The following is a 72,089-nucleotide window of genomic DNA, read 5'->3' as shown; positions in this document are numbered from 1 at the left end:
TCGCTCTTGACGTAGGTATTCAAGTATCTAGATTCTATTAATGTGGAGGAATTTTAATGCTGTCTATTGGGATATGAGGATTTGAAGTTGGGGTACACCATCACCTTTGTAAGTTCCTCCACTGAACAGGTTAAATTAGGTTATGCTATCTCAAAAGATTTTTTCATTGCTCTATGATTCTGTTTGTTCAGGTGCTACTAATACGTAGCTTTCTGGCACAAAGTCATCCTAGTGGCGCTTATTATTTTTTTTTTTTATGGTTGCTAGGCTAGGTGGGTAGGGCTTTGTTCAACAAATGCAAGCCAAAAGACATCCTTATGAAAGGCCTTTGCGGGTTATCGGGCCGACTATAACGCACTTGCGGGCATTTTAACTTTTCTTTCTTCGCAAGTGGACTGGAGTAGAGTGAGAGATTGTTGGAACTTGGGTGTGTATTTGTAAAACATTGAGTTTTTCACTAGTCCCATATTGGCTAGTCACAAAACTTTTATTTACTTTAAATGAGTTTGCACACTAATGGGTTTGTGAATGAGGACCCAAGGAGAGGTGGTCTCGCGCGCTTAGGAAAATGGGTGACAATTTGAAAAACTGATTCGGAAACCAGTTAACCGGGTGTGCGTCACGAGTTATTCGCGCAGGGGGGGTGCAAATCCGGGATTTGAGCCTCGCGCACGTACTAGTAAAGCCCACGTTTTTGCTAAAATCAATCTTTTTCAAAATGGAAAACTGAAAAAGAAACTGATTAATCAAAGCAATGTGATTAAGAAAAACGTAAAAACGTGTTTGATTTTCAGATTGATTAAAATCATGTGCTAAATCAAAGCAATTTGATTTTTGCTTCCAAAAATCAAGCCCCCCTGCACCTATAAATACACAGTTTCGGAATTGGTTTCAAACACAGAAAAAACAACTCTCTCTTCCACCCCAAAAATTGTTTTCTGAGTTCGAGCAATAGGTCGATTGTGTGTTTTGTTTTCGGTTTTCTTCCGTGCAGAGAAAGCCGAGCAGAGGTGCTGAATTCTGGGCTGTTTTATCCTGGGGACGGCGGGGCATTAACGAACTGCTTGCACAACCTGGGCACAGCCGCGAAACGTCTTAAAGAAAGCGACCTAGTCCGCGACTCAACCCAGCCGTCGTTTTACAAATTGGTATTATGTTTTTCAATACCAGAATTCGAGGTAATCCGTTCTTGTTTTACAGCAGTTATTCCAACAATTTTAAGATGTTATCAATCTGCCATGGATTCTGAAAACAAGATCTCCCTTACCACTACTGATATCAACAAACCTTTTCGATTTGAGGGGCTGCATTTTAAACGTTGGAAGCAAAAGATGTTTTTCTTTCTGACTACTCAAAAACTTGCTGCATATTGTGATTCGACTAAACCTGTTGCTGCGAATCCACCTACTACTGAAAACACCAAAGAAATTTCAAAATGGACCAATGAAGATTTTTTGTGCAAGAACTATATTCTGAATGCTTTGACTGATGAGCTCTACGATTATTATTCCACCTTTGACACTGCTAAAGAACTTTGGGATGCCCTCCAGAAAAAGTATGACACCGAAGAGGCTGGGACTAAGAAATATGCTGTTAGTCGTTACTTGAAGTTTTCAATGATTGATGAAAAATCCGTGGTTTCCCAGGCTCACGATTTACAGAAAATTGCACATGAAATTCTTACTGAGGGCATGTCTATTTGTGAACAATTTCAGGTTGCTGTTCTTATTGATAAACTGCCTCTTAGTTGGAAAGACTTTAAAAAGGATCGCCGTCATAAGTCAAAAGATTTTTCAATGGAAAGTTTGATTGTTCGGCTCCGAATTGAGGAGGAGGCACGGAAACAGGATCAGAAGGATGAGGTTCTCTTTGTTGCAAACAAAAAGAACCACAGTTCAGCTGTGCTCAAGCCGAAAGGAGGAATTACGAAGCCAAATCAGAACCAGAACCGGAACGGAAAACCAAATCAGAACAAGAAGTTACCCCCTTCTGGAGGCCAGGCTCGAAACACGGACTCTGTCCAATTTGTGTGTTACAATTGTAACAAGCCTGGCCATATGGCAAGAAATTGCAAGAACCCCAGGCGTCGCGCTCCACAGGCGAACCTGGTGGATGGAGAACCACTAGTGGCTATGATATCAGAGGTTAATCTGATAAGTGGTTCAGAAGGGTGGTGGATAGACACTGGCGCTTCTCGCCATGTCTGTTATGATCGCTCCTTGTTCAAAAGGTATTCTGAGGCTGATGATAAGAAAGTGTTGTTGGGAGACTCCCACACCACTAAGGTTCTTGGTACTGGTGAGGTTGATCTCAAGTTCACTTCTGGAAGGACCGTCACTCTGAAGGAAGTCTTGCACACTCCAGAAATGAGGAAGAATCTTGTATCCGGCTACCTCCCCAATAAGGCCGGATTTATTCAGACTATAGGATCAGATCAGTATACTCTTACTAAAAATGGCATGTTTGTTGGAAAGGGTTATGCATCTGATGGCATGTTTAAACTTACTATTGATATGAATAAAATTGCATCTTCTTCTTACATTGTTTGTTCTGTTAATATGTGGCATGCTAGGCTTTGTCATGTTAACAAGAAACTGGTTAAGAATATGAGCAACTTAGGTTTTATTCCTAATATCTCCTTAAATGATTTTGAAAAATGTGAATCATGTAGCAAGGCTAAGATCACAAAGAAGCCTCATAAATTAACTTTTAAGGAGACTGAACTGTTAGATTTAATTCATACCGATATGTGTGAATTAGATGGAGTTCTCACTAGAAATGCACATCGATACTTTATCACGTTTATTGATGATCATTCAAACTATACCTCTGTTTTTTTGATGAAGCATAAGAGTGAAGCATTTGATATGTTTAAAATTTTTCTTAATGAGGTAGAAAACCAGTTCCAAAGAAAGATTAAAAGACTCCGTAGTGATAGAGGCACTGAGTATGATTCAAATGAATTCATTGCTTTTTATAAATCTACTGGTATTATTCATGAGAAAACTGCTCCATACTCACCTGAAATGAATGGAAAGGCAGAACGCAAGAATCGAACTTTATGTGAACTCGTAGTTGCGATAATGCTTAGTTCTGGTGCAGCTTCACATTGGTGGGGTGAAATTTTATTGACTGTATGTTATGTGCTGAATAGAATTCCTAATTCTAAGTCTCTGATTTCACCTTATGAATTGTGGAAAAACAAAAAGCCCAATGTGTCATATTTTAAAGTTTGGGGCTGTTTAGCATATGTTCGTATTCCCGACCCGAAAAGGTCAAAGCTTGCGAGTAGAGCTTATGAATGCGTTTTTATTGGTTATGCTGTGAATAGTAAAGCATATAAATTCTTCGATATTAACAATAAGGTGATCGTAGAATCTATAGATGCTGATTTTTACGAAGAAAAGTTCCCTTTTAAATCCAGAAATAGTGGGGGTGCTGAATCTAGTAGTAGTGTGCCTAGATTAGAAGAACCTAGAAACGAGAACTCTAGGGACACTGAGATTGAACCAAGGAGAAGCAAGAGAGCTCGAATCGCTAAGGACTTTGGTCCTGACTTTGCATTCTCTTTAGAAGAGGACCCCACTACTGTTAATGAGGCCTTGACTTCCCCAGACGCTGATTTTTGGCAAGAAGCCATAAATGATGAAATGGACTCGTTAGAGTCCAATAGAACTTGGGAATTAGTAGACCTTCCACAGGGCTGCAAAGCAATAGGATGCAAATGGGTGCTTAAAAAGAAATTGAAACCTGATGGTTCTGTGGATAAATACAAAGCTAGACAAGTAGCTAAGGGATATAGGCAAAGGGAGAACATAGATTTTTTCGATACCTACTCTCCTGTGACTAGGATTACTTCTATCCGAGTCTTGATTGCCATAGCTGCTGTTCATAACTTAGTTGTACATCAAATGGATGTTAAAATTGCTTTTTTAAATGGAGACTTAGAATAAGAGATTTATGTGGATCAACCCGAGGGTTTTGTTGTCCATGGTCAAGAACACAAGGTGTGTAGACTAGTTAAATCTCTTTATGGCCTTAAACAAGCTCCAAAGCAGTGGCATGAAAAGTTTGACAGTCTAGTTGTTTCAAATGGTTTCAAAGTCAATGAGAGTGATAAATGCATATATTACAAGTCTGATAATCATACATGCACCATTATCTGTCTGTATGTGGATGACCTTCTGATATTTGGCTCTAGCTTATCTGTCGTGAATGAAACCAAATTATTGCTTGGCCAAAATTTTGATATGAAGGATTTGGGTAAGGCTAGTGTAATCCTTGGAGTTAAAGTTACCAAATCTGCAAATGAAATTTCTCTTGATCAGTCACATTATATTGAAAAGATCTTGAAGAAATACAATTACTTTGACTGTAAACCTGCTTGCACTCCTTTTGATCCTAGTATTAAATTGTTTAAGAACACTGGAGATAGTGTTAGACAATCTGAGTATGCTAGCATTATTGGTAGTCTTCGTTATGCTTGTGATTGTACGAGACCAGATATTGCTTATGCAGTGGGGGTATTATGCAGGTTTACTAGCAGGCCAGGAATGGAGCATTGGTTTGCTATTGAGAGGCTCATGCGGTATCTGAAAAGAACCATGAACCTTGGATTAAACTATCAGAAGTTTCCCGCTGTTCTAGAGGGATACAGTGATGCCGATTGGAACACCCTTTTGGATGACTCCAAAGCAACTAGTGGGTATGTGTTCAACATAGCAGGAGGTGCAATCCCTTGGAAGTCCAAGAAACAAACAATTTTGGCGCAATCCACTATGAGTCTGAGATGATAGCACTGGCTGTGGCTAGTGAGGAGGCAGCTTGGTTGAGAAACCTCCTGTCAGAGATTCCCTTATGGGAAAAACCGATACCGACCATACTAATCCATTGTGATAGTACCGCGGCTATTGCAAAAGTTCAGAACCGTTTTTTCAATGGTAAGAAACGACAAATACGTCGTAAACATAGCATAGTTAGAAATTTTCTTTCTAATGGAGCTGTTAGAGTGGATTATGTACGGTCAGCAGAGAACCTGGCTGATCCTTTGACGAAAGGATTAGCTCGAGAGAAGGTGTGGAACACCTCGAAAGGGATGGGGCTAAAGCCCATTGAGAAATGAGTCATTTGTGATGGATACCCAACCTATAGACTGGAGATCCCAAGAAATAGGTTCAAAGGGAAAAACGAGTCACATGGTGATATGGTAAGAATCATGCTGTAAGGAGTTACACTCCAAGTCCATCCCTAAGAAGCATGACATCTTGTAGCGAAAGAGGTTGTGTTATTTTAACACTTAATGAGTTCTATATCTCTATGTGGAGTGGAGTACCTAGACTACAGGAGTACTCTCGATAGACTCACCTATATGAATGTTGAAGTGTGGCCGCTTCTCGGGAGAATTTGGGCAAATTCTCTAGGTCGTTCATGAAACTGGGATATAAGCACATGGCCGTAAAGTGCTAGCTTTAAACATTGCACATTAGTAGAGTTGTGTGTGTAGTGCTCTCAGACTTAGAGTTCAAGATCACAAGTCACTCTAGTTACTATCTGAAGCACTATCACTATGTAAGGGTTCAAGTTGAAAGACACCTTTACTTATGCACAGCTTTATACCTTTGCTCGAATATTTTGTTTTAAAAATACAAGTGGGGGATTGTTGGAACTTGGGTGTGTATTTGTAAAACATTGAGTTTTTCACTAGTCCCACATTGGCTAGTCACAAAACTTTTATTTACTTTAAATGAGTTTGCACACTAATGGGTTTGTGAATGAGGACCCAAGGAGAGGTGGTCTCGCGCGCTCAGGAAAATGGGCGACAATTTGGAAAACTCATTCGGAAACCAGTTAACCGGGTGTGCGTCACGAGTTATTCGCGCAGGGGGGGTGCAAATCCGGGATTTGAGCCTCGCGCACGTACTAGTAAAGCCCACGTTTTTGCTAAAATAAATAAGCACGTTTTCAGTCAATCAATCTTTCTCAAAATGGAAAACTGAAAAAGAAACTGATTAATCAAAGCAATGTGATTAAGAAAAACGTGTGCATAATCAACGGGATTTTAATTTGTGGCTGATTAAGAAGTGATTTTCGGATTGATTAAAACATGTGCTGATTTGTGGCTTATTAAGAATTGATTTTCAGATTGATTAAAATCATGTGCTAAATCAAAGCAATTTGATTTTTGCTTCCAAAAATCAAGCCCCCCTGCACCTATAAATACACAGTTTCGGAATTGGTTTCAAACACAGAAAAAACAACTCCCTCTTCCACCCCAAAAATTGTTTTCTGAGTTCGAGCAATAGGTCGATTGTGTGTTTTGTTTTCGGTTTTCTTCCGTGCAGAGAAAGCCGAGCAGAGGTGCTGAATTCTGGGTTGTTTTATCCTGGGGACGGCGAGGCATTAACGAACTGCTTGCACAACCTGGGCACAGCCGCGAAACGTCTTAAAGAAAGCGACCTCGTCCGCGACTTAACCCAGCCGTCGTTCTAGAAATTGGTATTCTGTTTTTCAATAGCAAAATTCAAGGTAATCCGTTCTTGTTTTACAGCAGTTATTCCAACAGTTGGTGTCTCCCTTATACTCCGATGCACATGAGCAAGGTTCGATTCCAGTAAACACTCATCCCCTCTTCAAGTTTTCTACGATAGAGTTGATTAGGTTTAACGAATAGTAAAAAAATAAACTTCTCTTTCTCTATTATGTGTAATTCAGACTACTTTTATTATTAAATCTTGGGGAAAACAGTATTACTCAATTAACCACTAATAAATAAATAGTTACACGTAAAAGTGATGTGAGAAATTGGATTACCATAGATATTATGAACTGTTCCAATTAGATTGGTAACTACATATCTATTAGGCCATCCACAGTGGTATAATCAAAAGTCAGTTGTTGCTAAAGTTAACAATATTTGTGCAAAAAATGACTCACAATGGTATAATCAAATTTAGCAACATCCTTAGAAATAATCAAATTTTGGACTTTGGATAATCAAAACTAGCAACCTTTTTTAATAATCAAAATTTGTGAACCCCACACTATATAAGTTAATTGGTTCCAAAATTTATATACACGCGTATTTCAACTAGTATTTTCTTCTTCGCTTCTTCACTTGCTCTATATCTTTTTCACTTCAATCACAAATTGTTTCTCTTTCTTTTCCTCAAAAAATGAATCTCATATTTCTCGATCATCTACAATTTAACTCATCGTTGCCAGATTAAGGTATTTCACTCTTTTTCCCCGTTTTTATTTTAGGCTGCATTCTTATGAATTTAATTTAAACTTAACTTAAATCTGAAAATTGTCTTTATTTGAATTTTTTCCCATTTGTTAGTTTTGCACCAAATTTTTATGGGTTATTGATTCGTCTCAACTAGAGGAATCAGAAAAGTATTTTTTTTTTTTACTTTTACCCAAGTATTTTGAGAACTAATCGCTTTTTAGCAAAAAAAAAAAAGAAGACGTTTTTGACTAAAAAATGGTTATTCCTTTTTTGTTCCTCCCCCTATGGTTGAGCAAATGAAGAACCTTGCAAAAAAAAAAATAGAAGAAGAAGAACGTTGCATTCTTTTCCAAATTCAAGAACACGTTTGATTTTTTTTGAAAGATTAAGAGAGTGGTGGATTTGTGATATAGGCTATAGAAATAGGAAGAAAAAAAAATTTCGGTATAATTTTGATAGATAACACTAGGAAAAACACCATATGTTCGATATATTTTTGCTAAAAAAAAAACGTAATGGAGGGAAGTGAATGGCAGAAAACAGATGGGGAGAGAGAGATTGTGTGAAATTGTAATGGACTCTTTATTTTGGTTATGGATTAGAAGTGACCATTGTAAACCTCAACATTGTTAAGCTTAGCAACCTCTTAAATGAATAATCAAAAGCTGACGTGTCAACTTTAATTGGTTATCCATTTTTGATTATACCACTGTGGATGGCCTTAGTACCCGAACTTAAACAACACTAAAGGAAGGAAAAATATTTATCTTATTTTATCAAAAATAATTCTCAAGATAAAAACTTTATCTCTTATTTCGCAGATTAAAAGTCATGCTATATTGCAAGTTGACGGGCCGAGTTGGTACGTACCTACACCCCAGTTAATACCAGACCTTAATAGTTTGAAAGTTAAGAATAGTAAAGGAAAGAAAATATTTATCTTATTCAATCAATAATTTTCCTCAAGATATAGACGTTTATATCTCCTATTAAAGGCATGCTAAATTGCAAGTTAATCGGTCGAGTAAACCGACAGACGGATGATCAGGCTGGGTTTCAACGACCTATGCTCACGCCCAACCTTTTACTATTTGAACTGTATTGGTTCGATCGCCAGACAACCAATCTGATAATTCTAAAATCCAGTAAGCCTTCAGACCCACAAGTAAAAGGATGACTATAACACATATGCAATGAGCCCCAAATATTTATGCTCACAAATTCCATAAAAAGGAGAGATTATTTAGTGTTCCTAGAGTAACACGACGAGGCTCTCACCACACCGATGTTTGGTGGAGAGGCCAAAAAAAGCTTGTACACTAGAGTAGCAAAATCAATCTTTCCTAGCCATTTTACCTAATTAAGACACCAAAACATGCCTGGAGCAGCTTCGGAAAACAGGGAGCCATCTTCCTTGCACGAATAAAGTTTGCTACTTATACCGAACAACTGTTCACACGCAATCCATTAAAGTATTGTTCTTCCTCCCACTCCTCCCTACAACTCGTGATTTATTTATCGACGAACTCTTAACAAGTAATCTCAAAAAAATTAAGTGCTCCAATTTTTAATCTGTTTAAACCGGTGCAAAGATCTTATTTTTATGATCATATTATTCTAAAGGGTCATAATTAATTTTTGTCTTTAAGGCTATCGTAATTAAATATCTGCTCTTTATTTGGGATCATGTAGAGCAGAAATTGATTATGAGACCTAGAGACAAAAATTAATTATGGCCCTTGAGGGTAAAATGATCAAAAAAATAAGATCTTCGAACCGGTTCAAACAGATTGAAAATTGGAGTACTCAATTTTTTAACTATATTTTTTTAATATATAAATAGTCTGAAAAACTTAAGTGCTCCAATTTTTAATCTGTTTAAACCAATACCAAGATCTTATTTTTTTGATTATTTTATTTTAAAAATTCATAATTAATATTTGCCTCACGGATTCTCATAGTCAAATATCTGCTCTATAGGGTCTACTTAAAGAAAAGATACTTATTATGAGTCCTAAAGACAAATATTAATTGTCACGCCCCGTCCCGCAAACGGCACCCAAAGTGGGCTCGAGTCAGCACGATCATGTGACATTCCACACATAAGACCAAACCACACCTCATAACCTGTCAAAAATAAACATCCAGGGGAAGACTTAACACCTTAACATAACATAAAAAAATGAGTCAACGTATTGACCAACCAACCATGATATCGCACAACTAAGAAACAACATCTGCATTATAGTACTTTAAAAATTCTATACTTCAACACATCCACCGACAACTTACTTACAACTTGAATAAACCAACTTCTTCATCAACCACCTACAATAAACTCAACTATCCACAACATCCATAGCTAACCTTAAATAGAACACTAGCCATCGACCAAACTTAATTACAACCTATACAATTTAAAAACTTTAACTATCCTTAGTTACAACTCCTTACAAATTAAATTCTATACCAGTTAAGGCACTCGACAACAACGTAATCAAAACCCCAATTGACGCTAGCAAAACACCTCAACACGACAACCGGTATTGGACCCACTCTAAGCAACGTGCTACCTGACAGACCAAAAAGGAAAGCCAGAGTGTGTGAGATATAGAAATGCTCAACAAATAACACAATACCCGAAGGAATATCAACATGAATACATATCACCAATGTAACTGAAATACTAAAATGTATACAATAGTTATAACCAACATGTCCCCTCAAACTCACCACAAAATCTACAACTTTAATGCTAATATTTCAAATTCAAATAAGCCCTCACTAATCCGTAAACTCCAATTTTCAAAAGTCTTCCCACCACTAATCTACACTATAGCAAGGTTGACATATTATATAACAATACATCTTTCTCACAAAAATGCAATTCACTTCTTATAAAAGCACATAATTATTCTAAGTGTACGCTAGGCATATAGTTAACACAGTCAATAAGTTTAACCCTGCATCCTTTACTACCTACACTTGATATCATTCAATATTGAATATACCTATCACCATATCCAACAAAACATGCGTTCTTTGACATGCATAAGCACATACTCTCCATAATGCCATAAATTCTCAAATCCTTTTACCTCCAACACTTTGAACAAGATCCACATGAGACACCACATGTGCCTATACAATCTACCATGGAATACTTCCCATTTACAGCTCCATGTACTGAGTCATATCAATAACCTGTTTCAACAATTCAAACCACCATCAACAACATTGTGCTAAGTATTAAATACGCACACGTTAGTCACCAACTAACCCTACTTGATAGACACAACACCATATGGTCCACTACCAAACCCCCAATCGACTCTCAACACAGAGACTAGAAAGTACTAGCTCTGATACCAAGCTGTCACGTCCCGCCCCGCGCACGGCGCCCTATGCGGGCCTGAGCCGGTGCGGTCACGTGCCCACGATGATCCCATCCATCTTTGTACAATATTGTCCGCTTTAGGTGCCCAAAGACCGTAGACTTCCCAGTAGGGTCACCCATCCTTGGACTACCACAGGATAAACACGCTTAACTGAGAAATCCCTACGTTCTTTGGCCCGCCCTCACGGCTTTAAAAGGCCTTGTACAAGTAAGATGGATCATTCCTTATAAATTGTGACCTGCCCCCCCCTCCCTCAACCAGCGAGTAGGCTGTCACATTAATTATGACCCTTTTAGATAAAAATGATCAAAAAATTAAATAAGATTTTCGCACCGGTTCAAACGAATTAAAAGTTAGAGTATTTAACTTTTTAACCATATATGTTTTAATATATAAATAATCTAAAAAATCAAACAGACAAAAATGTACTCCTTCTGTCCCTTTTTAAATGTCCCGCTTTGTAACTCCAACTTATTAAGAAAACATCATCATTACACATTTCATATCAACTTTTATCTTCATTTTCCCTATTTACTCTCTCTTGGGACATCATCATTACACTTTTACTCACTAACTTTTCAAAATAAAATCTACTTTTAGAGGCAAAATGAAAAATGTACCAACTTTTACCTACTAACTTTACAAAATGGACACTTATTAAGAGACAGCCCAAAATCAAATACTGGACTTTAAAAAGGGAATGGAGGGAGTATATTTTAATTGGTATTAGATAAAATAGATATTGTTGGTGTAATTGTGAAAAAAAAAAAAGTTGTTAGCAAGACCAAAAATATGCACTATTCACAAGGTAATTTACCTATTTATTGTTGTACATGCTCTTATGGAGGTATGCTCCATGAGCAATAAATAATTTTCCCATAAAAGAGATTCATTTATGTCACATCTAAGACTCATCTCAATGTAATCTATTTGGATATTCCTTCGAAATTTTTTTTGAGTTGACTTGAAGGACCATATCTCATAATCTCGTAAAAGTTAAGAAAAACTGAAATCCAATTCCCATATATTGAGACATCCAGAGTGCAAACTCTCTCTCTCTCTCTCTCTCTCTCTCTGATTGACACTCATAAAAAAAGGAGGGAAGAAAGTGCACCGGAGCCCGTCGTTGGAACCCAACTACATTCGGACCCATAGAAAGTTTGTAAGCAAATTCACATTTCCGGTTCTGAATCTATTGCCTTCTCGACAATTTAATTTTTTTCTTCTTCTTGCAATTTGAGGATTAATAGATTTTCTTTGCTTCTGTTTTGTATCCCATTCGTGAATTTTTGTTGTTGTTGTTTGTTTCGATAGTATTTTAGCATTTGGATTGGTTTCTTCAATGTGATTGCTCGTGATCTTCGATCAAAGGGGTAGAATAAGCTAAGCTAGTTCTTATGGGTGGTACATGCAAATGCAGATGGGGAGGATATACATACAAAAATGGATTTATTTGTGGTTACAACTAATTACGAGTGAGAGAGTTGAAAATCAACTTATCATACAGATAGATTGAATCATTGAACTTGGAATTGGAATGGGTTTATGGATTGGAGAGAAAGGAATGGGGATTTTAAATTAAGCTAAGCATTGATGTTTAATTACCACGTTTTCTTACCAAAAATGGCTCCCGTAGATAGGGCCAACCATTCGGGCCTGTGGGGCCCACGAGAAGTCTAAGGAGACTGAGTTTATAGAGTCCTTTGGATAGATCATCCATACAAAAAATCAGATTGATCGGACTATGAAGAGTGGTAGTGCTCAATTGAATCAAATTTGTCTTGAAAAAAATGTAGGGTCCACTTTTTTAAAGTAGAATGTGATTCAATTTTATGGCTACTCAGACTTTCCATGTTTTTTAAACGAATGTGATTCGATCAGGTGACTATATAGGTCAGATCAACCTAATCTTATTTTTCTGATCATATTATTCTAAAGGGTTATAATTAATTTTTATATCTAAGGCTCTTATAATAAGTATCCTCTTTTTATTTGGGATCCTGTAGAGTAAATATTAATTATAAGAGCTCTAGAGACAAAAATTAATTATGACTCTTTAGGATAAAATGATCAGAAAAATAAGATATTCGCACCAATTCAAACAGATTGAAAATTGGGGCACTCAATTTTTTAACCCTGTGTTTAACATATATAAATAGTCTAAAAAATAAAGTACTCCAATTTTTAATATGTTTGAACCAGTGCGAAGATCTTATTTTCTGATCATTTTATTTTAAAAGGACATAATTAATATTTGCCTCTAGGGTTTTCATAATCAAGTATATGCTCTATAGGTCTCAAATAAATAGAAGATACTTAATTATGAGAGTCCTAGAGACAAATATTAATTATGATTCTTTAGGATAAAATGGTCAAAAAAATAAGATCTATGAAAATTGAAGCACTTAATTTTTTAATGCTTAAATAGTCTAAAAAAATAAATAGATGAAAAAAAAATTAATTGGTGTTAGGTAAAATAGATAGTATTGGTGTAGTTATGAAAGAAAAAATTGTTAGGTAAACCAAAAATATACACTGTTCATAAGGTAATTTACCTATTTATTATTGTACATGCTTAGCTCCAAGAGCAATAAATAATTTTCCCATAAAAGAGATTCATTTATGTCACATCTAATACTCATCTCAATGTAATCTATCTGGATATTCATATGGCCCTGGGGTTCCACCACACACACATTTTGAAGGAAAGCAAGAGGGTAATTCTACATACTAACTCATCTAGGCAATTATTAATTAGGGAGAGGCATAATGGACCATTTAAACACACACACACAATACCCAAACTCCCAATGTGGGAGCCAGCCCAGCTGACGCAGGCCCAAGAGCCTCACCACTAAAAGAATGGCACCACGACAGAGAGTCCAAGGGGCCTGTACCATAGGTCAAGCACCCAAACCACAACGGGTAAGCGAGACTTGGTTGCTCTGAAGGAGGACAAGAGGATAATTTCACATATCAACTCACCTAGGCAATTGCTGACTTAGGAGAGGCATAATGGACCCTTTAAATACACACACACATACACAATACCCAAACTCCGATGTGGGAGCCACACGTTAAATTTTTCGAAGACACACGATTGTGGTCTGAACGATGCTACAGTTCCCGACCCCAAAGAGATCCCGATCGGATCCCGACGCCCCATCGGGCCAACTCCGGCCACCGGAAGGCCGATCCGAGCCGTCCAAAAATTCTATAAAAAAAAAAACGAGTGGGCCCACGCGAGAATCAACGGCATCTGATGTGTGTATGTGCTCGATCCAAACGCTCCATATTTTTGTACATATATGTATGGATCGGCCGTCCGGTGGCCGGAGTTGGCCCAGCAGGGCGTCAGGATCCGATCGGGAACAGTAGACTTACGGTTGTGGTCCTTCAAAAAATATTTTGACTTGTCTTGAAGAACCGAAGGATCATATCGAATATTAATCTTGTAAAAAACTTGAGAAAAACTGAAACTCAATTCCTATATAAATCTTGAGACATCCACAGTGTAAACTCTCTCACTCTCTTTTACTGACACTCAAAATAAAAAAAAAAGGAGGGAAAAAAGTGCATCGGAGCCCCTCGTTGGAACCCAACTACGTACATTCGGAGCCATTGGAAGTTTGTAAGCAAAATCACATTTTCCACTTCTGAATTTATTGACTTTTCGACAAAAAAAATTTCTTCTTGCAATTCGAAGATTAATAGATTTTCTTTGCTTCTGGGTTTTTATCTCATGAAATTGGGTAGAGGTGCAATCTATGTTTTTCTCTTTGTTGCTTCTGTTTTGTATCCCATTCGTGAATTTTTGTTGTTGTTGTTGTTTGTTTCGATAGTATTTTAGCATTTGGGTTGGTTTCTTCAATGTGCTTGCATGTGATCTTTGATCAAAGGGGTAGAAGAAGCTAGCTAGTTCTTATTGGTGGTACATGCAAATGCAGATGGGGATGATATACATACATGCATACATACATGGATATAGTATTTGTAGGTACAACTTACAAGAGTGTTGAAAATCAACGTATCTTACAGATAAACTGAATCATTGAATTTGGAATTGGAAGGAGGGTTATGGATTGGAGAGAAAGGAATGGGGATTTTAAAACTAAGCATTGATGCTTAATTACCACTTTTTCTTACCAAAAATGGCTCCCGCAGATAGGGCCGACCACACGGGACTGCAAGTCCAACGAGACTGAGTTTATAGAGCCCTTTTTTTTTATTGGTAGTTTATAGAGCCCTTTAAGTAGATCATCCATGCGAAAAATCAGATTGATCGGACTAATGAGAGTGGTAGCGTCCGATCGAATTTGTCTTGGTAAAAATGGAAGGTCCATTTTTTGAAAGCAGAATGTGATTCAATTTTATGACTACTTAGACTATCCATGTTTTTCTAGACGAATGTGATTCGATCAGGTGACTATGCAGTTTCGATCAACTTGATTTTTTGCATAAGGGACAGCTTAAGTCATTGAATATTGGACCCGAAGGTGGGCATCGGGGAATTATTTGCTCGTTGTAGTTCATCCCATGGACCAGAGAGGAGTTGTATGATTATATCGGTACTAGTACAACTTGATTTATGAAATGCTTTTAAACAAAGTTTTCACTACTACAATATTGTTAAAAGATGACGCTTGAAAAAGTAAAAAGATGTCAGTTTTTGAAAAAACCGTAATTAAAAAGATTGCAATAGATAAATAATGTCAGTCATCTAAAAAACTGTGATATAATATATTTATGATGTCACTTTCTAAAATAGTGACATAACTATTCTTTCTTTTTAATGTCAGTTTCTCCTATACTGTGATCTAATATATTTATGATGTCACTTTGTTTAATAGTGACATAACTATTCTTTCTTTTTAATGTCAGTTTCTCCTAAACTATGATCTAATATATTTATGATGTCATTTTGTAAAATAGTGACAACTATTTTTTCTTTTTAATGTCGGTTTCTCCTTATAAGTGACATTGAAGAACAAAATTTTGCTTTTGGAGAAAACGGCGCCATCTATGAGCATCGTTGCTTTGAAGTCTCAAATTGGGAGTGGGTCGTTACATATGGTTTCAGAGCCTATACTAACCGAAAATGTGAGACATAATCTCGACTCCATACTAGGATGTGTGTTCCTAAGTGGGGGAGTTTGTGACTCCCTGCCCCTGGGGAGTTTCAAGTAGTGGTCAACTAGCCTGAGGGCAGTTAGGACCCTTGCGAAGGGCTGTTGGATCGATGACCAGAATGGTTAACCGAGGGTAGTCTCACATCATTTGGTGAAGTGTAAGTTGTGTACTATAAATAATATATCGTCATGCTATCTTGTATAAGGACTTTTAAAGCTATGAGGGTGCCAAAGCCAATTGAAACTTCATAGTTAAGCATGCTAGCACTGGGGTAATCCTGGGATGGGTGACTTCACTGGGAGGTTTGATGGGGTTTGGTGTTTAAAGCGGACAATATTATACAGGGTGGGATCGGGTCGTTACAAAAGATGACAGTTTTAAAGCAATTTAATAACGGTCACAACTGTCATCTTTTACTTTCAATTACGTTTTAAAGCATCATCTTTATAGATATTAATGACAGTTTCAAACCGTCATTTTAAGATTCAGACTTTTAATGACAACTCCATAGATGACAGTTTCAACACTATCATCTTTCACATTTAATGACACTTAAACTGTCATCTTTTACGATTATTGTAGTAGTGTTTGTTGGTTTGTTGGTCTGTTTTTTGTTTCCGCTACTATCTGTTCAGTGTTTAGCAATTCAAATTATTAGGAACTCAGAATGTTTTGTTCAATTCAAATTATTAGGAACTCAGAATGTTTTGTTTAATTTTCACGAATCAAACAAGGCCTTGGTGTTTTTTCCTGTTAGCAAGGCGAATAGTGGAGGTATCTGGAATCATGTTTAATATTGGAAACTTTTTTTATGTAGAAAAGAATTGCACCTTTTTTGTGCCAGGTCGAGTAAATATGTGAAACTGGTTCCGAGGTCATGAATCTATGTCGTACTATTTTTTTTTTCGGGTTCATAATAGTATGACTTTGGCCTGTTGATAATGTCCAGCATCGCAAGAATCCTGTCTTCACACTATGCAATTTTCTGATATCATGGGTTCAGGCCTTAGTTGGTTGCAGCTTTCACATTCCTTTTTTTGGATTTAATACCGTAAAACTTGTTTAGCTGACGGTTTTCAAAATTTATTCTTCAAGAAACTTTGGAAAATTACCCATTTAGAAACATCAAAATCAAGTTCTCATATTCTCCAAATTAAACTATTCTGAGCAGAATGAAAAAGATAGGATATCAATTACCGTTCTTATTTACAAAAAATAATTTTGAATACTAAGTAGTCAGCGGAACGTATTCGGGAAACTGCAACGAGGCAGGGGCCCAATGTCTTCACTAGCATCATTTTCTTCGCTCATCTCGCCAGAAACACATTATGACATGGATATATTCTTTTGACTTCATCAACCGGCCATCTTTTCGCCACAGCCAGTTTTTTGAGTGAGTTTAAGCTCTGGCCTTTCAGGTTTATCTAACTTTTGTCAAGACCAGCTAATGTCAATTCCATCTTGAAACCAGTCGCTGAATTGTCAACAACAATTACGGAATCAACAGTATCAGTTACAACAACAAATGAATCATCAGAATCTGTATGGGAGATCTCCCTTGAGGGCAGCAGACCCGGTCTATCAACCAGGCATGGGTGCTCGGCAGTTGACTTGGTACATGCATCAACAACTGCAGAGGCCGAAAGTGAGATATTTTCCCTTATGAATACGTATTGTCTCGAAACAGGTACTATGTTGACATGGTGGTTAAATGGTTTTCAACGCAGGACAACAATATAGAATTCTGGCGAAATTTTGTTACAGAGTTTTTTGCTCTCAATGCCAAGAAGAGATGGTGCGTCTCTTTGTACGGAAGTAGCCACCAAACAAGTGGTGTTATCCCTCAGGTTTGCTACATGTTACATCATTAAGTTATAAAAGAGAGTTTGAATAGTCAAATTTCAGCACTAGCAGAGCAAAAGCGAAAAATTCGAGTTTAAACTAGTGAAAAATACCAACAAATTAATAAGATCGAAAGCCCAGGGATCCTGAGGTTATTTCTATAAACATAAACCTAATAGTTTGAATTTTAATGCAAACAGTCCTGTTAAATGAAGACGAGTAGGGCGCCAAGTCCGCTCTTGGGTAACCAATTCAATAAGTCTGCTCTTGGGTAACCAATTGAATATTGTGATGCTTTTGTAACAGTAAAAGACATTTCATAGTAAATTAATCTGGAACGAAAGTGAAAAATTAAAGGAAACTAAAGAAATAATATATGTTTCCTCAATATATTAAGAAGGGACAACGGGTTCATGTAGTCGGCCACAATTGATTGGGAACGTGTAGATAAACTAATCTTGAAAGAATGTAGTGGAATTTGTTTGAAACACAAATTTAAATAGATAAAGTTGTGACATAACATATGAGAGAGAGAACTGATCTGTATTACTGAATATTGAAAGTGAATGATTCCAATGCTAACACAAACTTAAATAGAGAAAAGCTTAGAAATCTATACCTAAAATAGAATATTACAACGAGATATGATTACGATATTATCATGATACGATTCTATGCCTAAAATACAAGATACGACAAGATCACGATGCATAATACTTTCACACCATCCCTCAAACTCATGATGTGAGCCCGGAGAGCATCGTGAGTTTGCCAAGGAAGTAACCAAACCGATTGCCAAAACCTGCAAAACTGAGATTGTGCAGCTCTAAAGGAAGCAGACAGAACAGAACGAAGAAATCCATATTTCTGAAGTCACGAGCAAACTTCATTGCCAAATTCATATAGGTCGCGACAACTCAGAGGTCCTGACAATAGATTGAGATACAGAGTCAGACACTTGATACACATCAAGCCAGATGCTCAACCTCAATTTAGCAAGCAGCCCCGGAGGCACATGCAGAAGACAGACAGAATACAGGTCCTCAAACGAAATATAGAAATATAGGTCGTCGGATAGACAAATAATTCAGAAAGAAGAACAAATTAGGATAGCAGACAGAAGAAACAGATGTAGACACACAGAAGAGCCAAATACAGAGGAGAGAGCTAGAATAGATACCGAAAGGGTAACCAAACAAACCAGAACAAAGGAGGGAGCCAGAAGAGAGCCATAACAAAGCCAGAAAATCAGATGTAGAGAAACAAAGTAGGAGTCAGAGGAAGAGAGACAGAGATGCAATCAAAGTGAGTTATGAACACTCCCATGGTTCACCGATGGCCAAAAAGAGCAGAGAAACTGAGCACAGGAGGCTGATGTAGCTCCTGCAAGGGTCGCCGGAGGCTGAAAGAGCATGGCGAGTGCTGATGGAGGTCGAAGAAGGCTGTTTTTAGAGGTTTCAAGCACCTACGCAGCAGATCTGAGGATTTCGAGCTCCGACGAAGGTTGTCGGAGCTGTTCCAGAGGTCGAAAAGTTGTCGGAGCAGAAATAAAGGTTTGTGGAGGGCTAGCGGAGGTGCGTTGGAGGTCGGGAGGACTCGCCGGAAGTGCAATAGTGGTTGCCGGAGGTGCTACAGTCCATCAATGTCAGAAACAGAGCTGTTGGTGTCGGGCAACGTCAGAAACAGAGGCAAAACAGATTGATGCAGAGACTGAAATGCTTTCAACAGTTGTAGAAGAAGAAGGATTGTGACAAAACAGATAAGTGTCCGGCGGACGGTGACGAGGCATAAGCCGCCCGCCGTAAAGAAAACTTCCCATAGGCCTAGATTTTAGGCTCTGATACCATGTGACATAACATATGAGAGAGAGAATTAATCTGTATTACTGAATATTGAAAGTGAATGATTCCAATGCTAACACAAACTTAAATAGAGAAAAGCCTAGAAATCTATACCTAAAATAGAAGATTACAAAGAGATATTATCACGATACGATTCTATGCCTAAAATACAAGATATGACAAGATCACGATGCATAATACTTTCACAAAAGTATCATATATTCTGCAATTCAATGGTGATTTTTTGTTTTCATTCTTTCGAAACAGAACTTTTTGCATGTTTAAAATTGCAAAATATCTTATTACACGTGAAAGTTGAGTAAGGATGCTCTTTTTGTTAGGTAGAATATTTCCAGCCCTGGAGATATAGGAATACAAATGAGTGAGAAATATATGTTAAAAAAGTAAACCATGAAAATGGAGAGGTGTTGAGGGTATGTAGTCCATGTCAATGTTGTCTTGAGCTGCATTTGATGATATGTGATTGCTATTGGATTATATTTCCCAGTTCCTACATATGCCATTCTTTCTTTCTTTGTTACGTCAGAGAATCTGAACTATCCCTTAATTTTTCAGGATACATGGCACTGTGAGATATGCAATATCAAGCCAAGCAGTGGTTTTGGTATGCTAGCTTGTTTTTCCTAGCTGTAATGCATTTAGGATTTCATATTTCTACTGAATTCCATACAAGCTAGAAAACTTGGACTTTGGTTTGTGAGTTATTATTGAGTGTAGTAGGTGTCAAATTTTCGCTTGCGACATCAAGAGGATCCAAACTAGCCTAGGAAACAATCCTTCGCCCTCAGTAAAAATGTAAAAGGATTTGGATAAAACATAACTTCTAGCGCTTCTTTTGAAATTGCCGATTTAAAAAATATATATGTGTGTGTGTGTGTGTGTATATATATATATATATATATATATATATATATATATATATATATATTGTGGAATTGATGAAAAAATATTGTTGTGGGATATACTTGAACAACCTTATTTGTAGTCTATGCTCTTTTGAGGTTGACTTACTGTTTTGGAATAATGATTGTCTTTTGTTTATAGGGAGGAAAATAATTTCACTCGTCATGGGCTTTTGAAAAAATGAAGTCAAAGCCTATCCAAAACTTTAGTACGTTAGGCCCAAGTTGCTCTAATGGTTTTGCCATGACTTAATATAACTGCACTTACATTTTAAATAGCCACCACCTCATTGGCAAAATGAGCATCCATCTCGATAAACTATTTTCTCTCGATAAACTTTTTGGACTAGAATATACACTTTGTTCTTCTCTCTCCTTTTATACATTTGTACTGTTATAAATTTTCATGCATACACACGGGTTATTCTGACATAAGCTACAAGTTGTGTATCCTAGAGTAAAGTAGAACTTTACAGATCCAAAATTAAGGGGAAAAATAATCAAGAGTACAATAGATAAAGGGAGAGTGTACGGGGATAAAATCCGCATAGTGTTTGAACACCTCCTTCCTAGACCAACTTCACATCCCTCCTCGCCGAAACCCTGGACTGCAAAACAAACATAGTGAGCACACCTTTGCTTCTCGTTGGCAAAGACCCTCCGATACATAAGTTAGTATCACATAAGTTAGTATCACGTATACTGGAAACCCAAATATATCACGTATGTAAAGTAATAGCTAGCTAGTGATAACGTACCTCTTCCCTTAGGTTTGCCTCTTTATTTATAGAAGTGACTAGGGTTGGCTTGGGCTCCAGGTCTCCTCTTCTACCTAGGTTTCCTTTCACGTAAAGAAACCTATCATGCATAGAAATCTTCGTCATATGGAATCACAGTCCATTCTTGATTTGGAAACATAATCTTTATCCCATATTCACGGGATACTGCCCTATCATGTAGTGCTCTTATTCTGGAATGTTCTAGAGTGTCTTTGCCGCCTTATCGCCTAAGGCAGCTCTTGCTAGGGTTTCCCCCTATCCGGGCACTAAGAGCATCCTCATCAGCCTCACCAAATTCTGGCAAGGAGCTAACTCTCAAAAATGTCCTGTTTGTGCCAGACATTCGTAAGAACCTGGTGTCCGGTTTTCTACTAAGCAAGCATGGCTTCCGCATGGTGTTTGAAGCGGATAGGGTGACTGTCACCAAGGCTGGGGTATATGTGGGAAAGGGCTATATGACTAGTGGTCTATTTAAGCTCAATGTAATGACTATAATTCCACGTATTAATAAAATGAAATCCCTAGTTGCTACTTGCTTGAGTCTTCCAATTTGTGGCATGGTAGATTAGGTCATGTTAATTATGATGCTTTGCGAAGGTTAATTAACTTAGACCACATTCCAGCTTTCCAAATTGATAAAAAACACAAGTGTGAGACTTGTGTTGAAGCCAAATTGACCAGGTCTTCCTTTCAAGCGGTTGAAAGAAGCACTGAGCCATTGGATTTGGTTCACACTGATGTGTGTGATCTAAAGTATGTCCAAACGCGAACTGGTGGAAAGTATTTTATTACTTTCATCGATGATAGCACCAGATATGGCTATGTATACTTGCTTAATAGTAGGGATGAAGCGTTGGACAAATTCATTCTTTATAAGAATGAAGTTGAGAATCAACTTAGCAAAAAGATTAAGGTGGTGAGTATGAATCACCGTTTGGAGAATTCTGTGCACAACACAGAATTATCTACCAAACCACTGCACCTTATTCCCCTCAGCAAAACGGAATTGCTGAACGGAAAAATCGTACCTTGAAAGAGATGATGAATGCTATGTTGATAAGTTCCGGGTTGCCACGGAACTTGTGGGGGGATGCTATCCTCTCCGCAAATTATATACATAACAATACTGCCTATCGGTTTCTTGTGTATGAATTTGAGATACTGGATATTCACAAGAACACTATCATGGAATCTAGGAATGTGACGTTCTTTGAACACATATTTCCTTATAGATCCATAAAAGAGTCAAGTTCCGTGAAACGGACTTTGGAGATTGCATATGAAAGCAGTCAAGACCAAGAGGAAGAAGTTGAGGTTGAGCCAAGACGTAGCAAAAGGGTTAGAACATCAACATCCTTTGGTCCAGACTTCCTAACGTATCTGTTAGAAAGTGAGCCTCGAACATTCAAGGAAGCTGTGAACTCTCCTGAGGGTCCTTTGTGGAAAGAGGCTATTAAGAATGAAATTGATTCCATTCTGCAAAACCATACGTCGGAATTGGTGGATCTTCCTCCTGGTAGTAAGCCTTTGGGCTACAAGTGGATTTTCAAGAGGAAGATGAAGGCAGATGAATTAATAGATAAGTACAAAGCTAGGCTTGTCATTAAAGGTCATAGACAAAAGGAAGGCCTAGACTACTTTGATACTTATTCTCCTGTCACCAGGATCACATCCATTCGAATGATAATCGCATTTGCAGCTCTGCGAAATCTTGAGATACATCAAATGGATGTGAAAACAGCTTTCCTAAATGGTGATTTAGATGAGAAAATTTACATGAAACAACCCGAGGGTTTTTCTGCGCCACGTCAAAAAGGAAAAGTCTGCAGACTTGTTAGATCTTTATATGGTCTAAAACAAGCACCGAAACAAAGGCATGAAAAATTTGACAATGCTATGATGTCAAGTGGTTTCACAATCAACGAGTGTGACAAATGTGTATATGTCAAAGACATAGACGAAGGGTACGTCATTTTGTGTCTCTACGTTGATGACATGCTCATTGTTGGTAGTAACGATAAGATTATCACATCTACCAAAAAAATGTTGAACTCGAAGTTTGACATGAAAGATATGGGTCTTGCAGATGTAATACTAGGTGTTAAAATCACTAGAACATCTGATGGACTTGCACTATCTCAGTGTCATTATGTCGATAAGATTCTTGAGAAGTTCAGCAAGTCTGATACGAGTACAGCAAGGACTCCTGTGGATGTGAATCTCCACTTATCCAAGAATGTGGGGGTAGGGGTATCCCAATTAGAGTATTCTCGGATAATTGGGAGTCTGATGTACTTGATGAGTTGTACAAGGCCCGACATAGCCTATTCAGTTAGCAGACTCAGTAGATACACGAGTAATCCAGGGCATGACCACTGGAAGGCGATAATGAGAGTACTACGCTATTTAAGGCATACTCGTGATTTGGGATTGCACTACACCAGATATCCAGCAGTACTAGAAGGGTACTGTGATGCAAACTGGATATCAGATATGAAAGACTCAAAATCCATGAGTGGATATGTCTTTACATTTGGCGGTGCAGCTGTCTCTTGGAAATCTTCAAAACAGACGTGTATAGCACGTTCTACGATGGAATCTGAATTCATTGCTTTAGATAAAGCAACAGAAGAGGCGGAATGGCTACGCCATTTTCTAGAAGATATTCCAAGATGGTTGAAACATGTGCCAGCAATTTGCGTCCATTGCGATAGTCAATCAGCAATAGGAAGGGCACAAAGTAATATGTATAATGGTAAGTCTAGGCATATCCGTCGTAGACACAATTACTCTCAACTGGGGTTGTTACTGTTGACTATGTGAAGTCAAAGGACAACATTGCGGATCCGCTAACCAAAGGGTTGAACAAAGAGCTAGTTGAGAAAGCATCGAAGGGAATGGGGCTAAAGCCTACTACGCTCGTGTTACCGTGAAGGAAACCCAACCTAGCTGACTGGAGATCCCAAGATCTAGGTTCAATGGGACAACCTACTTGCGAGTAACGGAGGATGATCACTGTGGAGACATGCTCTCTTGCTCATTCCTATGGTGCGAAACAGTGATACCTGCAAATGGAAATAGGTTAAGCGTTGACTTTTAATGACTCTTATGCGCTGGAATGCCAGGCGGGGTATAGCAGGATACCCTTTATAAGAAGGTCACCTATGTGAGTATGAAGTGGGGCCGCTTCTTTGAGAATTTAAAAAGGCAAAATCCTCGAGAAAATACTTGTAGAACCAGGAAGGGGTGTCATGGCCAAAACGAACCTAACAGTGAGAACTAAACTGTGTTGGGAGAAGTTTCGTGTGATGCCTGTTGTCTCGGTTTACACAAACGGCAGAACAGTTCAAGACAACATGTTCACTGGTCAGCCAGTAAATCCGATAGGTATTCATAAGGGAAGGTTCAAGGCCAAAAGCTACCTATCCTATGCGGAATTTTTCCATTGTACTCTCTCGCGTATCAGCTTTGTCTCCCGAGTCGAATTCAATCAATTTCATTCATGTGAGGGATTGTTGGAAAAATGGAATTTTAACCAAAGGGAATTTGGTGGGACCCACACCGCGCGAGGTGGGCCCAAATTCCATTGAGAGATGAATGAGAAATTGTCTCTCAAAGTGGGTTTCGTACCGACAACAGTGCACAGTTGAATGGTCAAAACTGGGTTGATTACCCTAAGTTATTACCCATGATTGTGTATTCAATTTCGGGAATAATAACTGTATCAGTTTTATTTGAAAATTGAATTGCGGAATCAATTCCCCTATTGATTATTGGCTCCTCCATGAATATTCGTATTCATTGTCGTATTGATGGTAGAGGCTCCTCCTTCAACTATATAAGGGGCACCTCTACCTTTGGTTTCAACACACCGAAAACAATCCAAAGATAAAAATCAATGCTCTTGACCAAAATAATTTTACCCGTTATTCACGAAACCCCTTTTCCAGTTACAAAAAATTTGAAGTTTGAAAAAGTCAAACAAGTATCTCACCAAACAAGTAAAATCATAACCAAATTTTCAATAAATCAGTATAAAATCAAAAGCACGCTGAAAAAAGTTTGCACTGACAGTAACAAACAGTTTATAGCACAAACTTACAAGGCTACAGTAGTAGGGAACAGTACTCTACTGTGAGAAAGAATTGGGTTAGTCAGCAATCAATTAAGAATATGCAAATTGCTCTAGTACCAATAACAGTAGTAAACAATAGCTTTTCAAAGATGTCAGTAGCAAATATGGAGTAAACAATCCAAACAAAGACTACTAACTTTTCTAGATTTACACTAGCAATGAAAAGTCAAACCAAATCAACAACTAATACTCTACTGTTATGGATCTGTTAAGTACTTTTTTTTTCCCTTCAATATACTGCACCACTACTGTTAGAAAGCAAAACAGGAGCACGTGTAGGAGTAAACCACTATTGTTATCATGTAAAACCCACGCTCCTGTTTGAGAAAATGTTCAAAACCAATTTTTCAGAACAGTACTCTACTAGACTAAAAACTGTTGAGAAATCCGTGGGGAAGAGAAATACTTGTTTTCCTTTTCCTTTTGAAGTCTGTTCGAACGTTAAAACCAGAAATAGTTTTTCCAAAGTAGAACCGAAACTGATTTTCCCAAAAGAGAATTTGTCTTAAGATTGTAGGAAAATAGTGCGGAAAAACAATAAACGATTTTACTAATTTCTAGAAATTACAACATGAACATGAATCGCAAGATTACAGAATATGAAATGTAGACATAAACTGTAAAAGAGAATTAGCACTTCCAAACCGAGACCCGTTTTGTTCAACGGTGCCCTTAAGACAAATTCGCCGCCTCACCGATGCTGGAGGTTGTGTCGGTGTTCGTCTCCCAGGGTTGACTCGGTTACCACTCAGCCGCCGGAGCACCGTCGTAGACTGCCCGTCGAACGAACTTGTGTCTGTACTCTCTCTCTCGAAAAGAACAATTGTATTGCAGAGATGCTTTGGATTGTTTTCGGTGTGTTGAAACCAAAGGTAAAGGTCCCCTTATATAGCTGAAGGAGGAGCCTCTACCATCAATACGACAATGAATACGAATATTCATGGAAGAGCCAATAATCAATAGGGGAATTGATTCCGCAATTCAATTCTGAAATAAAACTGATACAATTATTATTCCCGAAATTGAATACGCAATCAAGGGTAATAACTCTGGGTAATCAACCCAGTTTTGACCATTTAACCGTGCACTGTTGTCGGTCCGAAACCCACTTTGAGAGACAATTTCTCATTCATCTCTCAATGGAATTTGGGCCCACCTCGCGCGGTGTGGGTCCCACCAAATTCTCTTTGGTTAAAATTCCATTTTTCCAACAATCCCCCACATGAATGAAATTGACTGAATCCGACTCGGGAGACAAAGCTGATACGAGAGAGAGTACAATGGAAAAATTCTGCATAGGATAGGTAGCTTTTGGCCTTGAACCTTCCCTTATGAATACCTATCGGATTTACTGGCTGACCAGTGAACATGTTGTCTTAAACTGTTCTGCCGTTTGTGTAAACCGAGACAACAGGCATCACACGGAACTTCTCCCAACACAGTTCAGTTCTCACTGTTGGGTTCGTTTTGGCCATGACACCCCTTCCTGGTTCTACAAGTATTTTCTCGAGAATTTTGCCTTTTTAAATTCTCAAAGAAGCGGCCCCACTTCATACTCACATAGGTGACCTTCTTAAAAAGGGTATCCTGCTATACCCCGCCTGGCATTCTAGCGCATAAGAGTCATTAAAAGTCAACGCTTAACCTATTTTCATTTGCAAGTATCACTGTTTCGCACCATAGGAATGAGCAAGAGAGCATGTCTCCACAGTGATCATCCTCCGTTACTCGCAAGTAGGTTGTCCTATTGAACCTAGATCTTGGGATCTCCAGTCAGCTAGGTTGGGTTTCCTTCACGGTAACACGAGCGTAGTAGGCTTTAACCCCATTCCCTTCGATGCTTTCTCAACTAGCTCTTTGTTCAACCCTTTGGTTAGCGGATCCGCAATGTTGTCCTTTGACTTCACATAGTCAACAGTAACAACCCCAATTGAGAGTAATTGTCTAATGGTATTGTGTCTACGACGGATATGCCTAGACTTACCATTATACATATTACTTTGTGCCCTTCCTATTGCTGATTGACTATCGCAATGGACGCAAATTGCTGGCACAGGTTTCGACCATCTTGGAATATCTTCTAGAAAATGGCGTAGCCATTCCGCCTCTTCCGTTGCTTTATCTAAAGCAATGAATTCAGATTCCATCGTAGAACGTGCTATACACGTCTGTTTTGAAGATTTCCAAGAGACAGCTGCACCGCCAAATGTAAAGACATATCCACTCGTGGATTATGAGTCTTTCATATCTGATACCCAGTTTGCATCACAGTACCCTTCTAGTACTGCTGGATATCTGGTGTAGTGCAATCCCAAATCACGAGTATGCCTTAAATAGCGTAGTACTCTCACTATCGCCTTCCAGTGGTCATGCCCTGGATTACTCATGTATCTACTCAGTCTACTAACTGAATAGGCTATGTCGGGCCTTGTACAACTCATCAAGTACATCAGACTCCCAATTATCCGAGAATACTCTAATTGGGATACCCCTACCCCCACATTCTTGGATAAGTGGAGATTCACATCCACAGGAGTCCTTGCTATACTCGTATCAGACTTGCTGAACTTCTCAAGAATCTTATCGACATAATGACACTGAGATAGTGCAAGTCCATCAGATGTTCTAGTGATTTTAACACCTAGTATTACATCTGCAAGACCCATATCTTTCATGTCAAACTTCGAGTTCAACATCTTTTTGATAGATGTGATAATCTTATCGTTACTACCGACAATGAGCATGTCATCAACGTAGAGACACAAAGTGACATACCCTTCGTCTGTGTCTTTGACATATACACATTTGTCACACTCGTTGATTGTGAAACCACTTGACATCATAGCATTGTCAAATTTTTCATGCCATTGTTTCGGTGCTTGTTTTAGACCATATAAAGATCTAACAAGTCTGCAGACTTTCCCTTTTTGACGTGGCGCAGAAAAACCCTCGGGTTGTTCCATGTAAATTTCCTCATCTAAATCGCCATTTAGGAAAGCTGTTTTCACATCCATTTGATGTATCTCAAGATTTCGCAGAGCTGCAAATGCGATTATCATTCGAATGGATGTGATCCTGGTGACAAGAGAATAAGTATCAAAGTAGTCTAGGCCTTCCTTTTGTCTATAACCTTTAATGACAAGCCTAGCTTTGTACTTATCTATTGATCCATCTGCCTTCATCTTCCTCTTGAAAATCCACTTGTAGCCCAAAGGCTTACTACCAGGAGGAAGATCCACTAATTCCCACGTATGGTTTTGCAGAATGGAATCAATTTTACTCTTAATAGCCTCTTTCCACAAAGGACCCTCAGGAGAGTTCACATCTTCCTTGAATGTTCGAGGCTTACTTTCTAACAGATACGTTAGGAAGTCTGGACCAAAGGATGTTGATGTTCTAACCCTTTTGCTACGTCTTGGCTCAACCTCAACTTCTTCCTCTTGGTCTTGACTGCTTTCATATGCAGTCTCCAAAGTCCGTTTCACGAAACTTGACTCTTTTATGGATCTATAAGGAAATATGTGTTCAAAGAACGTCACATTCCTAGATTCCATGATAGTGTTCTTGTGAATATCCAGTATCTCAGATTCATACACAAGAAACCGATAGGCAGTACTGTTATGTGCGTAACCAATAAACACGCAATCAACAGTCCTTGGCCCTATCTTCTCCTTTTTAGGTGGAGGTACAGCTACCTTTGCGAGACACCCCCACATTCGAAGGTAACTGTAGGTAGGCTTCCTGCCTTTCCACATCTCGTAAGGAGTCTTATTGACTTTCTTGCGAGGTACCTTGTTAAGTATATAATTTGCGGAGAGGATAGCATCCCCCCAAAAGTTCCGTGGCACCCAGAACTTATCAACATAGCATTCATCATCTCTTTCAAGGTACGATTTTTTCGTTCAGCAATTCCGTTTTGCAGAGGGGAATAAGGTGCAGTGGTTTGGTAGATAATTCCGTGTTGTGCACAGAATTCTCCAAACGGTGATTCATACTCACCACCTCGGTCACTTTTCACCACTTTAATCTTTTTGCTAAGTTAATTCTCAACTTCATTCTTATAAAGAATGAATTTGTCCAACGCTTCATCCCTGCTATTAAGCAAGTATACATAGCCATATCTGGTGCTATCATCGATGAAAGTAATAAAATACTTTCCACCAGTTCGTGTTTGGACATACTTTATATCACACACATCAGTGTGAACCAAATCCAACGGCTCAGTGCTTCTTTCAACCGCTTGAAAGGAAGACCTGGTCAATTTGGCTTCAACACAAGTCTCACACTTGTGTTTTTTATCAATTTGGAAAGCTGGAATGTGGTCTAAGTTAATTAACCTTCGCAAAGTATCATAATTAACATGACCTAATCTACCATGCCACAAATTGGAAGACTCAAGCAAGTAAGCAACTGGGGATTTCATTTTATTAATACGTGGAATTATAGTCATTACATTGAGCTTAAATAGACCACTAGTCATATAACCCTTTCCCACATATACCCCAGCCTTGGTGACAGTCACCCTATCCGCTTCAAACACCATGCGGAAGCCATGCTTGCTTAGCAGAGAACCGGACACCAGGTTCTTACGAATGTCTGGCACAAACAGGACATTATTGAGAGTCAGCTCCTTGCTAGATGTCATCTTCAAGATCACCTTGCCTTGACCCTCCACCTCAGAGGTTGCAGAGTTCCCCATGAAAAGCTTCTCGCCGTTTGTAACCGGCTCGAATGAGGTGAACAGCTTCTTCTCACAACAAATGTGGCAGGTAGCTCCTGTATCAACCCACCACTCTTGAGGGTTTGACCCCACTAAGTTCACCTCAAAGACCATCGCTGACAGGTTGACATCAGAGCCATCCTCCAATTCTGCCAAATGCGCGCGCGCCCTTGGGTTCGGAGGCTTGGTGCACTCTGAAGCACGGTGCCCAACCTTGTCACAATTGAAGCACTTGCCTTGAAACTGAAACTTTTTCGTAGCAACGCCTCCTTTAGGTCCCAGCTTGACCTCTTTGCCTTTCTGTTTGTCAGACTGCTTCCCAGACTGCTTTTCAGACTGATGCTTCTTCATTCCCGAAGACTGGCCATGCTCCACAACATTAGCCTTGGCAGCGTAGGTGGTCCCTACCCTCCTTTCAATCATCTTATTGTCCTCCTCAATGCGGAGCCTAACAATAAGATCCTCCATCATCATAGCCTTTCACTTGTGCTTCAAGTACAACTTGAAGTCTTTCCAACCAGGGGGCAGCTTTTCTATCATGCATGCCACTTGGAAAGGTTCACACAGCAACATCCCTTCGGTAGCAATTTCGTGCAAGATCACTCGGAGTTCTTGGACTTGACTAATCACAGTTTTCGAGTCCACCATCTTGTAGTCCAAAAATCGGCCGACAACAAATTTCTTTGATCCAGCATCCTCGGTTTTGTACTTTTTGTCTAAGGACTCCCACAGTTCCGTAGCCGACTTCTTTACACAGTACACGCTGTAAAGTGTATTGTGCAAGCAGTTCAGAACATAGTTCTTGCACAAGTAGTCGTTCTCTTTCCAAGTGATTTGGTCTCTCAGGACTTGCATGTCTTGCTCATCTTCAGCAACGACAGGTGCATCCTCACTCAAAAACCTCGCAAGGCTCAGAGTCGTGAGGTAAAACAGCATCTTCTGCTGCCACCTCTTGAAATCCACACCAGTGAATTTCTCGGGTTTCTCCCCGTGGTTCACAGGAACCGCACGCACCTCCGTTGGGATTGGAGGATTTTAAGCCAAGGTCTCGGGAGTTTGCCCATTATGGCCATTGGGGGTCCTGTTGCCACTTCCATTTCCAGTTTCAGTTGACATCTTTTCTGAAATTTAAGATCAAACACAAATTAGTACCAAGAACTTAATCTCTAACAAAAATAATATCACAAATAGCCAATGCTCTTGCTACTTTCTAGACTGAAAATGAAAATAGAATCGTACTACAAGTGTATATAAAAGTTCTCTGCCAAAGCCGAGAGCAACAAATAAATTTAGAAACAATTGATCACTGTTTAACAAACAGTAGCTTTAGTGTCCCGAAATATGATACGGTGCTAGAACGAAACAAGTTAGTCCACAGTCAAATGTTTCAAACCAAATATTAAAGTCACAATAAAAGGTCAAAAAATTTCTGACAGTAATAGACAAAACTTAGAGTTTACGAAGGAATTTTAAAAAATAAAGATTTTTGAATCACGTATTCAAAGCACCAAATGAATTCTGTCTTTACTCCAATAAAACTCTTTACTGTTACGAAAGTTATGAAGTTTGAAAAAGTCAAATGCGTATAACTCCCCAATCAAGACTACAACAGTAAGCTTTAAAAACCAAATAAAACCTGTAACAGTATAATAACTTTATAAAAATCAATGCTCTTGACCAAAATAAATTTTACCCGTTATTCACAAAACCCCTTTTCCAGTTACAAAAAATTTGAAGTTTGAAAAAGTCAAACAAGTATCTCACCAAACAAGTAAAATCATAACCAAATTTTCAATAAATCAGTATGAAATCAAAAGCACGCTGAAAAAAGTTTGCACTGACAGTAACAAACAGTTTATAGCACAAACTTACAAGGCTACAGTAGTAGGGAACAGTACTCTACTGTGAGAAAGAATTGGGTTAGTCAGCAATCAACTAAGAATATGCAAATTGCTCTAGTACCAATAACAGTGGTAAACAATAACTTTTCAAAGATGTCAGTAGCAAATATGGAGTAAACAATCCAAACAAAGACTACTAACTTTTCTAGATTTACACTAGCAATGAAAAGTCAAACCAAATCAACAACTAATACTCTACTCTGTTCAGTACTTCTTCTTTTTTTCCTTCAATATACTGCACCACTACTGTTAGAAAGCAAAACAGGAGCACGTGCAGGAGTAAACCACTATTGTTATCATGCAAAACCCACGCTCCTGTTTGAGAAAATGTTCAAAACCAATTTTTCAGAACAGTACTCTACTAGACTAAAAACTGTTGAGAAATCCGTGGGGAAGAGAAATACTTGTTTTCCTTTTCCTTTTGAAGTCTGTTCGAACGTTAAAACCAAAAATAGTTTTTCCAAAGTAGAACCGAAACTGATTTTCCCAAAAGAGAATTTGTCTTAAGATTGTAGGAAAATAGTGCGGAAAAACAATAAACGATTTTACTAATTTCTAGAAATTACAACATGAACATGAATCGCAAGATTACAGAATATGAAATGTAGACATAAACTGTAAAAGAGAATTAGCAATTCCAAACCGAGACCCGTTTTGTTCAACGGTGCCCTTAAGACAAATTCGCCGCCTCACCGGTGCTGGAGGTTGTGTCGGTGTTCGTCTCCCAGGGTTGACTCGGTTACCACTCAGCCGCCGGAGCACCGCCGTAGACTGCCCGTCGAACGAACTTGTGTCTGTACTCTCTCTCTCTCTCGAAAAGAACAATTGTATTGTAGAGATGCTTTGGATTGTTTTCAGTGTGTTAAAACCAAAAGTAGAGGTCCCCTTATATTGCTGAAGGAGGAGCCTCCACCATCAATACGACAATGAATACGAATATTCATGGAAGAGCCAATAATCAATAGGGGAATTGATTTCACAATTCAATTCTGAAATAAAACTGATACAGTTATTATTCCCGAAATTGAATACACAATCATGGGTAATAACTCTGGGTAATCAACCCAATTTTGACCATTCAACCGTGCACTGTTGTCGGTCTGAAACCCACTTTGAGAGACAATTTCTCATTCATCTCTGAATGGAATTTGGGCCCACCTCGCGCGGTGTGGGTCCCACCAAATTATCTTTGGTTAAAATTCCATTTTTCGAACATATACATATATGCGCATATATACTATCCAGGCTCCACCAAAAACACTAATTAAATAAGTAGTAGTGAGTGAACAGTAACCAGGCAAAGAAAACGAGTAACTGTAGCAATTTTAAAAAAATTTCAAAGTAGTGAGGGAGGAAGAGAGCCTAATAAAGGGGCGTTTTGTGTTGTTTTTCTTGGTTTTACTCGTTAGTTTAGTTTAAAGAGGCTAGTAGTGAGCCTAGTGTGGATGCTCTAAGTCGTATCCGAACATGTCTGCTCGCTAATGCCTCCGTGCACCTTTTCGTTGTGCCGCCGATCAATCCCATGATCGGCATAAACTGTGCACCCTCACGTGGTGTTCCCTTACTGGTCATGTGCTATGCACGTGTTCGGCGCTAGATTGCGTTGTTCAGGAAATTAAAACCCCACTACAGAGAGTGCTTGCTCTATATTAGGGAGGGAGGAAATAACACATATGGGAGGACCAATTGCAAGTTAAAGGAAGAATTTATATAAGTCAAGCATGTTACGCATTATGTATCGTGTGATTTGTGATTTGTGATGTGACTCTCCTAGATTTACTAAAATATGCTCCCAAATGGTGATAATTTATCGTTTGCTGAATGAATTATTGATTAAGCGTGATCATAGTGTCTTCGCTTACGATCTCTGTTGAAGTAACACTTGGCAAATGTTATACTATGTTGATGTGTTTCTATTTCACTTTCAGAAACAACTGCCGATCTTCTTCCAAGGCTATACCAAATCAAATATGATAGTGGTACATTGGAAGAGCTGCTTTATGTTGATATGCCCCATGAATACCAGAATCCATCCGGTCACATTATCCTGCTATATGCAAAAGCTATACAACAATATATTTTTGAGCAGCTACGTATAGTTCGTGATGGTCAACTTCGCATTGTTTTTACCCCAGATCTAAAGGTTTGTTGGGCATGCATTTGAAAAGGCCTTCTGTGCTTGACATATTCAATTTGGTTGTCACTGTTGGTCATAGTCAGTCTTCTCCTGATTGCACATGACAGATTTACTCTTGGGAGTTTTGTGCTAGGAATCACGAAGAGCGAATACCTCGACGAATTATAATCCCTCAGGTTAGTAATGAGTGCTAAGTGGTTTCAAAATTTCAGTAGATGACATGGTTGCATGCTTTTTTGCTTAAGTGCTGAACTTGTTATGTACCAAATGGCACTTTGCGATGGACACGACACCCTCTGATGTGAAAGTTTAAGAAAATGGAGGACATGTTAGTCAAACACATTTTTATACTTCTATAACATAGTGAATGTCCAAAAAAAAACAAAGGCGAAAAAGGCTCCGCATTATATAAATATCCCATAATTGCTTCCATTCTCATGTCTTACATCATTAAATATTGTCGTTACACTATTCACAGAAGTACTCCAACCAAAAATGGTATATTATTGACACTTGTAATTATACTCTATTAATCGTCATCTTTTCATGCACAAAGAAAACTTGCTATTCTTTTACTAGAGCCAATTATTTTGTTGACACCCCCAGCGTGTCCCACAACTTTCTGTAGCGTATCCCTAGCATGTCCCCGGTGTGTGCAAATACAATATTTGGAACAAAAACCTGGACAGCTTTAATTTGAGTGCTTCCATTGATTTGGTTGGGCGTTATGCACTATATGTAACAACTCTGTTCTTCATCCACGTACCCTTGAGTGATTTAGTTTTTGGTTGGGCAAGGAAGCTCATTGAAGACAAGTTTCAAGAACAATGAGACAGGATTCATTAAAGATGATATTGTACCTGATGTCTTCAAGATCAAGACCCCTTTGCTGCTTTAAATTTTAGAAAATGAGATTGGATGCGCATCACAAGTGGACTTACAATGATGTACATGGGGTACTTAATATCTGTGCACAGGAAATGGACACTTCATGACTTATCAAAAAAAAAATTAGCTTAAGAACATACGGGGCAACGGACAAAGCATTAAGCAGTGCCTAGTGGGCAGCTTAATCACTGGATTCATAGTAAGGAGATCTGTATTTCCCAGCTAGATTCCGTTTGTCGTCCATCCAAACATAGGCTTGTATCTATAGGCTCCTCCCTGCAACCAAAAAAGAAAAAAGAAAAAAAGAAGTTTTCTGGAAACAAAGTATGGTACTTCTTTTGGTAGGAAAGGAGCTGCTATCCTTTTATAAGGTATTGGTAGATTGTCATTCCTTCTTTATAATGCTTGATCAGAAAGATTTTACCAAAAAAATAAACTTCTCTATAAGGGATAAATTTTAATTCCTTCTACATTCTTGATTCGCCACTGGAAGTGTGTTGACTGAGGAGCTTGGGACTCAACGTCTTCTAGTCATGGATTTTCAATAATTGGTTCTCTTATGCCATGAAAGAGAGAAAAGGATAAAGCTGTGGCCAAATGGCATCCTGAAAATGACGTAATCTTTATAGATTACCTTGAATCTAGTTTGGCTTTGTGGATTCTATGCATCCTTATCGTCTATGTTTCCTACCCGATGTTTTATATTCATTCACACACCACCTTTTCTTCCGTTTCTATGTTATGCATCTATTGCTTACGTGGAATTCAAGAAGCATTTTTGATAAAGTATAATGTATAAGACTTTCTGTTGCATTGAGCAGAATTTGGTTTTCAATAATTGGTTCAAAAGGATAACGTTGTGGGCAAATGGCATCCTGAAAATGGCGTAATCTTTATAGATTACCTTGAATCTAGTTTGGCTTTGTGGATTCTATGCATCTTGGTCGTCTATGTTTCCTACCCGATGTTTTATATTCATTCACACACCACCTTTTCTTTCGTTTCTATGTTATGCATCTATTGCTTACATAGAATTCAAGAAGCATTTTTGATAAAGTATAATGTATAAGATTTTTATGTTGCATTGAGCAGAATTTTATCTTGCAGATTGGTCAACTTGGAGAAGCGGCCCAGAAGTACCAAGCTACTGCTCAAAATACCACATCCAGCATACCTACGCAAGAGTTACAGAGTAATTGCAATATGTAAGTTGTTCTATATTGGTTGCTTAGTTTTCAAGTTCATTCAAATACTATTTCATGATTTCTTAATTCTTATTTTTGCTTTTCACATGGAGAATCAACATGTATGCCTTCAGATTCTTTTCCCGATAAACCAAGGAGTGAAACTTAGGATTATTCCTTTGCTGCCATGTGTCCCATCCAGAGTTTTGAATACCATTCCGTCCCGCCCGTTACGTACCATTAGGTGTGTGGTTGGTGGGTAGCAAGAGAGTGTTAGTAAGCCTTTTTGTCATTTTGTTGAAAGTATTGGGCCCAATAAGTGCCACGCAAGAATGCTGTGTAAACTCTTGTAAGTTTTGTTGTGATAGCAGACTTTCCCTTATTGCAGGGGCCCCTTGCTGAACTTAAGCCCTCCTGGTTATGATCCCTTTAAAGCCTTCTGTTTCTATTGGGCCCCTCTTTTATCTATTTATCAAGAGAAGCCCTAGTTTTTCCTCAAACAAGGCCCATAATATGCAGTCATTATTCTCATCGTCATCCTTTCTAGCTGCATTTATTCTTCTTCTGTAATCCATTTTAATATTTAATATGAGTGTTCCGCAAATGTCTTATCCCTGTACAAGGTCCTACTTGAAGTATGGAGTAATAATTTGCATTGAAATCTGATAAATAAAATCTCAGTCTCCTCTTGCAAAGAAAACATTAGACACATATCTAATTCTTGCTTGCATCTGAAACCTATAGGCATCATTTGTTTCTATATGGGCTTTAGTTTACTCTTAATTGACAAATACATGTACTTTTCTAGGTTTGTTACATCAGCTCATCAATTAGCAAAAGCCTTGGAGGTGCCTTTAGTTAATGATTTTGGATACCCAAAGAGATATGTCCGATGTCTTCAGGTACTCTAGAAGTTACTATAACTTGCCTCTTTTGCATTTTGTAGTTGTAGGTTCAAATTGCAGATTGGTTCGTCTGAGACAACTAGTTTCAAATTATTCGTGTTTGCATTTAATGGAAAGGCAACAAATGCAGAATGTTCCACTAGAACATTTGCACCAAATGAATTGGGATATCATGTTGAGAATGTTTATTAGGAACATGAATTAATTAGTTGATGGGTACGTGCACAACTTGCGATATGCTACTCATGATTTCCTTTTTGGCATTTTTGGCCCTTTAATGTGCCTGTTCTTTTCATACTTTTGGTTTATTGCTTCCATGTAGAAAACTTTTTCACTATTGGTTTTCTAAATTTGTAACTAGAGAAAATTTGCTCTACTTCATATCATACTAAGCATTGTTTTCAAAGGGGTGATAAAAGATTTTCAGTACACCATATTTTCGTTCACCTATTTGTTAATTTATTAATTTGTTATCCAAGAGGATCGATCCTTTCCAAATTGCTAATGACGGGGGACCTTACTGGAACATGTATAAGAGAATTTCATAACTATCTAGCAAATTTTGTGAAACCGTACAAGTTTTAAATGCAGTTGTTTATTCTCCCCTAGACCCAACGGAAAATGAACTCAAGACTGTGCTCTAGGATGACTTAATGGTTGCCTTTGCACCAATACACCTAGCAAGGAGTGCCATGAGCCAACCTCCGTCTATGGAGGATCCTGCTTGGGAAAATAACACTGTCCTTCTGGTGGGAAAGATCGAAGCAACCTAAAAGAAGCAATTACGAATGAACGCACTTCCTTCCATGTACATTGGATGATCATACAATGGATCACATTTAAAAGATGTATTTTGGAAAGGACTTTCACCTTCCAAGTCATTTTCCAATATATCCTTGAGGGTTTTAGTCTACCTACCAGTTAAAGCCATATGTTGCCCCTCATAATCACCTTCTTTTGATCTCCCAACTCCATACACACTCTAAGGGTACCCTCTTACTATCTCAAGAAGGGATGCAAAAGGACCGAGCTGCTCGTGAGCAGCTTAAGGCTTGGCTCATCTCGGCTCTGTTACACGGTCTTGGATAGAACTCAACCCCAAAATGAACGGGAGTGGGTGACCCGAGTAAAAAGACAACGACTAATTAAATGTGACATCAGCACAAACAAAATGGTGACATGGAGATGGTGAGTAGCACTTGTACCATTTCTGAGTGTGCAAGTAACCGAGTAAGATACAATTGATTGACCAAGGATCAAGTTTGTCCTGATCAGGATCGAAAGCATAAACATAACAGGTGCACCTAAACACTCGAGGGGGTAATGAGTGGAGAGGACTATCAGGAAGTAAGACTTATGGGGTATCTAACCGCCCAGGATGGTAGATGGCATACGATAGATCAAGTAACATGCTCTAAGAATAGCATCACTCCAGTAAGACTTAAGAACTTGCATTTGAAATAACAGTGCACGCATAACTTCTGATAAATGTCGAATCTTGCTTTGAAATGTAAGATTGGTGAATTATTACATGATTGTCAAAGAACTGAGAAAGAGCACTACAAAATATTCACGTGCATTATCTGAATGAAATATACGAATGCAAGTGTTAAACTGAGTTCTTATTTCTGTATAAAATGACTTGAAGATAAAAGATAACCTTGATCTCTTTTTCATAAGGTAAAGATATGTAATACGAAAGAAGTCATCGACAGAAATAACATAATACGGAAAACCAAAAACATTGGGAACACGCAAGGGACCCCAAATGTATGAATGTACTAACTGAAAAGGGAGCAACACACAACTCTCAACCCTAGGATAAAAAGACACTCTACGGTGTTTACTAAACTCACAGCCTTCATGTGTGAAGTCCAAAGTAATAATTGAATAGACATTAATGCAGTAATAATTGCACCAACATTTATGTGAAATCTCTAATGGCATGGCTATTTATATTTCAGATCATTTTTCCAGAAAAAGTAATAATTGTTGCAATATTTATATTTACGGTTATGAAGTAGGGATGCACTCCTAGAACTGCTACAATCTTACGATGTTCTATATGCTCTTGCTCGCCTAACTTCGCTCCCTCTCCCGCCATGTACCTGCTCTCACTTCTTGTAACTAAGGTCATGTCACCTATCTATTTCTCGACTAATGAAGATCGTTTGAATTTTCAGAAGAGTAAAGAGGATTTCAGATTAACAAGTTACGAGGACAAAGGAAGTAGAGCCACAAAAGATTGTTGCACTCTAGTGGTGAAATGCTTAGTATCTTGAGATAATAGTAAATATGTTTGATACGAAAAGCAAAAGCATATACGAATTAAAAAAATTTATTCTAAAATAGACACCGAATAGTAATTATGTCTTTCAAACAAGGAAATTGTGTACTCCATAGTCCATATTTAAATGAATACAAGCATTATAACTATTTTTGTAGTGCAAAAATCGCATATTTGCATTAATATTTTTGTAGATAGTACGAGCATGTGATTAGGATGGTGAGAATAATTTAAAGCATAAAAGTAATGGTGTGCAGATACAAGAAGACACTAATTAATAACCATGCTATGAGATACACTCAAAATCAATTACGTGCTTTATTGTGGCATCTCGTCCCACATCGACCGGGGAGGAAATGTCCTTGGGCAATATGAAGGACTTCACATCCCTTCTTAGTAACCACGCATTTTAAAGCGACAACGGCCTAGCCCAACTAGAGCATTATCATTACGAGTTGAGATGGAAATATTATTTATGCTATTGTTCTCCCAATGTTTTTAGAGGAGCTTGTCCAATGCGAGGCTTTGTATCCATCGTGAGGTAAGGCGTAGACCTTGAGGCACTGAAGCTTAAGCTTTTAGAATGTCAATTTTGAGTTCAACAAAAACATATGGTAAGTAAAATACATAATATTTCTTTAATAAACATACCCAAATAGGTACTATCTCTGTTTTACTAAACATTGACCGGTTGAGAAAGAGGGTGAGTTGTGAAGATAGTATATAGGCCATGTATTCCTGAAATCCGTACATCTCACATGAAAAGCGTGAAAGTACGCTAAAGCCGCATCTTGTGGAAGCACCCATAGACAGGGCGTAGGCTTTTGGAGGGTAAGGCACAAATTCCAACGCCTTGAGGGATTTTTTGATAGTCTAGCTTTGATGTAGTCCTCAAGGTGAGCCTCAACTTACCCTTTGAAAACGTTGGTGCCCCCACATGTGTGTAACATATCAATCCCATATTAAAATTCGACATGGTGATCTTGTGTATATAACTAGGAGTGGGGAACAGAAATGACACTCACTTGGCTAGTCTGTTGGGTGAGCTCCTATGGTTCTAAGTTTCTAATGTATGTTTCATAGCCAAATTTACCTCTTGGACCTATGGTTTATGTTTTGTTGGGTGAGCTCCTATGGTTCTAAGTTTCTAATGTATGTTTCATAGCCAAATTTACCTCTTGGACCTATGGTTTATGTTTAGTAGCAAGATCCTTCTAAAATGAGTGTGCTTCCTTGACGGGAGCTCGAATCGGTGCTTTCAAGATGGAAGCTTGACGGGAGCTCGCTCCTAACTAAGATGGGAGCTTATTGGGCCCTTAAGGCGGTTATTCTCTTACTTTTAAGGGAGTTATGTCATTGTGGAAATAAGAATATGAGAATCATATTAGTCAAGAAGTTTTGCGAATTGAGAATATGTAACTTCTAATAATTACACTTTAAGATCGGTAAAATTTACAATAACACTTTTCCTTTAATGGTTACTTATTCAAAGATATTTTATATACAAATTTTTATATAATCCATATACGCTCCTTAGGCGCTCCCAACTTTAGAGAGCTTTTAGGTGTCTTCGCTCCCTCGCACCCGCCTCCGCTTTGTGCTACTAAAGATTTATGGTCTCACAATGCCATACCTATTAGGTCAAAAGAGTCTCTCATACCCAAATTGTCCCTTCTAAGAATAGCATCTATCCCCGCCGAACAATTAGAATGCTTCGCTGAACTCGCTACGAGTTTCGATAGAAAAATCTTTTACACCCAGCAGATGACACAGAGTAGAAAGATCTAACCATGAAACTTCCTCCTTTGTCTTGCCATTCCAACTTATCTTCTTCCAGTTACACCTGATAGATAGCCGCTCGTAAGAAGCCTCAACTGATTCCAATTCTCCATCCAAACATGCTCTAACAAAAAAAGGTTGTTCAATGTTCCTGCTTCCATTTCATATCCATGCGCATAATTTTTTTACTGGTTGGGGATCCTATGTATTGTGGAAAATCCTGAATAAATGAGCAACCCCACCTGTGAGGAACGTGGAAGTTTTTTGCTTCCAAGCATCTCCAAAGCCACTTTCGGGGTGATGCCATATTGAATGTGCTAAAACGTGGAATGCCTCATGCTACATTGAATATGCTGGTTGTATATGCTTGTTGAATGATCAACCATGCATGTACTGCTATTTTCTGTATCTTTTCAAGTTTTCATCAAGGAAGAACAAAAAGTTCTTCTGTGGTCCTTTCTATTCTTCATTATTGTTTTCATAGTAAGATAATTACTGTCTTTCTCCAGTGGCAAACTGCAAATTAAATGACATGGTTTAGTTTTGTTACTAGAGGTGCACTGATGTGATTTTCAGACATGTTGTAGTGAATCCATAGTCAGCAATTTGCTTGATCTGTGTTACTGGGTGAATTGCAGATATCAGAAGTTGTTAATTGCATGACAGATTTGATTGATTATAGCCGAGAAAATGGGACCGGAGCTACGGGTAAGCATTCCATTATTTTGCCACTTTAGTGGAAATTTTCTTCTACTTTCATTATCTCAGGAAGATAGCGTTACTGTCACCCCATTGACGATTGCTTTGGCAAAGACCTAGCCTACAACAATGGAAGATGGTGAGTATGTGTGTGTGACAGAGACAGAGAACCTAGCCTTCCACATTGGAAGATGGTAATTGTTTGCTTTTCTGCGAGTGCGTGATTTGGTGGGAGAGGGAGAGAGAGAGTGTGTGTGTGTGTGTGTGAGAGAGAGAGAGTTGATATGCTTAAGAAGGTTGAACCATGATAGCATTATCTGCATTTTGTACATCTTCTGATCTTATGTTAACTACCAACTCATCTAAAAGCTTAAGCAGTTAGAGAGAGATGTACTTTATCATTCATATCCTTAACACTCTCTCTCACGTGTAGCCAGCCTCTCCTCTATTAGCGGGCTAAACATGTGCAAGTATTTAATTATTAGGTAGGCCGTGAGGTTCGAACACATGATTTATTGCCTACTCTGGTATCATAGCAGGTTGTTAACCACCAACTCATCTAAAAGCTAAAGCTGTTAGAGAGAGAGGTAACCTTATTATTTATATCCCCAACACAACACATTAGTAAAATTTGTGTAATTGAGAAGAAAACATTGATGGATGCAGGGTAAGACCAAAAAAATCGAGTTAATGATTAAAACATCTACGAAGTGGTGGTACATCCCAAGGAAGGTTCCCTAGTTGCTCCCCTAATCCGGGTACATATTTCTAAGGCATGTGCAGTGCTCTTGCTATGGCTTTGCGCGGCAAGTCTCTGTTATAGGAAATGTCATCAATCTAGTAAATTTAAAGCACCATGTAGACGTTTAGTGGGATGGCTGAAAATGATTCGTTCACCCGACCCCCATTGAGTAGGATACAAGGCTCAATTTGACTTGGTTTCCTAAGATGGAACCTCATATATCGTGAGTGTGATTTGTTGTCTCAAGAGCTATGAGGGTTTGTTAATTCACTTACGCTATTGATATTCGACCACGCTTCTTGTTCCATTTTTGTACCTTCCTTTATAAATGGCAAAACAATGCCATCCTTCTAGTGTAGTGCACTGTGCACAATAACTATATTGGTCAATGACATCCATTTTATGTTTTCAGAGAGTTTGGGGAAGTTCACACAGAGGACAAGTTTGTCATCTCAGCTGCATGTGTCAGGTCAACAAACTGAGGCCTGGCACGAACTAATTTCAGTAGAAAACATAAACAATGATTGTAATTCTGTACCATCAACTTCGCAGCAGCAGTTAATTTCAGGACACAACTCAACCGGCAATGGTAATTCCGTCCCAGCAAATTCTGTCCAGCTTTCTACCTCAAATGATGTTCGGACCGTGTATGACTCCGTTGGTGCAGCCACCGCCATTTTTAATGGGCTTCCATCGCAGAATTGGACGAATTCCAGGAATGATAACCTGATGAATTATCAGATCCCATCTACTGGGCCATCAACTCGACAACTCTCATCTCTGCTATATCCTCATGCTCACTTGTCACCACCAATACAATCATCTGCTAGCGATCCCCCTCAAGTTTCTCAGAGTTCCTTACTAGAGGCATTCCCACCACCACCACCACATACTGGTGAAAATTCATCAGCACATGTACAGTTGCAGGAGCAGTTCAGTCAATCAAATGAAGCTGACCTTGAATCCATGAGCTCTGTTGAGAAAATCATACGAGAAGTAATGGGTAGTACAGCCGGTGTTGTTTCAGTACGAAATAATCAACAAAATACTAACCGGATTATGCAATTAAGCAGTAATTCTCCCAGTAGTGGCGCCACAAACAACAAAATGGATAGGCAATGACAATTCAGCAATTGGATGCTAAGCAATGGGAATTCGCTAACCAGTTGCTTAATAGGAGCATGGAGCAGGCAAATAGCTTCGCCTTCGATACTTGCCAGTCTAATTGTTAGTAACCTGCACAGGTTCCTAGTCTTAAATGCGAAAAGTGTTGTTTCTTTCCACCATGGCTTTGGGGTTAGGTGTTGTGTCTGGGCAGACCACCGTATGGTGAGTTAAAGTGGGGCCCATGTTAGCTCGGTTATCTAATCAGAACGGTTTATTTTGCTGCGTTAATCAATCTTAATTGTGTGTACCCAACAGGACTTTGTACGGTGCGATCACGACACAATACTATTTTCAGGCCGTGGTCACACCTAAGATCCAGTCCCAGTTATAGGTATTGTTACTTCAATTAGAAACAAAAAATGTAAAACAGGCAATGCATCGTAGTCACCGTGCCCATTATTGATTTGGCTCTGCATCCTTTCATGTGTTCCGGTACTCGTTTTGATTTGGCTCTGCATCCTTTCATGTGTTCCAGTACTCGTTTCTTTATCACTTGTGACTTCAAGAAAATGAAGTCCATTTTACCATTGAAATGAAAACATATTCAAGAAGAAAAGAAGCTTGCTTACTCATATTCCCTCAAAATTAAGAAATTCATTTCTTCGTTACGGAATTCGAATTATTTGACATTGTTAGGTAGAGACGAATGAAAAGGAAAGGAAGAACAGGACTCCAAACCATCCCGTGTACACATGTAATCTGGAATCATTTCTGCACTGTAGATCTGTAACAATTTTTCTGTACTATGATAGAGGGGTACATAGCAAAACTATCCAACAGGGATCAAGGTAGAGAAGTACACCTGAAAACATCATCCAACGAAGCATCTCTGAGACCCAACTTTTCCATACATTTCCGTCCCTTATTTACACACACTCTCTCTCTCTCTCTCTCTCTCTCTCTCTCTCTCTCTCTCTCTCTCTCTCTCTAACTGCAACTATGCACAGCAAGTTACTTCTGTTTCTGCTTCTTCCCACCAGCCAGAATTCGCTGAATCTGAAGCCCTCGGCTGAAAGCTTGGTTGAATAGCAGCCTCGTCTGGAAATCCGTGACAAATGGGAACCAAGCCAAGACAGCCACGGGAGCAAAAATGATTACCCCCATCAGGTAGTCGTATCCTCTCGCTAGAGCTCTGATAGACCCCCACATTCCCAATCCCTCTACCAAAGGCCTGCATGCTTGTGCTATCTGCATCCACAAGACCACCCCACCGACTAAACATGGAATAATAGCATATTTTCTTCTATGAAACAAAACTATAAAAACGTGGTCAGATGTTATGATGATATTAAGGTATGTTACTATCAAAGGGTGATCCTTACATTTCGGTTAGCTAGGATAACAAAAGGTTTTGGAAACGTTTTGGTATGTTACTATCAGAGGGTGATACTTCTTCTAGGTGTTGAAACACCTCAATGCTTCTTTTTTTTTGGTAAAATGAAACACCTCAATGTTCGGTGTTTCAAGGGCACTTCGGTGGAGACATTGGAATATCGGAATTCGTTGCAGATAAACAAGCAAATAGCAATGTTCCATACGTTTGATGGAAACAGAACAATATTTTGTTTCTTCAGGATGACAAGAAAGAAAGCAGACTAGTATCAACGGTGGAGCTAGAAAATTAAATCAGGAGGGACAGTGGCGCATAAACACATGGGTAAAAATTAGTTGAGTAAAACGGAGTAGAGAAGAGAAATTGTGATTTTTTTCTCTTTTACCATATATAAACCTTGAAAGAGAATTGTACGCATTTTTAGTTGAAATACAGAAGAGAAAAAGTCTTCCAGAATTTAAGGGGGCAAATATTAAATTTTAGAGAGACTAAAAGGAGAATATGTATTGTTATTATAGGTACATCTAAAATCCATAAAACTGAGAAGGGTCTTGTTCGTTCCAAGTCCTTGTTTGACATCTGCCACAGCCACTGGTTTACTGATTGAAATGGAAAGTATACCGAAAGATGGTAAGGTATGAGAAAAAGGGGAACATTCTAATGTGCAACTTTGACAACCACAGGACGGTCAAAAATCCTCCCTTCCCTCACACACACATTACCTTGATATACATATACATGTGAGGATATTTATACGTATGTATGACACACACACACACACACACACGGAGATACCTGTAGAAGAGCCCATCCTGTTGGCAAGAAAGCCAGCAGGCTGGCAAAGATGTCTCCAACGGTAAGATTGAGGAAAGTGAACATAAGGACAAGAGTGACGACGGATCCAATAAACAGGAACAATTTTAAAAGCCTGAACGCCAGCTGGAAATCTGCGCTGAACTTCTTCCCGCCCATGGATATAATCTTCAGTTCAAAGACACATCATTTGACCAGCAAGGTATTGTTATTTACAACCACAAACTGTACTACAATTTTGAAGACATCCAACCCAAAACCAAATGGCAGTAGGTGGAGATGCCTCCATGCTATGCGGGCCAAGCTTCTCTACCACTTGGACAGGATCAAGTATTTGGGCAAGCAAAAGCTAAGGTAATGGAAAATTTGAAGGAACTAACCAAGTTAAAAGGATCTAACGGTTCACAAGGTGCAGATCCTTCAAATTTCCCATTAACTTTGTTTTTCCTTGCCCAAGAAATCACAAGCTTTTTGGAGCCCAAAAAGAGGGTGTAAACGATATAGAACGAGCAGGTAATTCAATGAAACGGAATACCAACCTTCAAGATGATCATTACGGCAACAATGACCAGCCAAGACAAACCATAGACCTGTCATTGAAGTAGCCTATGTAAACATGGATCCTCCTTAATGCATAAAATACCCGTGTCAAACACTCGACTCTCGGATAAGGTAATCCGTGTCTGACACATTTAACTGGCTATACACCAAGTTTTTTGTAATTCGAATTTACCATGAACTATATGTTGAACTTCTACATCATGCATGAAATGCCCTTGCACTTTGTATGCACTATCTATATAAGAAAATTGACACAAAAAAGATTGAATGTTTTGCTGTATCCGCAAATTCAAGATGGATTTTGAATGAAGTGGACACTTAGACACATACCCGCATCCGATACTCATATCCGAGTCCATGAACATAGGAAATAGCATATTAGATACTCCCTCCGTCCTATAAAGTTTGGCACGTTCACTATTCCAGCCTTATAAAAAAATTAACTATATCTTTTAATCCATAAGGTTTTTTATAAGCAATATGGATCTTGTTTGATAGAGTTTAATTTGTTCTATTAAACAAAGTTCAAAAAATCGCCTAAAACATTATGGATTGAAAGATATATGCAATTTAAAAATGGCACGCATTCCTGAAAATGCCAAACATTATGGGACGGAGGAAGTAGCAATTATTTGCACTGTATGGACCTTTTGGGTGCATGCACATAGGATATGTTAATATAGCATAGGGAAGTATGATAGAACCTTAAGATCGTGTTTGGTAAAATTAGTTGATTACCACTTACCATTTTCAGAACAACGTTGCATCAGAAACTGTTTTGAGAAACAAATCCCTCGTCTTCATATTATTCAACTTGGAGCAGAAATGGTTTTCGAGCATCAGAAAAACAAATAACTTCTGTGTTTTTCTAAACGAGAATGGAAAAATTCTCTTCCAAACTGGTCTCATAAAATCTTTTCCAAACAATTGTGTACTTTCTGGAAAATAACAACAGAAAAACCAAAACTACACCTAACATACCTTATTTTTGCGAAAATTAACGCTTGGAATCAAAAGGCTAAATGAAACATACATGTCAAGAGGACAGTAGCTCATGCACTTACCAAAAGGCTTGTGTCACTATTGCTCACATGCAGGTGATACACAATTCCATATTGGTAGAGAAGGAAACGGATGGAAAGAACAATTTCACACAACCGCCCAATAAATCCTGTGTGCTGTAGGTGTTCTTCTTCCTCCTCCCACCATGACTCCCAGCTCTTATTTGCTGGCACACCAATACCACCGCTACTGCTAATCCACTTGGTCCAATCCTCCAAGTCTTCCACAATCTTCTGCCACTCAAATCCCGAAGGATTAAAAAGGAAAGGAGCAAACAACCAAGAAACCACTAGAAACCAGATTGAGCCACTGAGAAGCATGTAACTAGTAGGATCAGCATTTATGCCATAATTTCGGTAAACTATAAGCAGGGTCAAAATTTCCAGAGCTTTTACAAAATGGCTCCTTGAGTACATCCTGTAGTTTTCTGCAAACTTCTCATGTCGAACGACAAAACCTCGTCCAGTGGCTCTGTACTTGGCCCCTCCATGCAAGATAGTCCGCCCAAAATAGTGGATCTTTGTCCCAAGAGAGAAAGTGAAGAACAAAGGAGCTAATTGAAGATACATTATTATCATATCACCTATTGCAGTTCTGAACCCTCTTTCAAGCCCCATTTCCATAACCATGGGCAAGGCCATCAATACACCTATTTGAACAACAGACTGTGAAGCAATAGCTGCCTTCAGAGGATCGCTTCCCTTGGACCTTGCAGATTTCATGATTGCCGTTTCCAATCCACTCAATGACAGGTAGAGTTTACCGTACAAAAATATGTAAACTGTTAAGACGACAATCTGCACGGTGACAAGGAAAAAACTTCAGTTGAGAAGGAAAAAGAAAAGAGAAGGGAATTAGAGATGAAAGTAAAAATCTTGTGGTAATGGCTATAGTAGCTGGATTGTTCCAGTCTTCCAGAACTTAAAGATTTGTCGTCTACATTTGTACAAGTTGTTCGGTCATTGTACCCCATTTGCAAATTAAAGTTTCAATAGTGTGTCTCCACAAAAGCTTAAATACATGTCTCAGCTGAATAAATCAAATCAATTAGTTTTAAACTAAGAAGCTTTGACCTTTCACATCCAACTAATGCAATTACATTTATTTGGTATATGATCTCCACAATTCCTAAATTATGCTTGTTCAAAAGTTTATCCGCAGCACTACAGCTTGAAGCATCAACCAAAACCAGGTGGTCTGGGGTTAAGGTCCCCATCCCCAACATGACATACTTTTTTTCTAATAAAACATTATATGCAGATGTTCTCCCCACTCGAAACGCTGTAAAGTTTCATGTTTAGATAAAAGTAAGAAGAGAAAACCCCCCAAAATAACTAGACTGTGAAGTCAGGTCAGTTATAATGCTTCATGTTCGAAACTTGTATGTAATCGGAATTACCGTTGAGCTAACATAAAACCCAGTAGTAGTAAAATAACATGACATCATGCGGAAGAAGTCGAAACGATGGCCTAGTCTGTAGATATCGCGGCTGATTGTTTGCTCCCCATTACCACAGGCCACTTTTGCTTCAAAAAGTGAAATTTGGTTGAGTCCAACATCTCTCCCCTTTCCTACTTGAACATACTCATGGTGTGTGATATTCCCACGTCTTAGCGTTGAATTGAAACCTACATTTGGAAATCCGCATTAAACAATGATCGAAATAATATGCGCGAATTAAGAGATAGAAAAGTCAAAATGTACCAGCGAATATATCCTCGCTTAAATTGATGCCACGAGATGCTTTGCTGATGCCACCACAGGTAATGTGGAAAATTCTATCGAACACATCTGGATGCCCATAGTGGAACCGGACCCTACGTCCAACCAATTTATAAAGACACAATTGGTTTCATGTTAAGAGGTGCAATAGTAGATGTCAAAAGATTTTTATCTGAAAAGATATATAAAGATGGCTCACATTATCTTTTTCCTGAGATTGGTATAGAGGATTCACATTCCATGTAACTAATTCCAAAGTATAGGAAATGAGGAGCTAAGTTTCAGTGCTGCCAGAAGAGAACGCATGACACGTATAGAGACAGAACCACTTAGGTGCACCCACACAGCCATCCAAGCGGTATGCACATAACCACAAGCACACAACTAAAAGGTTCTAAATCAGTGGACCTCAAGATATTACAAACATTCAGGACAGATTCATTAAGATCTCATTTTAATCTATATATATTTTCAAAAAAAAATATTTAATCTATATACGTACTACCAGGTATCAAAGGTGTTATAATTCATTAGCTATTTAGCCTGATGATTAGTTGTCGAAAATTCAAAATTCTGTACATTCCTTGAAAATAATAAAGACTTAGAAAACAAGTTATTTTTCCTTTTTGAACTAATTACTAAAAAGGAAGATCCAGAGAGAAGATATACTTCAATGGTCTTGCAAGAACTCTTTGACCCAAGGTGACAAAGCTCGATTCTTGATTCGACATAAACCAAGCCAAAGAAGAAACACTGGAGCAAAAATGTATTAATGCATTAGCTATAGGAAAATCCAACGTCAGATCAGCTCCAAAAAGATGTCAGAGTAGTACAACCTTCCGGTGAAGATATTCTCACGAACACCGAGAATTGTAGGTGGACGCACCCCATGATCCTCGTTAAACTCTTCTAGTAGGTTACGCATTTTCAGAGCCTCTTCCAAGTAGTTGTCCTACAACAAAAATTGACTATGGTGATTCCAATCGACCCAAGAAATCCTAGTATAAGAGTCATTGTTCAAACTTCCAAGGACCTGGTTCATGTCAATCGTCTGAAGTGCTTCCCCTCGAGTAAAAATAATAGCATGGTTCTGATTTTCAGGCTTTCCTTCTCCTATCTTTGCTGTACCGGGAAGTTTTATACGGTAGATTTCCTTGAGGGAGAAATCAGGAGGCAATTAGGGTTTGAGGTACAGTTAATCAACATGGTTCTTCTCCTTGAGATTAAAAGTATATACCTGATCAAGATTATCAACAGCTTTGACCAGCACAGAATAGTACACCTTCTCCGTCTTTCCACCCACGCTTTCTTCAACTTCATCAATGTATGCCACACGGAGAGATGGATTACTGAAGAGGAAAGATCAAGGAATCAGATTCTCAAATAAAAGAGAAGGTCGAAATGTACGTTTAATCTATTTTCACCTTTGTTATAGCTTTATTTTTATGGTGGAGAGTATTTTGTTTTGCAGAGGCAGATTGGGCAATCCCACCTTCTTTTGATTATAACGTTATGGTCCTTATGGACTATTTTTAGAAGACTTTGTTCAATCTGGCTCTTTGTATGTGTTCTGTGCAGTTCTTCGAGCTCCATCATTAGGAGGATACCAGAAATGTTTAGGGTAAATAGTTATTTTCTAGAATATTTCATTTTCCCAATCTTTAAGGGGATACTATTTTCATCAACTTCTAGAGATTGGAGAACCATGTGTACATGTGATGTGTATTTTCTATAACCTTCTGATTTTGAATTTAATGATATTTCCTTTTTGTTGTCAACTAAAAAAAGATCCACAGATAAAAGAACTTGTCAAAGAATGCAGAACTCTTTACTACTGTATTGGACGTATAACATACTTAACCATCAAATTCAAAATATCTGTTGCACGACGATCTCCACCCTGCTTCTGATTTCCATAGATCTGGCAAGTAGTAACGTAAGTGAATTTCATGTCGGCTACAGCCTCTAATTGAGCATACAAAGATCTCTGACTCTTCTTTTCTTCCTCTAATGGAACTGTGACAGATTTGTAGCCTTCAAGTATCACTGTGAAGTCATATACAAAGAGTCAGAGCCTGCATATCTGCTCCAATTTAACTGCTAGAAAATAAGAAATCTCTCAATAAACACCATGGTATGGAATAGAAAAGATACCAAAAACAAAAGCCAGTTGTCTCTATGAAAGCACCAAACTAAGATGCCTCTAAATAAAACCACAGCATGCAATAGAAAGATCTCACAAATAAAGGTCAGTTGTCTCAAGTTTCAGACGTATGATGCTCCTCTCAGCTTATTGGCAGTTTGAATTCTCGATCTGGGAATCATACAATATCACATATGCATATGCTTGACAAATTTTGTTGCTAAACACTGAATAAGTAATTCCAATTAATCATAAATTTTAGGCAACTCATTTTAGTAAGCATATTTCCAAGGAGGATAAAGCCATAGAAGAGTGACAAGCTTGTTGTAACAGATTATACGTGGGGAAAACATGTACACCAAAAGGTATTTGGCTCTCACCTTTTTCCTTAGCCATGTCAAGAAAAGCCTGAAGCATCAAAGCCCTTCGGTAATACATCATCCCTCTAACTGCAGCAAAATCCATTAAAATCAGAAGAAAAAAATGGAGGACTTTCATAGAGAGAACTACTTTTAAGGTACCTGTCCTGGAAAGTGTCTGCCCTCTTAAGGAAACCCAATAGCGTAGTTGCAAAACGGTATCTTCATTTTCCAATACCTCGACCTCGTTTTTACAACTGATTCTCTCCAGGAAGTTATTCCATTCATCTAGAAAAAAAATTACACAAGATTTCTGAATAAGCGGCATAAATCATATAAAAACCATACAAAACGATGGCGGTATGCTAACACAAGTAGTAATGTGGGTGTTTATAGTATTTGAAACCTGGGTGGATCTTTTGCAAGTAGAATAATGTTGAAATGCCATCTTCGTTCTCCATCTCGAGGTCACTTCTAGAATAGAGTGTTTCCTCGCTGTAGTATGGAGTCATGACGCTGCAAATGCCAAGAAACAAATAAGATATTTAAGGAGTGAAAGCAGGAGGTAGGCCTATAAATTTTGTAAAAGAAACATTGGGTAAGAAGTGTATTAAGAGGGCATACTTCTAAATTCACTTTGACGAATCCTATTATGCAGTAATCAAAACCGCACAAAATCAACATTAGTTCAAACACAAAGATCATCGATGCATATAGGAACAATTGATCTTTAAATAAAAACAAACAACGAAAAAAAGCAGAAGATAGCTTAGTGGTGAATAACCACAAGATGTCAAAAATAGATGAATCTTGCTAAACAAAGGAACTAATAAACTAAAATACTGTATGCTACTTTTCAAAATTCTAATCTTCCACCAAATGAAACTTAGGTACATATAGTTGAACACAAAGTTATGGAAAAAGAGTAACTAGCTAAATAAGACAGATAATGGATGAAGGCGAGGAAGCTCAAAGTTAAATAAATGACACTGTAAATCTGTGACTTCAAATTCATAATACTGGGGAGAGTAAAGATATGAATTAGCAAAAATTAAGAAAAAATAAACAAATGACTCTCTAAAGTGTAATGGGTAGACGTCAGGCAATATAGGCAGTCTACATAGTAAATTAAGGCCTAAAAAATGCCAGGGAGAGAGTGGGCGTAGGTTTATTATGATGGGCTGTATTCTCATGTTACTCTAGCACGATTGGTGAGCTTGTCTCAAGGGCACCCATGTGGGCAAAAAAAATGCCCTTTGCCTTTACATATCACTATACATGAAAGGATTTTCCACAAACCCCTCGGACTGTGTGCATTTCCGCCATCGGGTTGAAGGATGACAACAGCCCAACACATTCAAAAATTTGCACACGAATCCCTATAGCATGAACCTGACAAGTATCCTTTCTCTTACAATTTTGATTAACAAATAATGTCCCCTTGATGATGGCATTCAATATGTTAAAAGAGGAGTTAATGCTCCCATTTAATGCGGATGACGATGGTCATATAGTAAATTCAATAACTTATTACGAGTATAATAAACTGACTAGATTATTATATCAGTGTCATGGTGCCATAGTAAATTGACTATTTAATTGAGTATCTGCAATTCTTGATTGGGTGAAGATCTTTTCTTTGCAGTTAATTTTCATGTCTTACTGCATGGGAACTCGATTGATTGAGGTGGGTTGTTTCAGCAAGCAAAGCATGTCCGTGGATACGACTGACATTTTGAACTACTGATTTCACATGACCAATATGCATATAGTACACTTGACGGAGCATGAGCTCTACCTGAATGAGAGCATTTTGCGAACTGGGGGAGCTCGTGGCATATCCATGAACAAAGAATTTGTAAAGAATGATATCCTTCGGCGTGCTTCAAGGTTAGTGGGCACATCAATGGCAGATTCTTTAACTTTCAAGAGCAAATATAGGCGTCTTATCTACAACAATGCAAGCATAACAAACTGGTCATTTGCTGCAGAAAAGATAGGATATTTCATATGTGTATGTCGGCATATTGCTATATTTGTAGCATCTGTATATTCTTTATGATGATTATTTGTATTCACCTGTTCTTCCCATTGTGCTGTAGTTGCAGGAGGGAACAAAATAGCAGGTTTTGCGTCAGTATTATCAAAAACTTGTCTTCCAGTGCTGTTACCAAGCTCCGCCACTTCACTGAAATGTTTCATGCGAACAAAACAATCGTTACAAGGCCATGATGGTGAATACAAGGAGTACTCCATTCGCGTATCAAGAGTCCTATAAGAGAAATACAGAATTCACCAACCGAATCTCATTCACCATCATGTCACGTGTAACTACTTCTAGCATATCTTGCAGCAACAACACCACAAGATTTTGCTTGGATGGATCAGCATCTTTCTGAAACATACAGAAAGTGTAAGCTCACATAAAGATGAAGAAATATGACATGTGTGTAACAAACTATATAGCAGATCTAGATACTGCTACTTGTTAGAACACTCACCAAAAATTCCACAAGGTTCACAAATTTATTGCAGAGGGTTGGTAAAGGAGCCATTCTAAAATTTGTAAGAAATGTATTCTTTGCCATGCTATTTTCGACTTCGTTGATAATAATGCCAATTATCCTGTTAAATAAAAAACAAGACGGTTTGAGTGAAGGATAACTAAACAAGATGTAGACATTTACACTTGGACATCACTTCACATATTAAGTAAACTGATCACACAAAATAGAAGAAACAAAAAATTGAAGAATAAAATACTTTTCTAAGTTTGAAATGTGAACTATTAGGTTGTTTTGAACAAGGACACAAATAATCATGGTGTTCCACAGACGCAGAGATGTCTAAAAGGGACAAGTAAAATTGGAGGTTTAGCTACGGATTATTGGTCCCTTTTAACTGCCTTTCAGCCCAATACAGGTACGATTACAAAAATAATTACATAAATAGTTGAACAAAAAATAAAAAAATGAAGAATAATCCGAATGCAACAAACTCATATGCTCCTGGGAGAGTAGCAGGAAAGTCCAAAAAACTAAAAGGTACGCAATTCAATAACAATTACAGCTGGTGCATACGTCTAATTTGCTTAATGAACAAAGCACTAGAAAACAACCTTTTCTCTGTTTCTCCAACAATCAAAGCATTCAAGATAAGTTTGAAAGATTCATAGCATTCAATAACAGCACATTTCATGTATTCATCCGCACATATACGCCTCCATAGGTCAGAATCTTTTGATCGAAACTGCGCTGCAATATCCAATGCTATCGGAATCTGCAAAAGCAAACAGTCAACAACAAAGAAAAGAAAAAATACAGTTTGGTCTTAGAATTGAATTCAAACCAGTCAAACTACTTGCTCTTCTGTCACTGCACTAACCTTGCTTGCAAGCATAAAGGGTGGCCACTGAATTAGTTTCAGGCTAGGCTCTGATGAATAAGGAACTAGCATTAGATCCATCTCCCTGGATTTAATGAAAACCCAATATCAATAAACTGCATGAGGAATCCATAGATGCATAACCTGAAGAAAACAAGAAATCAATTCAGGGGGCCTTTCCTGTCACTTATGAGATCTTCTTCACGGAAACTTACAATTACTTCATTCCATAACTGAGCAAATTTTGCAGCTTCACTTCTATTGCTTGCTTTAGCCTAAGTTTTTTGAGAAGGCAATTATTAAATGAAATAGCTAGATCTAACACTAAATTAAGTTTAGTAACCCAAGATGAAACCTCTTCAAAACGTTTTGAGAAAGAGAATCCCATTTTCTTAGTCTTGTCTGAAGGAACCAAATAAGTATTGAACGCCCCAGGTAAAGACTGGAACCGTGACCTCAGCATGCCCAGTGTCCGTATCTGCAAGGGAAGAAGTAAACATGAATGTTAACCAGCAAAATATTTTAATCAAGAGATTAATCTGACTTAAGCATTGATAGTTTGGACGTCATGCCTCTAGTTTGGACAATTAGCATTGATAGTTCGGACGATAGTGCCAAAAAAAAAAAAAGTCGAATCACTCACAAGTTCAAGTAATTGTTCCAAGCTTAACAAATGCAAGGCTTAAAAACGAGTAATGGAAATTAGCCAAGTTCACAAAAACAGAGACCAAAAATTTAATATGGTTTGGCATTCCAAAACTATCCACTCTTGGAAGATTTTTATTTCCAAGTATAATTCTTAGAAAGGCATGAACTTTTATTTGGAAAATGATTCTGCACTCAAGATCCAAAGCTATACAACTATGTTGTAATGGTTGTTTGCTAAGAAGCACAAACACATCTACCGGCTTCACATCCCTGTTCACAGTGAGGGGAAAACTGTCACATAATCACATTCAGGACACGTGTTGGACAGGTAAAAATGGTATTATTTTATTCGCTCAAGTGGGGAAACGTAGGGGACAAGCTAGGACATGCTGATACACTCTGGAGACGTGCTGGACACAATGGAGACACAAGCTAGGAACAAATTAGTAGGTTGCAATATTCTTTCAAAAATTTGAAGTGGGTCATAAATGACATGGATGTTTGGCTCTGGAACACTTAACATAATGCTTTAGTTGTTCTTGTATTTCATAATGCTAATGTTATTTGCGTGTTTAATAGTTTATCTTAATTAGGAAATACTATTTTCTTTTTTTGATATGAAAGTTTCTCCAATTAAACTATTCATGTTTAACGTGTTACCAACGTGTCTATCCCATAATTTTTGATAAATATCATGTGGTGTGAGTGTCCCTAGTCGTGTAAGAAAAGTTGTGCTTCTTAAGTTGTCCAGCTAAGTATGAAACTTCAATATAAAGGCAAATTGCATAATTCAATGAACAAATAAGGATATCTCGATCTTAGCAAAGGCGTACATTTCTGAATACAGCCAAGTTTTGAGTTATCAGCCCAAGAAAAGTTACAAATAACATATCAACTAATGGGAGTGCATGGCCATTTAACATGAGAAGGAAATAGCAACTAATGGGATGTCATAGATAAGTATGGTAGTCCATGACCAATGAATGAACAATAAATAGAAAACGTGGAACGAACATGTTTAAAAGAATCACCTCTCCTAGACGATCAAACGCCCCTAGAAACCCACCACAGAGAGTCGAGAAAATGGCATACCATATTTGTGTATCCATGAAATAAACCTGCATTAAACTTGTACTGAATATGAGATACTTTTTCATGGTCAATGTAAACTGCTGACCACCAAAAAGCTGAAGAACTTCTAAATATTCGAATCAAACAAGAAAAGCAATAGTAAAACACACCAATATAATAGGTGCCCATAGTGAGGTTACTGCTCCATAGTTGTTTTGAGCTGCATTGACTCAAGACTTTCAGCAGCAAAGAACAATTTAAGAAGAAAAGCAGAGAAAGCAAGCACCAAGAGTAGAATAAAACCTTCAGGGAAAAACTCGTGCCAAGTATACCGAATGCGGTGAATATTAATTATTTCTTTTGTTTGCTTCATCAGAGGTTTTATCTGTTGAAAACATTAACACATAATTAAAAGAGAACTAAACTCTTCATCACATCAGATTTTTAAGAACATCCTTGTAAATTGGGCACTCACCTCGACGAAATAGCTAAATGCAAATTTGGAACAGAGAAGCAACACCCAGAAAATAGTATAGCTGAAAGTGAGAATAAATTTAAATCATGAAGCTAATTCAAGCAATTAAAAAAAAGAGCATTTACAGCAACAGACAATCACAGTTGGCCATATTCACCGTATAAGTGCAAATTGACTTTCATGCATTCCCCTCCCAACATAAACTCTGGGCTGCAAAAGTGAACAATCATTCCAGATACGTACTGTAGTTAACTACTCAATCATAAAAATTTAACAGCAACAAGCATCCATCCATACAGTGGTCCTAAATTTAGTATCACATTCTATGACACCAAAGCCAAACCAGATGGTACCAAGAGCTTGTATCCAGAACAGTGACTGCTAACGAGCATAATCACTAGAGCAGCGATTGTTATGTTAGTCAGTCACTCGAGTAAGGATGGCAGGGGCGAGTACGTGTCTAACTATTGGATTGCTCTAAGTTTTCATTTCAAGGATACAGGGATGCACCCAAATACTAAAAATCCTTAGTATACAATTTATATTTTCTGGCTTGCTGTTACTAGTTGTCTTGGACCCTTTCATGCATGTTGTAGGAGCTCTATGCAATAGCTCATGAGAAATTTGTATAAGAACATATGCTTGCTCAGATATTGTCCAATTAATCATGTTTGACAAGGATCACATAGCCTTAGCCTAGTATCGAGTGTCCAAGACTTTACACATTTTGAGCATCTAAAAAATAACCAAATAAGTCTGAATTTTGAATGACATCTGATGCTGATCTCCATACTTTACCCCTTCCTCATAATGACTGTTAAGCATATTGCAGCAGTTGTCATCAAATTTAAGGCCCCAACCAAAAAATTATTCAAATTACGAATCTAAGCTTCTCATTTATCAATTGACATTAAGAAAATTTGTTCAAGGAATTTGAATTTCTAGGAAAAAATACCAGATGTGATCGATAGGATGGGCTTAGAAAAAAGAAGTTTAAAACTGACAGCACAACTAACACATCAATCAAATCATCACTGTTAGTCTCCTCGAACAATAAATAAGTCTACGACCCTCTAATAGATGCAGACTTTTGAACAAACCTGGTACATGCATAAGAATATAAGCAAGATTCCACAAGGATACCTGTGACCACCACATAAGAAGCCTTGTGACATGCCAGTCTGAGTTCTCAATCCAACGTCGGAGCATAGGAAAAATAAACAATGCTGCTGCCAGTAAATTTGGAAGCAAATATATTGCTACAGCGATGATGTACAGAGAAGGAATGCCCTTTACTTTACTAAGGAATGGAAGCAGATCTTGAATTTTCTCATCGGCAACTTGGAATGAAGCCACATAACACAGTGGAAGAATGAGACTCCATGCAAGACTAACAACAAGCTTCAGAATGTTTCTCATCACGTCAGTGAACGTCCACCTATGATATCCCGGGAAGTTCAAAATAAGGTCCAACATACCTAATAATTCCACATTGAGACAAAAATGAGATCTTATTAAGGCGCATATCTAGTACACAAATGCAAAGAACAAATCAGAAATAACTGACATTGAAGCACCCAAAATGTTCGTTTTTGCAGATAAAATTAGACCTATTTTCACAACTAATTATATCATGAGTTGACGCCTGATTTATACAGCAGGCTCCAAATCCTTGTATATAATATAGAAAAGATCAAGGCATGGCATTAGATACCGCCAAACCACTCTCTAGATTTCGTTCATTTTTCGAGTTTTGTTAGGGCTGTGCAATTGTTTTGGGTCTTATTACGAGGGTCTCTTAATTTTCTTTTTCTTTTTTTTCCAAAAATTACAACATTGCCAGTCAGCATGGTCCCCTCAAACTTCACAAATTCTCTCCTTCCAAATGATTTCTCATCTTTTTCTTCTCTCCTGCATGTCATTCATTCCTCACTTGTACTATGTTCATCGATGGTCTAAATTGAAACAAATTCTAGCTATCTCAAACTTACAAAGCAACATATGCTCTATACTGAAAGTTGAAACAACTTATCTATTTGATTAACTCTCTAAGCAATCGATTAATACTTAAATTCTTAGTTGCAAACATCAATATAAGTCAAAGTGATCAAAGTTGTGACAGATAGAAGAATGATCACAAAACTATGCATTGTGGAAAGTTACTGGTAGTTCAGAATTAATTAAGTTAGCCACTCTATCCATGAGTGTCAAACGCTTCTGTCGATTGTTATATGGTCATATCCAATCACTGTGGGTGAATATCCATACACACATGTCGGACATATACCGTGTTCTCACATCCAACATTCTAGTTCTTACTACTGTCAAGATTTGGTAAAGCAAAGGCAGCTATATGTTTTGAACAATATTCAAAAAGAATGCCTGACTGGCATGGTTACAAACTTGCAGCTCTAATGTAACATATCCATACTTTGAAGGAAGCGAAGAAAGGCTGCTGTAATGAAAACACTGGACAGGCTATAGACATCCTTCCGGAATATATCCAACAGGGAATTATCTTTCCATGCAAGGATAATCATAGCCTGCAATAGAACAGGTTAAATAACTTATCCATTAGAGCACTTGAGCTTAGGAGCAAAGATAATGTCCTCTCATTGACTATTATGTTGCATTTAAATACCTGTAAAGCAAGAATATAAAATGTCCACAACCGATCAAAACTTCGGAAGATATGCCAGAATGAACGTGTCTCATTAAAATTTGATTTTCCAATGCTTCCAGCCTTTCTCTGAGGTTCTTGCCTTCCCTGGAATAGCAGCTATGTTTAGCACAAAATAACCATACGGCCCAATATAAAGCCACAACATCTGCTTAAAAATACACAAGCACCTGTTTCAAGCCACGCGTTGATTTGAAAAAATCGCCATCATCACGCATAGGCCAACCCAAAGAGAAGCACTCAGTGGACCTGAGAAATATGACGTAGAATCATTTTTGGAGCAAATAAAGAAACCTAAGCACCTATCAGAATCGGTATTAATGAACTTTGTCAATTAATCCAAGTGAAAACCAATTGCAGACGAGTGGAGAGGCCCTCAAAAGTAATAGCACTATTATTATACCGATTTCAGATGATATCCAACAATCCCCTGCACTTGCAACCCCCACTCACACTTGGTCGCACGCGGAGGGCTAAATAGAAGAAATAGGGGACTTAATTGAAGACATAATAAGATACACCTATGTATGATAAAAAGGAGAACGCCACTGTCTCTCAGTGACGAAAACTTGGGGTAAATGACTTTAAGGTACAAAGAAACCATGAGGTAAATAAAACACATTCTGTTATAGGAATAAATTACGTTAAGGTAATTGATCCCCTTCAGAAATACCAGGTAAAGAGGAATAAAAAAGAGTCCAATTTCCGGGTATATCCCTTATTTCCCTGGGATTGTAGTTAATTTGGTCAGAGCACAGCCCTGTCTAGGTGGAAACTGCGGTTTGAGCCCCATCAGTCCCAACGAATCAATCAATACATTATGGTATAAGAACTGGGGTTCCAGAAAACCAATTGCCAATTGGCAATCAGTGGAGCGGCCTACAAGGCTCATATACTAACTTGGGAGCTGCTATACGAATGTGAGACAAGAACTAACAAATTTGCCTTCCCAAAAAAAAAAGAACTAACAAACTTAATTTTGATTTTATCTAATTGCATACCAAAAGTACTCGTTTAAGTCATCATAATTGCTCCAACCTGTGTGAGCAGCTTTTCCATTTTCACTCTTCATGGCTTCCTGAATTATCATAATCACCGGGAGTTCATAATATACAATATAAAAAATATATATATTTGCCAGTCTGACAGCAGCGAACATCTCTGAAGAGAAATTACCATTTGAATTACTCGGTAAATGGGTGTTATAACCTTCCGTAGGAAAGATTCATCGTCTCCCCCATAAGAAGGCTTAATGTTTTCTCCCGTGACAATGCTAACATTTCCAGCCAACAAACCATGAAGTTCATACGCCATCTGAAAATAAAGTACAGACATTGGTATGAAATAATGTAGCGAATTCATATTCTAAATAAACAATTAATTGGGAAGCAGAAACCAAAAAGGAATCCAGACAAGTAAATGAAACACTCACGTTATGGAAGATGTAGCACAGGCATTCTGGCATAAACCGTATATTAGCAGCTTCACCCCAGATAAGTAGATAAAGGCCCATGTAAAGTATCTTTCTCTGTTGTACTTCTTGTTGCCCTTGCGGGAGCCTACAAAAAATAACATGATAGGGTACCAAGCAGAAGAAAATGCATATGAACATCAAGATCACACATCAAAATGCCAAACAACTACGTCAGTTAACATAGATGCATTTACAATTTGTAACTCACCATAAACTGTGTTTTCTTCCCAAGAACTTGCACCATGTTTTGTAGTTCTTAAAGAGCTTATTCATGATTGCATCCACAGCATGATCATCAAGCTGGATACAAAAAATGTTCAAGAGTAATGGTGACCAATTAGGGACACAACATGTCATCATGCTCAGTACATACAGTCATAGAATTCTGACATAGCAAAGACAATCAGAAAATTCTAAACACAAACACACACACGAGAGAGAGAGAGAGAGAGAGAGAGAGAGAGAGAGAGAGAGAGAACAGTGCATGAAGTGACTATGAAACAAAGAAACACGCATGCATAGCTGAATTCCAGATTAGCTCCCAACTTTGAATGCCGTGAATAAAAAATTCTAAATGCAGCAAAACATAGGGCTGTGAATAAAAAAAAAAAACTCTAAATGCAGCAAAACATAGGACATTCATGTCACATTTTTTCAGAAGATACAAAAAAAAAAAAAAAAAAAAGGTATGAATTGCCCAAAATAGATACAAGTTGATCCAAGAGTTTGGTGCATGCCTTGTTAAGAGGATCAGGCTTGGGACCAAGCCTTATATGATTATTGGCAAGAAGCAGAATCCAATGCTCCCTCTGGTTCCTGACATTGTCTTTCTGTGGATTTGAAAGTTAACCAAGGTCATTACTCACATTCCAATAATCATACAGTGAGTCTTGCTGATTCACTTCTTTGTTTAGATTAATAATGCATGCCTGAAATCCAAACATCGCCCGAAGCCAATCAAGAACATCCAACTCCCCTGCATCTGCCCTCTGCTGTTCAGATAAAGATGGCCATTTCAAACCATCTGTGTTCCCTAGTGCAGCCACAGCCACCTTAACCTGGTACAAACACATAGCGAGATAACTTATGTACCATGCTGACATGATTATGCATAAGCATACAAGTCTCCATACTCATAACCAGTGATTTATGCTATGGAATGCATGTTGCAAGACATGGCACCTTTTTTTACCAGGAACAAAAAACTTAAATCCCCCCAAAACGAAGAACACATATAGGAGACCAAGAAGTCCTCAAAAGGGGATATCAAAATAACAAATAATATGACAATCTATAGAAACCATAAACAAAGAAACCCTCTTAAAGAGAGATGACACTGAAGCAGGAAAGAATTACAAAAAGGGAATCTTATCCCGTAAATCTCATATATCGTCATACCTATCTTCCAAGATCCTTCAATTTTAGTGTTACCCATAAGAGGAGAAATTTGTGTTTAACTGGCAAATGTAATTAAAACTCAAGGAGTGGAGTTATGGCAGGGTAAAATGTACGATGGGCCATGGAAAGTCAGGCTCTTCCCCTATGACGTAAGCGCTTTACGCTTTAAAAAATGTGTATTACATAATATACCACGTAACATCACATATGCTTACATAAACACGAATTTATACATTTTTTTCCATAGGAAATATACCTCTTCAAGCTGCATGATGGCCTGTGATGCCCCAGCTGAATCCAAAGGAAGAATGTTAAAAGGAGCGTAGATTTCCTTCTTTGCTTGGACATCTCTGGCTGCAGCAATAATCTGCTCTCACAAAGTATTGAAAAACTAAGTACATAAACCAATAACAACTATAAACCATCAAATTGTCTGCCAAATATTCACAAAGAAACGCATCTCAACTCTAAAGACATCCATTGGTTGATGAGGAAATAGCTTCTCTTTGGATTGCATAGTAGTTTGTGCAATCTTAGACGTCTAAAAGTGTTTATTATAGTTTAAATTTGTTAAAAAAACTATTACCAAAAAGAATCTATTCTTACTACTACGAGTCTTCCATAAATCTAGACTATTGAGCCGAGATACGAGCATTTTCCCAAGTTTGGACTGCAGAGAAGCCCGGTCCAATTGACAAAAGAGTACTAGCACTTATACTGAAATTGACAACATGCTGGAGAAGAGCTTACCTCAGGAGCAACTTCTTCAACTTTTCCACTCCCGTTAATGTAGACTTCAAAAAGAATTCCGGCTGTCTCGTAAGCTTTGCTGAGTTGGGCTCTGTCAAAAATGATATTGGCAGCAGTGAATCAATAGACTGCCACTGAAATAGATAAAAACCTGGATTCCATAGACGAGCAATGAGTCCATTTATGATTGTATTCAGCCGTGGAAATTACCTATCAGCTTGTTCTGCCTTGTCCAGTGCTCTGACGCAATGTTCATAGTATTGTTTGTAGAAGCTCTCAATTTCCCTCAAATCAGTCTGCTGAACCCGAGAAGGCAGACTCGATATATTGTCCTAAATCAGAGTGTTCACACTAATTACTCAACTAACAATTAATATGAAATTCATGCGCGCGCTGGAATTTTGAAGTTACATAATGCGGCGATGCCGGAGCGGAAGAAACCTCTCAAACAACTAAAATTCGTGTGTGCAAGGATCAGGAGCGCAATGGCGCGCGGGCGAGGATTGAGAAAAGACTATTTTTGAAGGGGACGCCGTGTCCCTGTAGTGCTCCTTTCTCGCTGCCATTTGCAGCGCCGCTAAACCACACCGTTTTGGGGCCTAACACTTTACCTTCTGCTCATCTCTCCATTGAATAATTCTAAAATAATACTGTAATTCTTTAAGTGACCTTGTATAATATCAAATCAGTTGAATATTTATAAATAATTCATCCAATCTTTGAAGTTTTTATTCAGAATTTAGAATCCTTAAGACTAAAAAAATGTTAGACAATTGTGTGATTTGTGATCTGAACCGTTTATATTGTAGAAATGGTTGAGAAAATCATTCAATAAAAACTTATATTGATTGGACATCAATAGGTGTCGAAACACAAAGATTATTATTTAAAAAAATATGAAGTGTTTCAATATCTATTGATGTCGAATCAAAATAATTTTTTTACTTGAGGCTCTTCTTAACAATTTCTACAATATAAGCGGTTCAAATGGCAAGCATACCAAATATAATTGTCTAACATTTCTTTAGTATTCATTCAGTATTCAAAATCCTAAATTCTAAATGATAAATTCAAAGATTGGATGAATTATTGGTAAATATTCGACTGGATTGATTTTTTACAAGGTCACTTAAAGAATTGTTTTAGAACTATTTAATGGCTCGAATTATTTGTATGAGACCCTGAAGTGAGCCTCAAACAGTCATGTGTGAGAGAGATGAGCAAAAGGTAAAGGGTTCCAAGCTTGCCCCCAAAACAGTGTGGTTTAGGGACGCTGAAAGCAGCACTACAGGAACACAGCATCCGTTTGAAGGATTATGTGACGAATGGACAAACAAGTCGTGTTGAGTCGAAATTTTCTAAGTACTACCATCAATTCTTATCCGTAGGGACAAACAAGTCGTATTGAGTCGAAACTTTCTTAGTACCACCATCAATTTTTATCGGGACAATTCATGTAAAATTTTGTCCTAAGAATACATATGGACTTTTGTCCAACCTTGTCGCAAGAAATTTGAAAAGTAATTTAAATATTCTAAGTCATAAAAAATAAAAAAATAAAAAAACAGTACGTACCACAACACAAATACCAGAGAGTATCTCTTCTCTCAAGTAACTTCCAGAGGTGTCCCACACAAATGTGATTTCTACATAAATACTTTACATGTAAAATAATCTAATATTGTGAGAAGATATTGGAATGTCCGGATCTCAACCCTGTTCATCACCAATATATTAGCTACAAAATGTAGTTGTCCATATTATTTAGTTTAAATTTATATTGTGCTTACATTGAGTGCTGGCTTTTGGATATGATAAATAGAAGGATAATGCTATGGTATCCTCGGTCATTTTGGGGACACCGTAATTTTTGGCATAACTTCACCATTATTAGTATAACTAAAACCCATTACAAGCATAACAGAACCCAAACAAGGCATAACCAAGGAATATCCAAAAAACTAATCAATGCATAACAAAACCCAACCAAGACATAACAAACAAGTTATGCCTTGCTATGGTTCTGTTATGCTCATAATGGTTTTGATTATGCTCATAATGGGTTTTGGTTATGCTCATAATGATTTTGTTATGCCAAAAGTTACGGTGTCCCCAAAATGACCGGGGACACCGAAGTCATTCCCTAATACGGCACCATAGCATCATCCAATAGAATATGGGAATGACTTCGGTGTCATTTAATATGATTTACATATCATGTAATATGTAAGGATGATGCTATGGTGTCCCCAGTCATTTTGGGGACACCGTAATTTTTGGCATAATTTTACCATAAGGAGCATAACTAAAATCAATTACAAGCATAACAGAATCCAAACAAGGCATAACTAAGGAATATCCAAAAAACAAACCAAGGCGTAACTAAACCCAACCAAGGCATAACAAATAAGTTATGTCTTGCTATGATTTTGGTTATTCCTTGCTATGGTTTTGGTTATTCCTTGTTATGGTTCTGTTATGTTTGTAATTGGTTTTGGTTATACTCATAATGGTTTTATTATACCAAAAGTTACGGTGTCCCCAAAATGACCGGGGACACCGAAGTCATTCCCAATATGTAAATCATATGCTACCACTGCAATGTGACACATTTCATGGTCACCGGAATGTGATAAACGTAAACACTACTCATTTTACATACATGTATGCTATGAGATTAAGTTATTTCCACCATGAGTGAAAATTATGGGTTTTTCACCATCATCATTATAGGCTCCATCGTGTGACTATTGTTAATCTAAACCGTTTATCTTTTAGGACCCGTAGAATAGTATATTCTTTCGACTATTAGCTTAATCGGACATCGATACGTGTAGCAGGATTTGAATTTTGTTTGATAAAATAAATGGTGATTGACAGTTTAATTTAACAAAATCAAACTAGACCATCCATTTTATATATTAAAATTAAATTTTTGACATATTTATCGATGTTCAATCAAACTAATTTGATGTAGTATTCTATGGATCCAACAAGATGAACGATTCAAATTATAATAAGAAACACACGATGGGGCTCATAACGGCAGGTGGTGGAAATTAAACCCACTAAAAGAATTTTTTCACATATAAACAATCGTTTTTGGCCACATTTACAAGCATCAGATAAGCATGACCACGTCCTATTACTACCCTTAATCACCGTAACATGAAGAAATTATTCAATGCCCATAAATTTGGACCACACAAATGTCTGTGAAGGACTTGACTTATCAAAACAAAAATGTATGTGAAGGACAGTCCCAATTGTGCATGCTCTATTAGACTCTATTTGAATGTGTCGTGTGGTTCACGTTCGGGTTCAATCTTAACCCATAACGTGAGCGCGAAATCGATCACACCTCACCAACCGTTTGCTCTCTCTTTCATCTCTCCGAATGAAGTTATTCCTCACCGACAGTAGAATATTTTTCCTCTCTCTCCTCTCTATAACAGTATAACTAAACCTCAACAATGGCTGGAGAAGTTTCAGATTAAAAATAAATAAATAGGTGTGAAAGGCGCTTACCTGCTCCAATCTCTGATACAAACTTGTTTTGAACTGTCGCACGCCACGCCCCTTCGAGTCCGGGTCCACTCGGTCTGCTTTTTCAAAGGCGTAACGCCGGCCTAATTTCCATACGAAAACACGAACGGAAAACACTTTCAGAAGTCACTCGAATAACACAATAATCGCAAATACTATCGTCACAGTTTAAACCACTAGCCACTCCCAAGCAAAAATCAAAAACATATAAAAACGGTGAATCGAGTAAGATTAGGGCTCGTTTTAACTACGTACAGAGATAGGCGACGCGTGGACGCTCGTTTTGGACCTCGTTTGCGACGAGGAGACTGGGCCGGACTGCGGAGACGAGAGACGGCGGCACCACCTCGTTGTCAAACACCTCCGTCGAGAAAGTCGTGGTGGCGGCGCTCCTTGAAGGTCGCCTCATCAGCGCTGACAGCGCCTGTGGCTGTGGCTGTGCTCCTCCTGATTCACGGCCCGCCATTATCTGCTACAACTTCCACTGCTCTATATACGTATATATATATATATATATGATAACAGAGGAAATAGTGAGAGAGTTTAATGTTAAGTAAGACAGAGAAATCTATTAGTAATTGTGAAGAAGAAGGCATGCAATTGCAACGTAAACGAGTAGAGAGAGCTGACATTGCGATGCTTTGTGTGTATGCGTTTGATTAACTGTACGTGCAAGAGCGATCGATCGACCGAGAGAGCCTTCGTCGCCTGGAAATTAATTGCAGTGGACGACGATGATGAAGAAGAAGAATTTTAGAGAGAGAATGGGGAGAGGAGTTTGCGTGTGTGTGATAACTGATAATGGTGTGTGGCGTGAGGTGGGAAGTTAGTTATATAGACGTACCGGAGTCCGACGACAGGCGTGAGAAAATCTGAATGGAGAGAGAGAGAAGGGCAAGGCGGGAGGAATGGTGTTTGGGGGAATAAACGTGACCGTTGAGAGAATAAGACACGTGTCAGCTGGTGAGTACGTATACTAGCTACGCAAGAGAGGGGGAGCGGACGTACAAGATTTGTGGGGACCATTTGACCGCTTCAGTTATTTCTTGACTTTTGTGAGAATGGAAGTCCGTTTTGATGGTTTTTTTTTCATTCCAAAATGTACTCTCTCGATCTCAATTTAAATGTCCCCTACAATTTTTCGTACATTTTTAAACTTCAAAAAATATACATTTATATATTATTTTTAAAATTTTCTTACACCAAATTAAAGTACTCAATGAACACTTTAATTTTCAAACTTCAAAAAATATTCTTCTACATATTATTAGAGTGTTTTGGATGATTCAGGTTTCATTAACATTCGGATCGTTCCAAAGCCGAAATGGATGGTCAAGGTTGCGCCGCTCTGTGAATAGTCTGTTTACAGCAGTTCCGTGAATAAGTTTATCTTGTGTGATGTATGTGTTGAAGAACGTGTCTTTAGCCATATACTTGGACTAGGATGTTTTCAATTGGGTTTATATTTAAATTGGGCTTGGTATTGGGCCAAGAACAAGTCTTGAATTGATACGAGTTTCAAAATGAAATGGATTGGACTTAGCAAGTTGGATTGAGCTTCAAAGGTCCGGTTTGGTTCAAAATGGCACGGTGGAGTTCAGTCGGTAACCGATACTTACACTATGCGACTGTTACCTAATTAATCAAACTAACACTAATGCATTGAAATCATTTAGAATGGATTGAATTCAATTGAAAACAATCACGGACTTGCTGAAAATTGAAGTACGCAATTAATAATGCATGAGAAATTCGCGGTTTTGTTTTGAAATACGTAATTCAAAATGCATTGGGCAAATAATTCCGACTATGGCTACATTTTCCTCACCTTATGTGGTGGAATCACATGAATACGCACACAAATGATAAACTAGACGAACGTAGATATAACTTGAAATAGCGCTGAATTGGATATGCAATTTATTTCTATATATAACATTGTCGTATATTTTCTGGCTTACAAGAAATTTGTGAGAGAGGTTTTCCTTGACTGAGGAAAACATTGTCGTATATTTTCCAAGAAATTTCTAGCTCACAAGAAATATGCACTATATAACGTTGTCGTATATTTTCTAGCTTACAAGAAATTTCTAACTTCAAGGCTTAGGGTTTTTGTAAAAGAAGAGTTCTAAGAATTTTTGTCGAAAGAGGGGGAGAACTTCTGCAATCAATTTGCTTTCTTGAATAAACAAGAGCAAATTAATCAAAGTAAATCGATCATTCTATTATGCAAGAAAAGAAATTACGTGCTCTATCAATCCACCACTTTGCAAAGTCAAAATAAAAAAGCAACTATCCACAGACGTAATTAAAATACTTTCAGTTTAATCCATGTTAGCAACAAAAGGCTTTGTCCAATTTTTATGTAATAAACTCCGTTATATAAGTGCCACTGGGCAATTATTAATGTAATCTTCTCAAAAAAAAAAAAAAAAAGCGTGTCTTCATCACCCCAATGTTCGGCAAAATAATACGAAGGCGGTTGGATAAAAGAATTTTGTATTTTCATCTAAAAGTCAATAAGAAAAAAAATGGGAGGGAAAATTTCTAAGATGTGCGGCAAATCTTTAGTATTCAATTTGAAAATCATCATAAAATCTAAGATAACACAAATCTTACTGGGTGGTTTCCACGAAAGATTGAAAAACGACAAATTTGAGAATTTCACTTTCATCCATATTATTAGTTCATCTTCTTCTTATTATAAATCAGAATATTAGATTACATAGATCTTTGAGATATTAATTACACTGATATGCACGGTAAATCAAAGATATCTTGGATTATATACGCGTATATATATCGTCATCGATCCATGCCATCAAAACATTTTTTTTAGTAATACAGAGAGTCCCGTGATTGATTGCTTGCACCTCGAACTAATCACGAACCTACCACATGGTTGCTTGCTTAGGCCGGTCTATTCTAGCGCCTTTGCTTAGGCCACCGGGAAAGGCCCATTCTATTAGCGGCTAGAAAAAGTGCTGGTGTAGAGTCGTAGACTTCCTCTTGTTGTAGCGTTTTTTTTAACATGGGTAGAAAAAAAGCTAAGAGATCTTGAATTTCTTGTAGTGCACAGCCGCTCCGGCCACATGCTTCTGCCTAGGGTGAGGTGGTTCAAAACTTGCAAGGAATTGGAATCAAATATGGACCGTTGTATGAAGCAAGGACCTAAATCTCAGACCTCCTTCGTGTTCCATGTCATTAACATTGCTATTATCATAAACAATAGTACTATTCCAAAATAAAGATAAGTTAACAAATTGGACTTCCTCTGCTGTGGCAAAGAAAATTACGTGTCGAGTATTAGTTTATCATAGTCGGGTGTCAAGTCGTTCTCAATGCTGTAGCCCTGCTAAAACTATACTTCCCTAATTAATCAATATGCTGCCGAATAGTTACATGGGGAGATTCGGAACAAATTTCTATTTGGTTATGTTTTTATTCTTCCATGTTGTAGTTCACATATGGCGTAGTCCAGAGTGTTCGGGGGTTTGTTTTGCTTTTATTTTTTTGGAACGGCTTGTTTCTCTTTTAACAGTATGCACCCTTGTGATCTTCTTTTGGTAGAAATCTAACATGATATTAGAGTTAAATCTTGGGTGGCATCACCTCTCGTGGGCAAGTTTATGTCATTTCCGTCGCCCTAGTCAATCGCTCAGCTCCTGATCTCCTAGTTTGTCACCTCCATGTGCATCCAGGCTGCACGTGAGGGGGAGTTTTAGACTTGTCCAACATTGCTCGTCTAAGTCACCCAAATTTGATTAATAAAATCTAGAGGCTACTCTACCTATTGCAAATTTGGTTTAGATTGGAACCCTAAAAAAACAAATTTAGATATGAGAGAAGTCACACTTAGCTGGTTCTTTTTTTTTTTCTTTTTTTTATAGCTAGCTCACTTAGCTGGTTCCTTTTTTTTAGAGAGCTCATGACTAGCTCACCCTCGTCCAGCTTGATTAGATATGAAATAAGACAAATATGGGAACCTTAAATACTATATATATTACTCCTACTAGCTAGTTTTCTGATTGGATCCGAGAGAGACTAATTTGGGAAGCTTCAATAAAATATTACTCCTATTTGTGTTGGGATAACGGTGTGACGTAACTTATATATCTTAAGAAATCCAATGGTATAATACACATATATTGTCAATCTATTATCCTATTTTTTGACTTTGCCAGCTTGTGATCTCCAACTATTCAACACTTTAGCTTTCCTGTCTCGCTGCGGTCGTGGGCTACCGGCAATTTGTTGGGCCGCGGCCGGTGCTCGCCGTGACAACGGGGGCTCGTACAGGACTTGCGTCCAGATGCTCTTGTCTGTGAGGATTCTTCCGTCAAAGATTTCTTGCCAGCAATTTGGGTGCTTCAGATAGGGCCGTGCAGGCGATTGACGTTTGTGGACAGCATTTCCAGAGTTTGGCGTTTCTATTGGCTTTTGTTGTTCCTAATTGGTGCTGCTTTGATCGAAGATTTTCTCTGTCTGCTTGCGCACTTGGTTGTGTGAGGTTCTGATTTTTCTTCTGGAGAGATTAGGCCTCTCTTGTGGTTGCTTTATTCCCTTCTGATGGGTGGCTGCCCTTTCTATGTATTTCCCTCATTATCAATAAAAATTATATCATTTTGAAAATAAATAAATAAATAAATTAGTAAACAGGAACGAATTTATTCATCAGGAAGTTGTAGTGAAGAAAAGGTCCTTCGGGTACTCCCCAGGTCCAATTTACAAAGTAATTAGTCTTTAATTCGACTAGTACTTCGTCAGTAAGATTCAATATTTAGTGGCGGCTCCAGAAGTATATTAGAAGGTGTTAGAAAAAGACTCTTAATTGTATGAGAAAGTCTATTAAAGTTACTCCATTAACAAGCAAAACATACACAAAGTCCCATACCCTATGTTTGAATACATAGGGAGATCAAAATATATATATATATAGTACATATCATTTTATTTTTAAATTTGGCAACAATGAGTTTTGATA

General features: G+C 38.0%; 2 protein-coding genes across 2 annotated transcripts; one reads left to right on the top strand and one right to left on the bottom strand.

The window, feature by feature from the left end:
- The first annotated feature begins 16,502 nt into the window (after window positions 1–16,502).
- On the top strand, window positions 16,503–43,640 carry LOC131303074 (transcriptional corepressor SEUSS-like). The gene is made up of 9 exons (XM_058329863.1): window positions 16,503–17,401; window positions 17,484–17,603; window positions 20,016–20,064; window positions 33,826–34,040; window positions 34,142–34,210; window positions 36,030–36,127; window positions 36,915–37,008; window positions 41,716–41,785; window positions 42,931–43,640. The coding sequence occupies exons 1-9, from the start codon at window positions 17,282–17,284 to the stop codon at window positions 43,638–43,640; spliced, it is 1,545 nt and encodes a 514-aa protein (XP_058185846.1). The 5' UTR covers window positions 16,503–17,281.
- A 957-nt stretch (window positions 43,641–44,597) lies between these two features.
- On the bottom strand, window positions 44,598–67,586 carry LOC131303231 (callose synthase 5-like). The gene is made up of 42 exons (XM_058330001.1): window positions 67,361–67,586; window positions 67,088–67,188; window positions 63,770–63,891; window positions 63,560–63,650; window positions 63,066–63,176; window positions 62,341–62,469; window positions 62,149–62,241; window positions 61,620–61,711; window positions 61,370–61,496; window positions 61,114–61,251; window positions 60,939–61,015; window positions 60,108–60,186; window positions 59,899–60,024; window positions 59,689–59,800; window positions 58,401–58,735; window positions 57,415–57,467; window positions 57,258–57,318; window positions 57,086–57,167; window positions 56,953–57,002; window positions 56,743–56,829; window positions 55,419–55,541; window positions 55,247–55,338; window positions 55,064–55,151; window positions 54,798–54,958; window positions 54,181–54,304; window positions 53,980–54,074; window positions 53,759–53,867; window positions 53,478–53,629; window positions 52,086–52,195; window positions 51,842–51,967; window positions 51,701–51,769; window positions 51,034–51,223; window positions 50,415–50,526; window positions 50,211–50,330; window positions 50,014–50,129; window positions 49,847–49,930; window positions 49,160–49,272; window positions 48,854–49,083; window positions 47,457–48,251; window positions 46,371–46,421; window positions 45,814–45,999; window positions 44,598–44,873 (listed from the first exon to the last, which is right to left on the bottom strand). The coding sequence occupies exons 1-42, from the start codon at window positions 67,569–67,571 to the stop codon at window positions 44,637–44,639; spliced, it is 5,760 nt and encodes a 1,919-aa protein (XP_058185984.1). The 5' UTR covers window positions 67,572–67,586; the 3' UTR covers window positions 44,598–44,636.
- Between the last annotated feature and the right edge of the window lie 4,503 nt (window positions 67,587–72,089).

Source organism: Rhododendron vialii, chromosome 10a (assembly GCF_030253575.1).
Source record: "Rhododendron vialii isolate Sample 1 chromosome 10a, ASM3025357v1".
Lineage (NCBI taxonomy): Eukaryota > Viridiplantae > Streptophyta > Magnoliopsida > Ericales > Ericaceae > Rhododendron > Rhododendron vialii.
Note: the sequence above shows the minus strand (reverse complement) of the source record. Positions and strands in the feature narration are given on the sequence as shown.

Bases quoted from the DNA above. Each gene is read 5' to 3' on its own strand.
- LOC131303074 (XM_058329863.1), top strand. From the start codon at position 17,282: ATGAATCATCAGAATCTGTATGGGAGATCTCCCTTGAGGGCAGCAGAC. The intron at 34,041-34,141 runs GTTTGTTGGGCA...TGCACATGACAG, and splicing joins TTTTTACCCCAGATCTAAAG to ATTTACTCTTGGGAGTTTTG. The intron at 36,128-36,914 runs GTAAGTTGTTCT...GTACTTTTCTAG, and splicing joins TTACAGAGTAATTGCAATAT to GTTTGTTACATCAGCTCATC.
- LOC131303231 (XM_058330001.1), bottom strand. From the start codon at position 67,571: ATGGCGGGCCGTGAATCAGGAGGAGCACAGCCACAGCCACAGGCGCTG. The intron at 63,177-63,559 runs GTAAGCTCTTCT...TTGTGAGAGCAG, and splicing joins TTGAAGAAGTTGCTCCTGAG to ATTATTGCTGCAGCCAGAGA. The intron at 62,242-62,340 runs GCATGCATTATT...TCAAATCCACAG, and splicing joins GGGCGATGTTTGGATTTCAG to AAAGACAATGTCAGGAACCA.